This window comes from Chelonia mydas, chromosome 2, assembly GCF_015237465.2.
Source record: "Chelonia mydas isolate rCheMyd1 chromosome 2, rCheMyd1.pri.v2, whole genome shotgun sequence".
NCBI lineage: Eukaryota > Metazoa > Chordata > Testudines > Cheloniidae > Chelonia > Chelonia mydas.
In genome coordinates this window covers 250,804,018-250,871,302 of record NC_057850.1, presented here as the reverse complement: position 1 = coordinate 250,871,302, position 67,285 = coordinate 250,804,018, and the positions used below count along the sequence as shown (strand labels likewise).

General features: G+C 48.1%; 1 protein-coding gene and 2 long non-coding RNA genes across 3 annotated transcripts; 2 read left to right on the top strand and 1 right to left on the bottom strand.

Moving 5' to 3' along the window:
- The first annotated feature begins 6,384 nt into the window (after positions 1-6,384).
- On the top strand, positions 6,385-8,277 carry LOC122464786. Its single transcript, XR_006289150.1, has 2 exons — positions 6,385-7,577; positions 7,928-8,277. It is a non-coding gene; the product is annotated as an uncharacterized LOC122464786 (long non-coding RNA).
- Positions 8,278-21,217: 12,940 nt separating this feature from the next.
- LOC119565432 lies at positions 21,218-33,559 on the top strand. The gene is made up of 2 exons (XR_005224114.2): positions 21,218-21,433; positions 30,523-33,559. It is a non-coding gene; the product is annotated as an uncharacterized LOC119565432 (long non-coding RNA).
- GARS1 (glycyl-tRNA synthetase 1) lies at positions 25,202-60,342 on the bottom strand. The gene is made up of 17 exons (XM_037891179.2): positions 60,192-60,342; positions 56,047-56,148; positions 51,701-51,803; positions 49,564-49,705; positions 48,249-48,337; positions 46,630-46,706; positions 44,865-45,010; positions 43,844-43,993; positions 42,059-42,221; positions 39,949-40,113; positions 36,994-37,101; positions 35,886-36,031; positions 32,910-32,995; positions 30,583-30,692; positions 29,408-29,501; positions 27,933-28,123; positions 25,202-25,513 (listed from the first exon to the last, which is right to left on the bottom strand). The coding sequence occupies exons 1-17, from the start codon at positions 60,249-60,251 to the stop codon at positions 25,373-25,375; spliced, it is 2,073 nt and encodes a 690-aa protein (XP_037747107.1). The 5' UTR covers positions 60,252-60,342; the 3' UTR covers positions 25,202-25,372.
- Between the last annotated feature and the right edge of the window lie 6,943 nt (positions 60,343-67,285).

Here is a 67,285-nt window from a genome sequence, read left to right as displayed (position 1 = left end):
CCGGGTTCCATACACAGCAAAGGACTTCCTGTTTGTCTCCAAATTAGCAATCTGTCCACCGGGATCGCTTGTGTTCCCACTGTGACACTTCCTAGATCCCGTGTGCCCTGTCGAACGGCACGGGCTGTGACCCAGCAATGCAGGGAGGGAAAAGGACCAGAACATGGAGGAAGTGAGGAGCTCTGGGGAACATCATCTCCAGCGCTTCCAGATTAAATGCAATCACCCTAGATGAGACATTCCCTCAGGCACCACAATGTCCTCTCTGTTTGTGACCTCGAGGGTGCCAGCATCAGGAATAAAACTGAAAAAGACGAGAGGTCCACGGGAAGGAAACTGGTTATGAAATGCTGGGAGAGACGCTGGGAGATAAACTGTCCATCGTGTGAAAGAGCAGATGGCACCAGATGGAAAGCTTTGGAACATCTGTTTATAAATAGCAATTCTTCGTGCCACTTGTCTGTGTTTCCTTTCCTTTTCCAGGAAGGGGGCTTGGATTTATACGGAAACAAGATCTTGGGCCCAAGTCTCCTCTCACACTGGTGTAGAGCAGAAGTCTCCCTACCAAACTCAATGTACCTACCTACAGCTACAAATGACAAGAGACTCGGGCCCTCTGTTTCTTACCAGTGCACCTGAACCCTTCTGCTTAGCCCTTTGTTAATCGTGGTGTGGTTCTGCCAGAGCAAATGATGCCACCAAGATAAGCACGTACCAGCAGCAGGGACCTACTTGGAAGGGAGCAGATCAGTTGTTATCCATGAACGAAGAGGGGAGAGTTCGGCAGTCAGTGCTAGCACTGGCTGACAACTGTCGATCAGTGGTTTTTCCACTGACAATGTAGCTCGGCTGACAGTTTTTGATCTTCCATCAGGACAATCCCAACCTCGTATTTCATTTTGGGGCAGGTCGCTGTTGTTAATCTATGTTTGCCTGAGCTGCCACAATGTCTCATTAGTGCTTCATGCCCCCATTCTCCTCTAGGGGGTTAAGCTCCATGGCTGGACAATATTTCCCACGATGCACTGCGGTCTCCCTTTTGGTTGGCCTAAACGTGGTGTGTCATGTGATCATCCTCCTGCCACCCCGTTCAGTAACCTATTCACTGGACCACACGTCTTTCCCATGCGGACGCTCTGGCCTGGCATTGAGAGATGGGTGTAGGTATTAAGCATGTGAACTTCTGTGCTCTTATCCAATGCAAACTGAACGTCCTCTCCCTATGACCTTCATCCACCAGCAGCCTCTGGATCTGGACCGGACTGGGTGGTCAGTCAAGGAGCCGGATTTCCCCTCCATCTCCTAAAGAGGAATCTTTGTCATTGGGAACAAATGATTATGCTCCTGTGTTATTTAATCAAGTCAAAATTCATAGGCAGCATTGGCAGGAAAGATAAAAATTTTCCGGACAGCTTAGTCCTCGTCTTAGCCATATGGTTACAGTTATGTAAAGACTTTTTCTTCATACATGGCCTTTCATAAGCAATGAACCATCATAGGTCCAATGAAGTAGCTCATCAGCGTCTCTTGATTACAGGGGATCAGTACAATTAATCTGGAGGCATTAGGGACCGGAGAGGTTTTGCCCTGCAAATATATGTGTTATTTCATATCTAATTTCCCAGGGCGGCCAGAAGATTGAATGATGTTATTTTTTGCAGATGGTTACAGATTTTGAAAGTCACTGTTAGTTCCTGCTTAGAGGAAGGTGCATCTAAAAGAGGGGAAACAAAATTTTTGCTAACCTCTCCGTTTAATTAAACATGAAATTGAGAACTTATTACAGGAACAGAGGAAAAAGTGATAGGGCCAGCTCTGACCTCCACTGAAGTCAGTGGAAGGACTCTCGTGGACTTCAGTGGGCACCACGTCAAGCCCATGCAGCTCTTTCCAGCTGTAGATCTCCAAGCGCCTTACAATGGTGTCATTACTCCCATTCGACAGATGAGGAAACAGACAGAGGGATGAAGTGAATCGACCATGATAAGACCAGGACTAGAAGCCAGGCTGCCTGACTCCCAGTTCAATGGCTATGGTATTGGACTGTGTGTGACAAAGTGGGGGTTTTCCCTTGTTATGTTGTATGTGAGCCTTACTGTTTTGCATGAATACTGTGTGTGCCTCAGTTTCCCTGTGTATTGCACCAGTGCCTAAGTGGTGGGAATAAGGTTGTGTGGCTTTGCTGAGACCCTCGGGGGCAGGTGAGGAGGCTCCAGCTGCCTGCACATAATAGATGGCCGATGCCCTTTGTAACCAGAGAACCGGGGCGGGGGGGGGGGATTGCGAACAGGTGACACTTTGCCCAGGAGATGAGATAAAGACCGAAGGAGAGGCAATGGGCTTGTCGCAGGTCGGGTTGTGGGAAGCTGAGCTGTCTCCTTTTTGGGAGTAAGAGGGGGGAGTCCAGGGCGTCTGGCCCTGGGTGCCCCCAAAATGGACTTTGCTGGAAGTCACCAATTTCTGCCCTAACAAGACGTGTTCTACACTGTGTTCCTCTCAACTAATAAACCCTCCTGTTTTACGACGCTGGCTGAGAGTCACAGCTGACTGCGGAATTGGGGTGCAGGGCCCTCTGGCTTCCCCGGGGTCCCGTCCAGGTGGACCTGCCAAGGGGCAGTGTACTGTGTGAACAGAGATGCTGAATGCTCTGAGGTCAGACCAGGAAGGCCATAGCCAAGTAGGCTTTTTTCCCTGGACAGCGTGCCCTGAGGGGAGTCACGCCACCCCAGAGTCCTGGCTGGCTTCATACGAGCAGTTCCAGAGCATCGGACCTGTGACTCCGTCACAACTGGTGGCAGTGTTGGGATCAACTGCACCCCGTGGACGGAGCATCCTGCAGTAAGTGACGGGGGAGCAGCAAAACGAAGGGGGACTAGTGAGAGACAGGCATGCTGAAGGCTCAGAGAGGTGCAGTTCCAGGAGGTGGAGCGGCGGAGCCTATGGCTTAACCCCCAAGAGAGCTTATGGGCCCAGAGAAGGACTGTCACACTGAACGGACAGTGGGGAGCTGACAGAGTAGAGGCCTGTGAGTCCATGACCACTTGGGAACAGCGTGGAGATGGCCTTTAACCATCTCCTTAAGAAGGACACTGTAGAGCTGTGCAGAGAGAGAGGGTGCACATTGGAAAGTTCACCAAGGCACAGCTAATTGCTCAGTTGGAAGAGGTTGATCACTCTAAGGAACCCGGTTGCTGACCCAACTGTCTGCAAGAAACCCTGCAGCCACGCAGCCCCAGGGCCTGCACTGGTTCCTGACCCAGCTGGGGCCACAAGAGAGCCTGGGAGCAGCCAGGCATCCCCGAGACCCGCGTCACCGACCAGCAGAGGGTCTCCACCGGGTTCCCGGTTGGTCGATCTGAGACGGATGGAATTGGAGCGGAGATTGAAGGTGTCAGTCAGAGGACCGTGAGAGACAGGAAAGGCATAAAGCAGAACAGCAGGAGAGACAGTGGCAGCATGGCGGAGCTGAGAGGCGGAGGAACCCGTCCAGGGAGGGTGCGGATGGACCCAGGGGTGCCAGGTCCACAGGGAACCTCGACACTAAGTTGCTGCCCCAGGTTAAGGAGCGAGGAGATACTGACGCCTGTCTCGTGGCCTTTGGGACGGCTGGCAATTGGAACCAGACTGACCCTGCAGAAGGCTCCAGTGGCTAGCCCCCTTCCTGGGTCCCAAGGCCATTGAGCTGTTTAGCCAGATGGGCGGGGGGGGGCGACTGGCTCCCACTCCGGCCCCAGCATATATGTCTGCTTGGGCTCTCCTGGGCTCAGGCCCCTCGGACCCCCAGTGGGAGTGGAAGGTGGTGGTCAATGGGGAGACATTCCTGGGACAGAGAGAACTGTTGGCAGGCCCCAGGCGGTGCAGCCTGACCAGATGCTGAGGGGCTGTGTGACGTGGGTGAAGGTCCCAGGGATGAAGCCCTTCGCCCTGCCTATGGCTAGGGTTGCCGACCTTCTACTCCCACAAAACCGAACATCCTTGCCCTGCCCCACCCCTTCCCCGAGGTCCTGCCCCCCCGCTCACACCATCCCCCCTCCCCTGTCGCTCGCTCTCCTGACCCTCACTCACTCATTTTCACCAGGCTGGCTCAGGGGGCTGGGGCCAGGGATGACGGGTTTGGGGTGCAGGAAGGGGCTCTGGGCTTGGGGGTGGAGCCGAGGGGTTCAGAGCATGGGAGGGGGGGATTCGGGCTGGGGCAGGGCGTTGGGGCATGGGAGGGGGGATGGGCTCTGGGCTGGGAGTGCAGGTTCCGGGGTGGGGCCAGAAATGAGTGGTTCAGGGTGTGGGAGGGGTCTCTGGGCTGGGGCAAGGGGCTAGGAGGCAGGGCAGGGGGTGAGAGCTCTGGCTGGGGGGGTACGGTCGCTGGTGTGGGGCCAGGGATGAGGGATTTGGGGCGCAGGAGGAGGCTCCGGGCTGGAGTTAATGGGTTCAGATTGCGGGCGGGGGCTCCAGGCTGGGGCAGAGGGGTGGGGGTGGGGTGGGGTGAGGGCTCCAGCGGGGGGTGCAGACTCTGGGGTGGGGCTGGGGATGAGGAGTTTGGGGTGTAGGAGGGTGCTCCGGCCTGGGACCGAGGGGGTTGGAGGGTGGGAGAGGGATCAGGGCTGGGGCAGGGGGTTGGGGTGCAGGATGGGGGCCGGGGGGGCAGACTTCCGGTGGCGCTTACCTCAAGCAGCTCCCAGAAACAGCAGCAGGGGTGGATTTAGAGTTAGTGGGGCCCTGTGCACAACTTCATTTTTGGGGGGCCCCCCTCTCAGGACCCAGCCAAGAAAAAGAACACTCTCTCTGATCTCCTCCCCTCCCCCCGCACCCTTTTTTCATTCTTTTTTTCCTTCAGCCTCCTCCTGTATTATAAGTAATGGGAAGTAAATGAAAATAAAGTGAGGTACCTTGATTGGGGCAGGGGGTTGGGGTGCGGGGGGGGTGCAGGGGGCAGGTTCTGGGAGGAAGTTTGGTGCTGGGTGTGGACTCTGGGCTAGGGTCGGGGTTGGGGTGCAGGGGGGATGCGGGGAGCAAGCTCTGGGAGGATGTTTGGGTGCAGGGTGCAGGCTCTGTGCTGGGGCATGGGGTTGGGGTGTGGGAGGGGGTAGGGGGGTGGCACTTACCTTGGGTGGCGTGGCTCCCAAAGCGACCGGCACACACACACCCCTCCAGCAGCAGCTCCTAGGTGTGGGGGGGCAAGGGGTCTCCGCACGCCGCTGCCCCCAGGTGCCACCCCCGCAGCTCCCATTGGCCACAGTTCCCGGCCAATGGGAGCTGCAGAGTCAGCGCTCGGGGCGGAGGCAGCTCGCAGAGACACACACCCCCTGAGGGGTCGCAGGGACATGCCGGCCACTTCCGGTAGTGAAGTGGCATGGAAGGAGGGAGGCAGAGTGGGCAGGGAGTCACCTTAGCCCTGCTGCTGGCACGTCTCTGCGCGCCCCTTGGGGGAAGGGAGGCAGCGGGTCTCCGTGTGCTGCCTGGGGTGGGGGCAGCGTGCAGAGCCACATCCCCTCCCCACTACTAAGGGCGCACAGAGACGTGCCAGCAGCTGGCCGCATCCGGGAGCAGCGTGGGGCCACTGGCCACGGCATGCTGGCAGCCTGCCTGAGCCCTGCTGCGCGGCCGGCCAGGACTCAGGGGCAGGTTGTCCTGCATTTTGGGGGCCCCCCTGTTGTTGGGGGCCCTGTGCCACTGCACAGTTGGTTTCATGGTAAATCCGCTCCTGAGCAGCAGCATGTCCCCCCTCCAGCTCCTACACGGAGGCACGGCCAGGCGGCTCTGTGTGCTGCCCTGTCCACAGGTACCTCCCCCCGCAGCTCCCATTGGCCACCCTCTTTTTGCCTGAAATCGGTATCCAGCACAGTGGGAGGACAGAGTGTCCCCCGCTCCCAGGTAACATGGGATGGAAGGGGATGGGGAGAATGTGCGGCCCCGGGCTGGGGGCAGGGAGGAGTCACGTGTCCCCCCTTTTAGCTGATGCCCCCCTTTTGTGTCCCTCCCACGAGTCACCCACGGGCAGGGCGTGAAAAATCCACACACCCGAGCGACAGTTAAACCAACCTCACCCCCGGTGCAGACAGCACTAGGTCGATGGGAGAATTCTCGGGCAGGCAAATTAACTCGGGGAGCGATCGGGGAACCCTTCCTGCCAGCGTAGGTCGCATCTTCACTGACGCGCGGCAGCATTTTAAGTTGTAGACCCGCCCTTACGTTGCTGCCACCCCCACGATAGCAGTTGAAAGTTGGTTTATAGGGGCTTAGCTGGGGTGGGTAAAGCTGCACATTGGGTGCTGGGCAGGGGCTCCAGAACAGTGGGGGCCGGCAGGCCACGGCCCCATCACTTTTAAAAGAACCAGGGCGGGGCAAGGAGTGGTGTGAGGGCGGGGGCTCGGGCCGGGGAAGGGGAAGCGCGAGGGCCTGGGGAGAAAGTCAATTAAGTCGGCGTAGCGGGGCAGTTACATCAGCGGGAGTGACATTTTAGTGTAGACACTTCCATAGTGAGGTCAACGTATCTGCCTTGCATCCACCTAACTCTGTGGTGTAGACCCGGCCTCAGGCTCACGGGGCTCGGGCTCCAAAACTGCAGTGTGAACGCTGAGGCTCGGGCTGGAGCCTGGACTCTGATACCCCGCAAGGAGGGAAGGTCCCGGAGCGCGAACATCTACCCTGCAATTTTATAGCCCCACAGCTGAGTCAAATGACCTGGGCCAGTTGCGGTCTTTTACTGCAGTGCAGACATACCCTTAGGCAAATCCGGCCCTTATTTAGGTGCCCAACGGGGAGCTGAGCTCTTCTGAAAACTCAGCCTCCCTGGTGGGAGTTGGACACTCGCAAATCTGGTCTGGAATCAGAAAGCCTAGTCTAGCAGCCCTAGACAGCCTCTTTTTCAGGACGCGGGTACAGACTAACAGCCCAGCTCGTTTAGGAGTCCCTCTCTAGCAGTGGTCAATGCCGGATGCTTCAGGAGAAACTACACACTCCCCAGAGGCACACTTAGCTTTCCCAGGCTGGCCCATGGCTGCAGCTCTGAGATCATTGTACAATCACAATCCTTTTGAGTCAGGTGATTGATTATGGCTCCTAAACCTCCCTACACGTACTGAAAAATGGGGATTACATCCAATTGCAGATAACTCACTCCCTTAGAGCCAGAGGCCAGGGGGATAAGCACGGCCTAGATAGCTAGTTAGAAAGCCGGTACTGGGTTTCCCAGCTGACATGATTTCCCTTTTCCTAGCTTTAGCCAGATTAAAAAGGAGCGAATGAACAATATTTCCCCATGCACTCGAAGGGGAGATAGCAGCAGATTAAAGCAGACAACAGCGCGTTACATGATCAGCTGGGACATGAACATGGAAAGGAGTGTGGCAGAAGGATGAATTAGAAGCATGTTCTGTAGCCCTTGCCTGCAGATATTTAAGCATTGTTATCTCCTTTGAAAGGTGAATTGCAGGTCACAGCAAAGCTACGAGTCCAAAGGGATTAAGCCAAATTTCCAAAGTACATCTGTCCGGTTTACCCCAGTTCTTAACGATCCCTTGTGCAGCACCACCTGTTTCCGCAGGAAAACGAACCCTTGCACTACACAGACCAGGTCACGGGTTTGCTAAATTCTTTCCCTTCATTCGGGTACTCGCCGAAGGTCGGGGGCATTTTACACCTTCCTGCCATGTTCATTTCACAAGGCCCGTCCTGATCCTGCACCTGCTGAAACCATCACAAACACTCCCGTTGATTTCCATAGCAGATGGTTTGGACCGTTAGCACACAACACGTGGGGCCAGGTCTAGCAAGGTAATGGACACTTCCCGGGAGGCACAGAACACCCTCAGTTCCCACTTAAGTCAATGGGAGTGGAGGGAGGGAGCTCAGCTCAGGGCAGGATCCGGCCTTTTAAGAAAAAAATCCACATTGGTACCTTTTTTCTTGCTCTCTCTGTCCTCACTGCTAGATGTTGCCTGTCACCTACTGTGGTGATGGATCTGAGCTCCATGGGGCCCATGTTCCACTGCTCGGGGAGGGATCCCATTCGAGACACAGATCGCGCTGATTCCAGACACAGGGCTTGTGTTCAGCCGCCGACAGGCGGAGGGCTGGAGCCAGTTCTCAGTGGAGCCTTTCCACTGACACCATGGAGTTATTCCAGATTGACACCAGCACCACGAAGAGCAGAATCAGCCCTGGCGTGTTTCGCCGTCAGCCCCGCGCACTGTCAACCTCGTTCTTCCCCCAGTGCTCAACGAGAGGCTCGGCTGGTGTTGAAACTTTATTAATTAAAGAAGCCCCATACTAAAAACCCAACTGCCTGCTTGTGACTCAGATCTGTCTCTGTGCTATCAGGGAATCCCCTGGGCTGGGCTCCACGGTGGGGGGATGGAGGGAGGGGAAACAACCCTCAGATCGGACATCTCAGTGGTTTTACATCACACCCAGGAACCTGACTCTTTAGAAATGATAATATACTTAACATTTCTACCGCAAGCCCTGTGTACTTGTTGGAGACAAGTTGGCAGTCAGGCCTAGTGGTCAGAGCCAGCATAAGGAGCCGGGGTGAGGCATAGAAGCAGGAATCTGGAAAAAAAGGCAGGAGGGCAGAAACCAGGACCCAACCAGGACTCAGGAGTCAGACAAGAAGACAGGGTCCAATGTGGCTGCTAACCAGGGAATTCACCAGGTTTCTCAGATAACTTCCTGTGCTTCCTTCTGGCTTAAATAGTGAGTCTGAGCCAATTGGGAGCTTTGTGGGGAGATGCCTATGGTGAGCTAGGGTGTGCCAGCCCCCCACTCCTTGCTGGTACTAGCACACTGCTGGCTGAAGCCTGCCTGCAGGCCTGGGTTCAAGCCCCCTGCTCCCTCACACTACTCCATGGAAGCTGAACCAGATTCCTGTGTTAAGGGCCCTCAATTTGAGACTGCTCTGGAAATGCTACAGCAGCTTAGTTGAAAGTTATTCATGAATTAAATGCTATTCAGAACACTGCTGATCTTGAACTAATGGGTAGGGGGTGCTAGGAGCAGGGAGCCAGCCGCATAGTGAAAAGAAAGGGATTTAAAATGATGATTTATTTATCAAAGGATTTCTATCCTCCAATAATGACAGGTTTCAGAGTAGCAGCCGTGTTAGTCTGTATCCGCAAAAAGAACAGGAGGACTTGTGGCACCTTAGAGACTAACGAATGTATTTGAGCGTAAGCTTTCCTGAGCTAAACCTCCAATAATGCAACCTCAGCAGGGCTTGCTAATTTCTTATTCACAGCGCCCTCTTGTGGTGAGATGGCGAAGCACAGTGTAAACGCCCCCTAGTTCAAAATTAAAGGCTTGGGGCCAGATTAATTGGTACCATATGGCTGCTTTGGGCTTCTCCAGTGACTCAAAACAGCTGTGAATCCGGCTCAAAGCTAGCAGTTTAAGCCTGGATCCTGGCTGCTTTGCATTCCTAGAACTGCACAAAGCAGCTGGAGCATTCTAATGAAGTCAGACTAAATACACCTCTTAGGTCATGATCCAGCTTTTTTTCTTTAACTCTCTTAATAAATAGTTAAGGCCCTGACTTTGTGTGAGTCGCTTTGATTTTACAGGCATAGATGTAAATCAAGGGAAGAATATGCATGATTAGCTACTTTTCTCTTAATGTGTCTAAAATAATGAAGTCTACAGAGACGATCATTCTTCATTGCAGAGATTCTTAAGGTACTGGGATGTCTTGCAGGACACAGGGAGGGACTATGCAACCTTTACGTTTGCACAGAGCAGCTATTCCCTTATCTTCAATACTGTACATTCCAGCCTATTGCCCTGCAGCAGTCTAGCATCTCATCTCTGGCAATAATGTTGCTTAGCTATCCCAAGTGTCAGTAATGCTCTGGACAGGGATAGCTTTGCTAGGGTCCCACGCAACTAGCACACTTGTGTAGCTGAATCCAGTTTTTTGAAGCAACACCCGATAAACCAATTCAAATGTAACCCTTATTTAGAGCCCATGTCACTTGCCCTTTCAAACTAATTTGGAGAAGTTGAGAAACAAACGGCAGCCTAATTAGTTCTGCAGGCATGGATTCCCATTGGTGGCTCCAAATTTGTAGTGATGTTTACCTCCAAGGAATTTGTAATGACATGTTTACTTGCTGTATATTATTCCACCACTAGATATCACTGTATAACGTATAGCATTGCAGACTGTATGGTTGCTGGCAAACAAGAAAAACCAAGCTGGAACTTGAGCTGTGTGGAAAGATGTTTGTGTCGGTCTATATAGTTGTAGCTGTTTTCTATGAGAAATCCTTCTTGTGTAAGAAAGACTGTGGCTCCCTTCATCATGCTGGTATTATGGACTATGGGTTAAAATTTGGATATTAGGGTGACCAGACAGCAAGTGTGAAAAATCTGGACAGGGAGTGGGGGGGTAATAGGAGCCTATATAAGAAAAAGACCCAAAAATTGGGACTGTCCCTATAAAATCAGGACATCTGGTCACCCTATTGGACATTGACTTAACTGGGAGCAGGATTTGACCCACAGTATCCCTATGTCTGGAGAATCTAATTAGTTCTGGACATGCATTTTCTTACCTGCACCTCTTCAGAATAAAGGATGCATGAGATACACCAGCTCTAACCAGGACTACCAGCAGTGTCTTGGACACCACCACTCACTCCGGTGTTGTGCGGCTCTTTCTGCACATTTAGAGACAGGACAAAGTGAGTAGAAAAACCAGGCATCCCTGGGCTGGAAGCAAGTAGATGGCGGGGGAAGGGGGCGGAGGACGAAAGAACACAAGAACCTACAAAGTCCTTTTAAATGAAAATAAAACCCACTTGAAAATAAAACCCACTTGAAACTCCTGTTCTTGTAACTGCCAAGCTGTGTTGCATTAGCAAGGCTGTTATTGTTGTTATCGTATTGGAACGAGAGCTGAGAACTGACGGGCTGAGTGGAGATGAGGAGGGAACAATAAGAAACTTTCATTGCAGACTTTTTTTTTTTTTTGGTCAGCCAAGCAGCAGGGATGGAAAGAAGCCGCCTCCTGGTGGAAGCATAAGCATCTGGAGAAGGCAGATGGGTCAAGGGAGGCAGAACTGCACAAAGAGCAGGCACGAAATTCCAAGCTTCTGCCTGCTGCCGGAAAGGAAACATTTGGGGTCAAGAGCTTCCAAAAGTGACTCGTGATTTTGAGTGTCCAACTTGAGGTGCCTGAAAAAAGCCTGGTTTGCAGGGAGCGGGTGCTCAGCACTTTCTAAAACTCAGCTCCCCCCCAAAAAACTGATGCACCCCAAATCACTAGTCCTGTTTGAAAACCCTTGCCCTTTGTTACTCCTTCCCCACTATCAGTGCAGCTTCTACACTGGTCGTACAGCACCTTAGCACTGTGGGGTCCTGGCTCAGGATTGGGGCTGTCGAGCACTCCCACCATATGCATAATAAATAATAATCCTTACAGCCCCAGCACTTGTTCTCCATAGAGCTCAAAGCTATTTGTAAAGGAAAACAAATATCATTATCGCCAGACGGGGAAACCGAGGCACGGAGCGGTGAAATGACTCACCCAAAGTCACACAGCGAATCACCACTATGATTATTTATATTGCAGTAACAGCTAATAGGGCTAGGCACTGTGCAGACAGGTAACACAGACAGTCCCTGCCCTGCAGCTCACAGTCTAGGATCATGACAGGATGTATCAGGTTTATAATCAAACAGGCTTGGAAAGGCCACAGGAAGGATGGGTCTGTTCTTGTGAGTCAGGAATCTCAGAGGTCAAACCAGCCAGAGGATTCATCTGTAGGAGCAAGTTGCCAGTTTAACTATGCCAGGTAGTTATCCAGCCCCCATCAGCCTGAGCACCTCACAGTCCAGGAAGTATTTTCCCTCCCAGCAACCCTGTGCAGGAGGGAAATGCAATTTTCCCCCTTTGATGGGTGAGGAATTGAGGCCCGGCTCCTACTGACTGCAGAAGAAGTTAGGTACCTAAATACCTTTGAGGATCTAGACCAGAGGGACTAAGATAGAGGTCCCCAAATTGTGGGGTGTGCCCCCTAGGGGGTGGGGAGGGAGCACCACCCAGCCCCACTCTGCTCCGAGCCCTACCCCCAGCCACGGCCCCTGACCACAGCTTGGCCATGGTTCCCCACCCAGCCTCAACCCCCTTACCCCTGTTACCCTTTGTCTAGGGGGAGGGCATGGATAGGGGTAAGCGGGCATGACCCTGAAAAGTTTGGGGACCACTGGTCTCAGGGATGTCCTTACCTCTAGTTAGCTGACTTGGGTTAAAAGAGCAGTGAAGACAGAGCAACCTGGCTTTTAAATTGGGTTAACAGCTCCAGTTAAAGCCCATAGGAGAGCCGGGATTTGGGAGGTGATGAGTCATCCCTGAGCTAGGGCCTGATTAAGCCACAAGTGGTGATGAGTCATTCCTGTGCCAGGCTCAGCCAATCCACAGGCTGGAGGCTGGGCTGGTGATGCTCAGGCAGGTATAGAAGCCTTGCAGCAGACCTAGCAACTCACTCTACGTGGTATCATTTCATGGCTTGGAACTGAACCCTGCCTGCTAGTGGTGACAGATGCCACAGGCCTTCGCTTGCTCCAGCCCAGCTCTCAGTCCTGTGCTTGCCTTGTTCTGACCTTGCTCTTCACCCTGGGTCTAGCTCTGTTTCTGACAGGGTTGCTGCTTTTTTTCTCTCTTCTTTTTGGTGAAGACCCACCCTATGGCCCAGATCCTAGGTATTGAGGTGCCAAGCTCCCAATGAATTAGGTGCCTAAATCCTATTGAGGATCTGGGACTAAGTGTTTGCCCAAGGAAGTCTGTGGCCGAGCAGAAAATTTGAACCTAGGTTCACTCCCCCCCACTGGACCATCCTTCTTGCAAGTGCGGTGTGGCATTATTGATACAAACTGTGACCATTTCGATCATTGTCGTGACCAAGGTCCTAGAGCTGCACAAAATTTTGTACAAAGGAGGTCAAGTAAGGTGTCTATGGAAAGGTTGTAATTTGCTGGTTATGATTATGTTGTCTGTATGTGTGTATCACTTTTGTATTTGAAGTTATGAATATTGGCTATGTGCTTGTATCTCAATGTGTTTGATTCTAAGTAGCATCAGTGAAGCATTTGATCAGCTTCTTGAGAAACAACTAGTCTGAGTAAGTGCCCAATCAAGAAACACTTAACTGACAATGGACTTTGGGAGACGCCAATCCACATCTGAGCTTTCCTGGGAACGTTCAAACTAACGTGTAAACAATGGCGTCGGCCTGCAAAAAGCTGAATCATTCATTCATGGACATGTGATTTGCCCAGGTGGCTACAAACTCCATCTTGGTGCTGTGATTTTGCACAGAAGAACAAAGGGGTTTCTGCCCACAAAAGAGAGAATATAAAGGGCCCTGGAAGCCTCTCCATTTTGTCTTCAGCTGGCTCAAGAGATGGCATCTCCACCCCAAAGAAATGCCTGAAAGGAACTGGAACAAAGGACAGTAACTATGAGGGTGTGAGTGATTGCTGGACCCAGGCCATAAACTACAACATTGGTCTGAAAAGGATTGAGCCCAGACTAGGAAGGAGTCCAGTCTGTGAAACAAGCTTGTTGAAACGAGTTTATTGAAATCTCTAAGGGTGAGATTTCATCTGTAATCAGTTCCTTAAATGAATTTGGCTTAGACTTGCGTGTTTTGCTTTATTTTACTTTACTTTATTCTGTCTGTTATTACTTGGAACCACTAAATTCTACTTGTTATACTTAATAAAATCACTTTTGTTTATTAATTAACCAAGAGTAAGTGATTAATATCTGGGGGAGCAAACAGCTGTGCATATCTCTCTATCAGTGTTATAGAGGGCGGACAATTTATGAGTTTACTCTGTATAAGCTTTATGCAGAGTAAAATGGATTTATTCGGGGTTTAGGCTCCCAGAAAGACTGAATACTGGGTGCTGGGAAAGTCCCTGATAACTGAGAGTCCCCTGGGCTAAGTGGATCTTAGTTTCTGTGAACTTCAGGGGGGCATGGCCCAACCTCTTGGTCTGTGCTGGAGCAGACTGGTGTGTCTAGCTCAGCAAGATGGGAGTGGAGGGAAGCCTTTTCTGGTAGGGTTTTTTTTTTCCTCAGTGGTATCCCAGCACATCTACTGATGGTCCTGAGGGAGTTTCTGTGACCCAACCCGTCATGTGTGGTTTCAAGCTGCTTTAGTTAAACCAGTGTAAAAGGGTGTGTGGATGCACTTCTTTGGGTTTAAGCTAAAATATCAGCCCCACTACAGCCTTGTTTTATGTAGATTCTTAGCCAAAGGAACAATTTGGAAGCTTCCAAATTTTGTCCCTTTCACTAAGATAAATGGACATGGGACACTCAGGAGATGCCACCTGCGCTAGCCATTCTCAGAAGGGGTTTAAATGGACAGGGAGGTAGAAGTGGCTTTTGAGAAGGGATTGGGAGGAGGAGAAGGTAGTGGCTGTGTGCATTGATTTGGAGAGGTGGCTCCATGAGCTCGGGGAAGCACAGAAGGTGGTTGAAAGGTTCTTGTGGGGGAAGCAGCTGGAAGCTGAAGACAAACTCAAACTGCAAATGTTTAACAGTGAGGGTCATTAACCATTGGCACAATTTACCAAGGGTTGTGGTGGATTCTCCATTGCTGGCAATTTTTAAATCAAGGCTTGAGGTTTTTCAAACAGGAATGAATTCAGGGCAGGTCTCTGGCCTGTGTCCCTCAGGAAGTCCGACTAGATGATCACAATGATCCCTTCTGGCTGTAGAATCTGTGAATGACTCTATGGAAAAAGCGGAAAGATCAGCTAAAGAGGCTGCCGTCAGTGGCAAAGCAAAGGGAAATGCACAATGTAAGTCTCCACCTATCAAGAGAGACATAGCGTGTTCTTGTTTAGTCCAGTGCAGTCTCTCCTATGGCCTGACCCAAAGCCCATCCCAAAGTTAAAGGAGAAGCTGCCCATTGCCTTCAGTGGATTTTGGCTCAGCCCTTAAATGCCAATTAGTATGTTATAATGGAACTGGTGTGAAGAGCTGGTTGTTTTCACCCGCACAGAGTGGCTAGAGAGGAAAAGATCATTTTGTACATAGGAGCTGCCAGCTCACCACTAAAGGCTTTGGCCAACGCCGACCCAGATGCTCTGAATAAAAGGGCGAGCAGCAGCACGTTGTGTGATGGAGGGCGATTTCCTGCAGTATCCTGGGTAAACCTTATTGAATCAGGTTAACACCTATGGGGTCCATTGTATTCAAAGGCAACTGTGTTCGTGTTATTGGAGCACTGTACAACCCTATGTAACTGGTCTGGGAGACAGACGGACGTAAACCTTGGGGGAACGTTAGGAACTCCGAAGAACTTGGGACGACACGTGCAAAATGGGTTTCCGAGGCAATACTTGGGGGGGGCCTTTTGAAGCTCAGCCCTGGGGAGAAAAACCCATCATCTACCGATCACCTGGTCCTGGGAACTCCAGATCAAAGACCCCTGAACTGTATAATGGAGAGGCTAAAATGTTTTATGCACGTGCTAGTTCTGAGCTGAGGCTGTGATTAACTTGTGGCCATAGAAAAGACCCCTCCCTGGGGTATGAGCAGGCCAGAGCCCCTGTCGGAGTTGGGGTGACCTCTGGTAAGTTATTAGCAGCTTTTGTTACTGTTTTAGTAGGTTTTCTCAGAACAAATGCGCGTGCTTAGAAAGAGCCATGTGGTAGCTTAATTGTGACCAGTTACACGGTTGTTAGGCAGACTGTTTCCTGGGAGTAATGCAGCGAAGGCCGGGAATTGGGTTCATGGTCAGACTGGAGAGAGAGATGTGTCTCCACCCAAGAGAGGTAACAGCCGGCAAGTGGGTGGCCTTTGCTGGAGCCCTGAGGGGAGATACGGGCGCAGTTACCCGGAACTGAGACATGGTGCGTCTCTGCAGGCTCTTCTTGGGCCATCCAGTGACAAAGATAGAGCAGCGTGGCGAAGCTGACTCAGACAGCACAGCCATGACATTCAGCAGCCCGCTAATAACTGAGCAGAAAGGGCTGTTTACCTGCCTTGTTTGGACCAGATACAAGGTGACGTGCAAAAGCAATTGCGATTGTTTTAGGCTAGGAGGGATGCTAGTAAAACTGAGCTAACTGAACCCAGGGCAGCCGCCAGCGACTCTGTCCAAACACAGCTGACTGCATTTTGTCATCACTCACATGGCTTCATGGAAATTATTCCCTGACAACAAAACTAAATGACCAGGGTGGATTATTTGAGTGGCTCCCCGAGGAAAACTTCTACTCGACAACAAGCACACTCTGACTCATGCCGTGCTCACCGAAACCTTTGCCAAGCTGGTGCTTTTCCGCCCTCCCCCACAGCGCCTTCCTCTTTTACTTGTGCACAAATTCATTTAAATGCAACGAAAATTATTCAGAAGCCTTTGTTAGTCATTGTTTAGCTGCCAAACCACAGAACCCAGCCACAGCTATTGCAGGGGAGCTAGCTTCTGGTCTCGCATCAAAACAGCATTTCCAGGCACCCTCCTTTGCACTTCTCTTAAAAGCATTCCTCGCCGAGCAGTGGTGCCTATTCAGGTGAGGGACTAGGCTCTGTCATGCTGCTCAGAGCAAGCGTACCCAACATGCTGATCAAAACAGCAGTGGCTGCAGGAGTCTTGGCTACACTAGGGCCTAGGCTACACAGGGGATTAGTTCCAATTTCGGCCAGCAGAGGCTAGTTGGATAAATTGCATTCTGTGCCTAGGCAGCTTAGTGTCAAGCAGGGGAAACTCCTCCCGTGCAAGTAGCAGCTTTGCCTCTTTACGCTGGCAGGTTGTGCTGGTGCAGCTCTATCAGTAGCTGCTAACCAGTGGCTGTAATTCAGACAGATCCCCAGTAAGAGGTAAGACATAGGGCTCCCACCCTGGCTAGCACCGACAGGATTGGCTCTCCAACAGCCCACGTGGCGCTGTCAGATTTCTCTGCTTTCCTCCAGGGTGAAAATTTAGGAGGATGCAGCCATGGCAAAGGAGATTGTATCCAGTGGAACAGCTCAGCATCTATCCGTCCATCCAGCGAGGGATCCGTGCCAGATTTTAATGCCTCCCAGGTTTAATTGGAGTTTCAGCAATGCAGAAAGTGGCCCAGAGCCATGGAAAAGAGGAGAAGGAGCAAGGACTGCCGTGTTGTAGTCTGTGATCCCTAAGGATTTTCCTGGATCCTACATCAGGAAAAGCAAGCAGGGCAGGAAAGCCCGGGGGGACACCCATGCTTAGTAATGTTGGGCCAAATTGATCCTGGGCATAACTCCATTAAGCAGACTGTTGCTCTTTGGGGCAGGGACTGCATTTCACCAGGAATCCATACAGCACCTAGCACAATGGGGCCCTGATCTTGATTGGGGCCCCAGCCATCTGAAAACCAAGAGCCAAGTCCCCTCAGAATCATGAGACTGACTTAAAAATCATGAGATATAAAGTTATAATCATGTTGGGTTCTTTTTATTTACCTATGGGTTTTTGAGCAGTTGCTGTTCATGTTTTCAAGCTTTTCTCTAAATGAATGAGGGCTAGAAACTTATTTTTTAATTTAATTGAACACTGAGAGGTAATTGAATCACCTGACTCCAGGAGCTGGGGCTTTTTTTTTAAAAGCACCAAATATTGCAAGATTTAGCAGGACTTCACAATCTCTATTACTCGGGGACAAGATACTTAGCCGCTCAGTGCTGACTGTATTCCCAAATGTCCTAGGGCATTTTCAGGGTGAGTTATAGAGCAACAGCTTCATCAGGTGGTGAGAACAAGCCATGGACCCTGTGTAGCCAATCAGCCGCACAGGTTCTGAATGATACGATTTAAAAAAACAAAGCAACCCTGTTTTCAATGATCACCAAAGACCTGCAAAAAGGGATGCCTAGAAGGCATGATCCTTAGGGCATACTGTAGAACAGTACCTCCAGGCTAGGACTGGCCTAGCACAGGCTTTTGTAATGCATTTCATTGTATTTGATTGTTCACCCTCAACTGGAAAGCCACTGAACAATGTATTCCACAGCCTAATTGTATGCTGCACTGTAGCTGGCTAAAAACATCAGGGTGGTTGATATATATTACAGTACAGCTGTACTGAATTCAGTCAGTAAGACGTGGTATACTAATTTCAAAGCATTTCATGTGAACATACACCTTGCCCCCTGGTTTGAATGCATGGGGAGAAGATCCTTGCACAGCTCCCTCCGTTGGCTCAACTGACTGCGGTATCCCCCAAAGCACCCTTCTGCTAGGAATCCCATTGACTTCAATAGAAGCGGCTCTGATTCACATCAGCTGGCCACAATTTGCCACCTGAAATGCCAACAGGATTTTATGTTTCTTATAAAGCCACTCCAGTACTATCAAGATAATTAACTGCTGTCAGATACACTCACTTGAGCATCAGAAGCAGCATTTGATGGGGGCAGGGAAGGGGGGGGGGGTAAATCAGCTGTGCTTTTTTGGGGTGGTTGGAGTGTTTTTGCAGTTCACAGCTTCATTCTAGCTCTGCTACCCTCTGTCTCACTCCAAATCTGTCTCACCTCCTAATGGGGGGAGGGGAAACCCCAGTGAATTCATGTTATGTATTTCACTAAAGATCCTGAGCAATTTTGCCTGCATATTCTATGACTGCAGGTGTTGGTGGGAATGGGGCCGGAGTATTTCTCCTGAGTCAATAGGAAGTTGCTCTCCCTGCTGTGGTTCACTGAACAGCATAATGAAAACCCAACAATACAGCAGTTGGAATAAAGAGCAGTAATACCAGGTGTCATAAATATAAACGGAAGGGTAACAACCCTTATGTATGCAGTAACATAAAATCCCTCCTGGCCAGAGGTACAGACTCCCCTTACCTGTAAGGGATTAATCAGTTCAATTAACCTAGTTGGCACCTGACCAGAAGGACCAATGGGAAAAGAAGATACTTTCAAATCTAGGGGGAGCTTTTGTTTGTGCTCTCTTTGTTTTGTTCCCTCTCAGGACAAAGAGCGAAACCAAGCAGGTAAACCAGCTCCTACAAAGATCCCGAAATGATACATCTAAAATTACAGAAATTGTAAGTAATAGCAAGGAAATGCATTAGATTATCTTTTGTTTTAGCTTGTGAATTTTCCCTATGCTAAGAGGTAATTTTATTCCTGTGGTGTAAGTAGGAAGCAGAGTCAGAGGGGACTAAATCTTTTACTTACCCTGTAAAGTTACCTTCCATCCTGATTTTGCAGGTGTGATTCTTTTACTTTTTTAAAAAAATAAGTCTTCTTTTAAGAACCTGATTGATTTTCAGTGTCCTAAATCCAGGGATTTGGTCTGTGCCCGCTTTGTTAACCTATTGGTTGGTATATTATTCTCAAGCTTCCCCAGGAAAGGGGGTGAAGGGGCTTGGGGTGATATTTTTGGGGAGATAGGGCTCCAAGTGGCCCCTTCCTGAATGTTTGTTTAAATCACTTGGTGGTGGCAACAATACTGTCCAAGGACGAGGAAAGGAATTTGTGCCTTGGGGAAGTTTTTAACCTAAACTGGTGAAATATAATCTTAGGGGGTCTTTCATGCGGGTCTCCAGATCTGTACCCCAGAGTTCAGAGTGGGGAGGGAACCCTGACATGCCAGGTTTCTTTGCTTTTTGCATTTGGCCCCATACCCAGTCTCACAACTCTGCTGTTGGCTGTAGGTTTAAGTATAGCACTGCGACTGCTGCCCTACAAAGCAGGAGGTGAGTGTTTCAGTAGATGGTGCTCTTCTTTCACCATCAGCAGTAAACTGAGGCCCTGGCATGGTGTTCAATGGGCCTTGAGGCTGCTGGCCAAAATCTTCCAAAGTGACTTGTGACATTGGGTGCCCGATTTGAGACGTTTTTAAGGGGTCTGATTCTCAGAAAGTGCTGAGCACTTGTGCTGCAGAAATCAGGCTCCTTTTAGGTGCATCAAGCTGGGCACCCAAAACAAGAAGCCATCCAGAATTGCCAGTCACTTTGGAAAATGTTGGCCTAATCCATTAAAGTCATGAAATAATCCAGACTTTGGAGACTTGTCCTAACCTGCTGTGCCTTGTTAAACAGCCTCAGCAATGCACGAATGTCGGGCTGCCCTGCTATCTGTGCTGTTTCCCCATGTCCTCCAAGAATTGCAGCAAAAGCATTTAGACACATGCTCCTGGTGGCTTGTCTCCTTCCCCCACGCTTCATGAAAGGAACATACGGCAGGGAAAACTTAATTCTCAGTGCCCTCAGATGACATGGTAGTCCCTGTATCGTTAATGTTCTGGCATTTCGCTTAGGATCACAAGTCCTATTAAAGTCAGTGGGACTTGTGCTGCTATGTCCTATAGCAGGGGTGGGCAAACTTTTTTGGCCCGAGGGCCACATCTGGGCGGGGAAATTGCTTGCAGGGCCAGGGCAGGGGGTTGGGGTACAGGGGCGGAGAATGGGGTGTGGGAGGGGGTGTGGTGTGCAGGAAGGGGCTCAGGGCAAGGAGTTGGGGCAGAGGAGGGGTGCGGGGTGTATGAGGGGGCTCACAGAAGAGGGTTAGGGTGCAGGAGGGGTGTGGAGAGCGGGAGGGGGCTCAGGTCAGGGGGCTGAGGTGCAGGAGGGGTGTGGGGTGCAGGAAGGGGCTCAGGGCAGGGAGCTGCGGTGCAGAAGGGGTGTGGGATGCAGCAGGGGGCTCAGGGCAGGGAGTTGGGGTGTGGGATGCAGGAGGGGTTCAGGCTCCAACCTGGCACCACTTACCTAGAGCGGCTCTGGGGTGGCAGCGGCATGCACCAGGGCCAGGGCAGGATCCCTGCACGCTTGCTCTAGCCCCGCGCTGCACCACGCCACTCCACTCCGGGAAGCAGCCGGCACCACGTCCCTGCACTGCCCCTGGAGGAGGGAGGAGCACAGGGCTCCGTGTGTTTCCCGCCCCTGTGGGTACCTCCCCCAAAGCTCCCATTGGCTGCAGTAACCCGTTCCTGGCCAATGGGAGCTTTGGGGGAGGTACCCACAGGCAAGAGCAGCGTGTGGAGCTCTCTGCGGCCCCACCCCAACCCAGGGGCTGCAGGGACGTGGTGTGGCCGCTTCCCGGAGTGGTGCGGAGTCCGCAGTGGTGGCAATCCTGTGGGCCGGATCCAAAGCCCTGAGGGGCTGGATCTGGCCCGCGGGCCGTAGTTTGCCCACCCCTGTCCTATAGGCTTTTTCCCCTAAATCCCACCCTGTGATAAATGAAGGGTGAGGGGGGAGCTCCCTTTTAGGGACACCCAGCCAGCCAGTTAGCTATAAAATCCCTCTTAGTGGCTGTTCTCTACTTGCTTTACCTGTAAAGGGTTAAAAAAGTCCCCAGGTAAAAGGAAGTGAGTGAGCACCTGACCAAAAGAGCCAATGGGAGGCCTAGAACTTTTTAAACTTGGGAAAACCTTCCCTTTGTCTGTTGTTGTTCTCCGGAGAGAGGGGACAGAGCAGAGTCAGGGATGGGACTATGCTGTAAAACGCTTTTTGTCAGGTATGGAAATCATCCGCTCATACCTAAAACCTCCGCACAAATCAGAAAATGTCTAGGAAGACGTGATTAGGTTTGTTTGTTTATTTTTTATTGGCTCGTGGACTCCTCTGTGCTAACCCCAGATGCTTCTGTTTTCCTTGTAACCTTTAAGCTGGACCTCAAGAAGGTTGTTATTGATGTTGAAATTTTGTAAGTGGTTTTTTTTTATAAATCTAGCAAAAGCCTAATTTCCAGATGTACAGTGGACCCTCACTAGAACGCGCGTCTATATAGCGCGAATTCGCATATAACGCTGTCGTGGCCATGGATCCCACATGTAATTACTTTAATTGTAATTCATTTTAACACGGTCCCCAAGTTAACGCAGTACCGTGCATGGATCCCAAATCCCGTGTTCTAGCGAGGGTCCGGTTTTTAACAAAATTTACCTTTTTTAACATGATTGGATTTTTGGTGTCCTAAGAGGTTTGTGCACATGTTATTTAATTAGCTGGGGGCAATGGCTGATTTCCTTTGTTTTCTTTCTCCGCTCTTTCCCGGAGTGGGGGTGAAAGGGCTTGAGGGTACCCCACAGGAAGGAATTCCCAAGTTCACCTTCCTGGGTTCCTAAAAGGGGTTTTTTTGCACTTCGGTGGCGGCAGCATCTACCAATCCGAGGTTAGAGAAAAGCTGTAACCTTGGGAGTTTAATACAAGCCTGGAGTGGCCAGTATTAATTTTTAAAATCCTTGTGGGCCCCCACCTTCTGCACTTGAAGTGCCACAGTGGGGAATCAGCCTTGACACACCCTATTGGTTTTTATACTATAATCAACTCCCTGCTATAGGGGCACCTTAGGAAATTTAACTCAGCTGCATGAGAGGTCTGCTTCTGAGAACTGATGCTTTCATCATGTTGACAAGCCCAGCTTTGGCTGCTCCTATTCTATGTTCAATAAAGTTCTCTTCTACTCCGGGTTTTACATGTGGTCAAGTGAGCAATGTCTTGCTTAAAGCTGAGCTGTTTGTGAGAGGTGGGAAGTCAGGCCAAAAGAAGAAGATAAATATTTATCTTGATGTGAAAATTCTTCCAGGGCGTAGTGGGGTTTTGGTTTTGTTAGCTCAAATGTGGTTTTTCCTAGAAAGTTCAAATGAGATTTTGTTTAAAAGCTCTGGTGCCCAGGAGCAGCTCTGAGATGTGGGAGCAGAGTTAGACAGCTGGGAAGCTATCTGATGGGGAATCTGGAATTGCAGGATGGGTGTCAGGTCTCAGCAGACTTTTAAGGTGTAACAGCAAAAGCCTGAAGGTTATCGATTAGCCTGTTTACCACAGCTCAGAATTCCTGGCACTAACAGCCCCTATAATCTGCCCAAGTTGTCTCCTCCCCAGCTACCATGGCTGGATGAGTGCTTCTTGCAGACTATTTCTGAAGTCCATACAAAATCCACATCAGGAACCATGGTTCCTATAGATATACAGAGACCAGTAAACAGTCCACAGGTGGGAGGAGTCAAGGTATGGAGCTCGGAGGACCAAGCTTGGAAAACAGCCAGGGAGGCTGTGGAGGTCTTAGGCTCTGCAGAATTCAGATGCCCTCATATGGAAACACTGTTTTGTTCACCCAAACATCCTTAACTCTGCTCCCTGTGGGATGCCCACCTCCCATCTTTTGTAAGATGTGTTTGTTTCAGATCAAAGACTTTCTTTGGGCTTAAAAAAAATGCCACCCTCCCGCTGGAGACAACTTGGATTTGGAAAGTCAGTGTACTGGTAAAGTAACTTCCTGTCTCACACACCATAATTTGCAAAAAGAAAAGGAGTACTTGTGGCACCTTAGAGACTAACCAATTTATTTGAGCATAAGCTTTCGTGAGTGAGCTGTAGCTCACGAAAGCTTATGCTCAAATAAATTGGTTAGTCTCTAAGGTGCCACAAGTACTCCTTTTCTTTTTGCGAATACAGACTAACACGGCTGTTACTCTGAAACACCATAGTTTGTCACTGCTGTAACCTTTGCTCTTTCCAGCATCGTGGCTCATTGTCACAGTCTCAGTACATAATACTAGCTGCATCTTATGCTATTTTTGCAGTCAATGGCACACAATTGTTGTGAATGGCCTTCAATATGCTGCATCTAATTAGAAATTGGTGAAGTGCATCTTTGCTCTGTATATTGCTGTAAATAAGGGAAGTCTCTGCTCAGCCAATACCGTTAGTAGAATTCCACCCTTCTGTCAGTCTCTGCTGAAGTGAACCTGTGGTAGATGGATAATGGGTGATTTAGAGCTGTGGGTCTCTGCCTTTTCCATACTAAGGCCTCTCATGTTTAGCAGTATGAGAAGGGCAGGGTAGTTGCAACCATCTGAAACCTGTTTGTGACCCACAGGCTGAGCAACTGTAGCTTGAAGTGCCGACTTGTCTCAGGGTGTTGGTATTAGAGAAGAGTTAAAGGTTATCTGGGTAACCTCAGAGCCGTTTTCAGAGCAGAGCTGGCATTGTGCGGTTCTATGCTCACTGCCCTGTCATGTGTGCGTGCTTTACAGAGCTGTTCGGGAACTTTTCCCACAAATCATTTGTCAGATACTGATTAGTCAAACCTGAGACTGTTCAGGAACAGGGTCCATTTTGATAAATTTCCAAAACAAAAAATGTTGAAAAATGTCAGTTGTCAAAGTGTGTGTGTTGACATTTTTTTACATGAAAACTTCTGGTGTAATGACTTCTTGTTTCAAAATGAAAGCTAACTAGACTGAAAATACCAATGGAAGAAAAAAGGGTGAAATCAAAGTGATGTTTTGATTGACCCGAAACAACAAATTCCATTTCAGTTCGCGAATATTTTTTTAGATTCATTTTTTGGCCCTTCTTAAGAGGGGACAAAATTTCACTCTCCCAAAAGTATTTGAGGGATGGGAAAAGCCTCTGGCCTGGCTCAGTTTACACGTGAAAAGATGTTTACTAACTGCCAGGGCTGCACTCTGCTTGTTCTCCAGCAGCCAAGCGGATTTATTTCCCCTTGGTGCGTCGTCCGCACGGGTAATGGTTCTGCAGGCTAAAGCAGGGTCTCTTTGACATCTGTGCAGCCTTATTACCGTCAATGGCGCCGGACCGGTGTAACTGACACGCTTAGTAAACCATGCTGTGAGCACCCAACCCTGTGGCGCTGACGTCAGCGGGAGTATTACCATGCACATCAATTGGGGCAAATCAAGCCCTCTGTTGTACGAGAAACAATCCAACTCTCTTGCTTAGCAGTGTTGGCTGTGCAAGGCTAGCGGGAGTAATGACACTTAACCTGAGACACGAAGCTTGTTAAGCTCTCCAGCAGGCGCATGCAAAGCACTGCTATTAAAGGTTAGGCTTCGTGGCTTGAGGCTACGCGGTATTCCATGGAGTCTCAGAAATAACCATGCCTGTCACCAACCCAATAGATTGTTGTATTTCTCTCTCCAGAAAGGGTGAAGGAGTTCCTTCTGGACAAGGCCAAATTCAGCCCACACCTGTCTATCTGAGGTACTTATATCCCCCGAAATAGCTGAGCGCCTCGTACTTTAATGTATTTATCCCCACACCCCCATTTTACAGAGAGGGAAGTGAGGTATACAGTAACTTGTCCAAAATCACACTGGAATCTATGGTAGAGCAGGGGCTTGAACTCATGTCTAACAACTGGACCAGCCTTCCTTTGTGCACCCACAATTTCCATTTGGGCCCCCAAGAACCAACACACACAGTGGCTGATAAAGTCAAAGGGCTGGAAGATGGAAAAGCAAGCAAAGGCAATGGGCGGTTTTATTCATAACACCTTTAATTGCCATTATTTCAGTTTAAAGTTAAAATCAGGCAGCAACTGAGGAAAAAACATAGTCCCTGGGTGCACAAACAATGCAGCTTTGAATAATACACATGATAGTTTATTTCATATTAACATGAACAGTAAAAAGTGGACATCATATGGGGCTTATTTCAGGTAATTGTCTTCCTCTATTATCTCCTTTTTGCCAGTCTCTTGTCCCTCAAAGAGTGGATACTTTGCCTCCACGGCAGCCCAAGTTAGGCAACCATTTGCCAGGTCCCGGATTATGGTAGGAAGTTCAGAGACCTAGGAGGAGAGTGCACAGAAAGAGGCAAGACATGAGGCCACACAACCACTAAGTTGACTTCTTTCATCCTACGGGTACACTGATAATGTTTAACACTATGTTACAAATACTGCCACACCATCAACTGTCTCAGTCTGGTGAGAGCAGATCTGCCCAACATTTTCATGTAATATTTTTACAGCCATAAATTCTTCATCACCCACTAGGACATCAAGTCATCGGGTCTCCAAGCAACAGGGCATTTTGATTCTAGATCACTTTTCACCGTAGCGACTATTGGTCAACTACTCATAGCGTGGGGATTCACTAGTGAAATGCAGCCATCACTTGGGCGGAGCACAGGGGCACCTGGCAATGTCACACAGCACAGGCAGAGAAGAATGTACTGGTCCAAATGAACCTGCAAGCAGGGGATTTTGACAGGCTCTGGGGCACTGTAACATGAGCACAAACAGTGGCTGCCTCAGGATCTGCTGAGTTTTCTCTCCGCTATTGTGAGTGTGTGATCATGGGGCAGAGTTTAAGAGCCACAGAGACCATGTGTGAATTGACTGAAGGTTCAATGGGAAAAAAATCAGACCTACTAGTCACACTGGGGCCAGCACTCATTGAAATCAATGGGAGTCATTCCAGCATCTTCGATGGACTTTGGACCAGGCCCAGGACAGCTACTGTGATGCTTGTATGAGGGGCCCAGCAAGATATTGCTCTTCACAATGCATGCAGGGCCGTCTCCTTTTGGCGTACGCCCAACAGGAGACTCCTCCACTGCAGGAGCACGAGTGTCCCCACATCATCTGTGGCCACCATTTTGGCTCCCTTCCTTCTGGAGAATCCCAAGGATGTCACAGTGACCATCACCTGGGTGCTCTTGAATGATTAGCAGTATTGACTGCAGCTGTGTCAGGTGTGTCTGTGCCATAGCAGGGCTGGCTATTTCATCACAGGAGCGGTCTGGGGAGCTGAGCCTACCCACCTAGGGAAAGGGGGAGGAGAACCTTTCTAACAGCCACTTAACAGCTTGCACTAAGGGCGATTAAGAGCAAATCGCTATAATGGCTCTAGCCCACTCTCCCGGGCAGCATCCAAACTAGTTTGATGAGACCCCCCAGGCCTGGTCTACATCTAAACCCTAGATCGACCCAGAGAGATGTAGTTAAGCCAAGCTAAGCCCCAGTATAGACAAGGTTACGTCGACAGAAGAATTCTTCTGGCAGCCTAGCTACCGCCTCTCAAGGGGCTGGAATCACTACAGTGACAGAAAACCCCCTTCTGTCGTCATAGCAAGCGTTTACACCATGGCCCTACAGTGGCACAGCCGCACCGCTGTAGCATCTGCAGCGTAGACCGACCCCGACAGACTCCCACGCAGAGAGGGGAAAATCTGGGCTTGCTGGGAGAATGTACATTGGTTCTGTTCTGCGCCTACACTTCGAGGAGTCATCCAATGTAATCAAGGGCTTGTCTACGCAGGGAAATTTACCAGCAGACCTATACTGGCATAGTTTCACTGCTATAGTTATACTGGTAACTACTGCACCAGCATCGGTCTGCTGGTAAGTCTCCCCACGTAGACAAACCCTTAGCTTGTGACTAGCTACGTGCGTCGACTGTCTGAACATCTCTTTTCTCTAATATTTTGTTCCAAATGCTGAATAAAAATCCTGCATTTCAAAAATGCTGTTGGTCAGTATCACTAACTGAAAGCCAGTCGGACCTGCAGGGCGGTAAGCGGCTGATGCACCCAGGTCGGCGTATCCAGCTCCTGGGCTGAGTGCAAGGACTGTGAGATTCCTCCCCGAGCGAAGTAAGGGCAAGAAACCCGCGGGGTCAGAGGTACAGCTAGCCCAGTCCCCCTGGCAGTCAGACCAGCTGTCACTTGAAAAAGTCTGTCTGAGCAAGTGAAAACTGGGCTTTTAAAGCACCTCAAGAGGCCGCAGGGGTTAGTTCACCAGAAGGAGAGGGTCCAAGGTGGTCACTTGTATGTCACAGCTCACTGAAGAGCCCACAGAACAGCCTATGGAGACACCATGCTGAGGCCCCAAGGAGGCCTACTTCCCCCCAACAACAGTGACAGGTCACCACAGGATTGTCTGGGGGACAGCTTAGTGCTACATACACAAGTCAGCAACTACTCCCACAATGGCACACACTCACAGCGAGCGGGTTGGCCTTCTAGCAGATGCCTAAATGGCTCAAGGCTCCTTTAGGGGTAACCTTTCCCTCTGGCTGTTGAAAGTAACTCCTCAGTTCATTTCACTGGCAGGCTGGTGAGAATACCCCTCACCTTCAGAACACATGGATTGTACATGGCTCAACCAAGGCCAGTATGCCCACAGGTTCAGAGGCAACAGGCCCAGCCCCTGTGCTAGTTACAAACATTTAACTCCTTCCCTAACACACGTGCAGGCATTTTACCTCGGCTCGTATCTGACGCATGGAGTCACGGTCCCTTAGAGTGGCTGTGTGAGGCACCTTGTTCACCGTGTCGAAGTCTATCGTGATGCCGAAAGCCACGCCAATCTCGTCGGTCCTGGCATAGCGCCGGCCAATGGAGCCGGAGGAATCGTCCACTTTGTGGGAGATGCCGTTCCTGGTGAGCGCCTCAGCTGGAAGAAGCAGAGATTCCCAGGATTAGCAACAGCCCAGCTGGGCTGGAGGATCGGAAGGACCCAGACCCACAGGGTGATAAATAGAAAAGGGTGAGGGGAGTACCAATGGACAGGCATTACTGTCCCAGCAAGGCGGACCTACAACCACTCCCCATGCCGGTTATTTGCTGCTCGGCCCAACTCTTAACTGGAAGTTGTTCACACAGGGTCCTGTGTTGCCACCTGGCTGCAGTCAGTCCCTCTGAGGTCAGTGAGTTTGCCCACGAAGCCAGGGTGGGAGATTCTGGCCCTTATGTTTTAAGCTCTTCGGGGTAAGGACTGCTCCTTATTCTATGCCTATAAAGCACCTAGCGCAATTCGGGTACAACATTAGTAATAATTGGGGGGAGGCTGCATGTGTTTGGGGGCTAGAAAGTAACAAGTGACTTTACTGTGACAGAAGGATTCGGGTTCGAGGCCCACACAAGGGTTCAGGCTCATACCCACACCATGCAGACACTACAGTGCAGGGTTAGCACTCTATCGTGCATTGCTAAGTCTTCTGAAAGAGGACACCGAATCAAGGGTCTCTCAAGCCTGACATTAAAGGTCTTGCAGCGAAACACTAACTGAAGAACTGGTTCATCTCGGTGTCTGGGCCCAGACAGGTTATCTCAAAGAGCTGAAAACAAAAGCTCCAAGCAAGCCCTGATTCTAACATTGTCGGACATCACGGCTGTTCCACCGACTTACACAGCGATTGCTACTGTGCTCTCCTGCACTACTTTGCAAAGTGCTTTGACATACCAGAGGGGAAGGGCTACCTTTGAAACTAAAGCCCAGGGCTGGGCACAAGGAGGTCTAGGTTTTATTCAGAGGCTACGTGGCAAGTGAGTGGTTGAGCTGGGAACAGGACGCAGCAGTCTGGGCTCCTGTCCTGCTCTAAGCAACAAACACACTACTCACCACAGCCATTACATGGGCAGGGTGAGTCACATTTTTTGACATGCAGGTAAATAATAGTTTTTTCATTAGGACTCACGGTAAAGAGCAAAGGAGCATATTTTGTGCCTAAGCTGATAAGTTTATATGATAAATTTGCAAGGCTAGTTCATATCAATGCAGAGGTCTCCAATGACAGAAGATGCTGAAAGCTTTGGAGTTCTCCCTACCTCAGGTGCATGCTACTATCTTTGGCATAAACAAGCATCATTAAAAGACCCCCACTCTTGGTTTCCACCCCCCCACCACATCTTTCCAATCCACGGTCGTGTGGGTATCCGCGGCGCTGCATTTACTCACATAGCTCCTTGACGAAAGGCATGAATTCCTGATTCTGGCTCAGAGGAAGGACAGAGCATTTGAAGGGCGCTACAACAGCAGGGAAGCTGAAGAACTACACAAATACAGTCAAAATAAACACGAGTTTAATTATTAAGCAGCTACAATCTGCGCTAGGTTCTTAGCTGGGGTAAGTCAGCACAGCTCCAGGGAAATCAGTAGAGCTAGGCCAATTTCTTCCAGCAGAGGAGCTGGCCCTCTGTACATCATTAAAGCTTCAGAGGTAAAGGCATGTTACACCTGAAAACAAAGGTGTGGGGGGACTAAAATATTTAGTCCCAATGCATCTCCCTGGATGGTGGTGCTTAGGATCTAGCACACCCCCTCTCCAATTCAAACAGAGACTTGATTCAGATAGGGAGTATGGCTGTAAATAGTTCTGAGATTTAGTTCATTATTAACAAAGTTAACAAAAAACATCATTCCAAAGGGAGGGGAATTGGAGTAAGATTCTTTCCCCAGCCTTCATGCTCTCATCTTACCCCATCCCTCCCTTCCTTCCTACTGCACACAGCATAGGTTCCCAAGAATCTGCACAGGTGGATCACATCTTAACAGAGAGACTAGATAACGCCTCCAGCCCCGACTTGTAATCCCATCACAGTAGCAACCTCAGCTGGAAAAGAAATGTAGCGTCTTTAAAAAAAACGTAGCCGTGGGAAACAAGGAAAGGGGGCTGGCCCCAAGTGCTACATTGCTCTCCATGGGCCACCAGTGAGTGCTCCTTGGATTGCAGTTTGGGCATCACGGACACCACCAGTCTGATCTAGAACATGCACTCTTTCCCTCTGACCTCAGTTGCAGGGAGGTCTCAAGCCAGGATCATGAGGATGCCTGCATGGTACTGAGATGGTAAAAGCACAGACAAATCACTTAAAAGGACTTCACTCCCCTTGAGGGAGACCTGCCAAGTTTCAGCCCACAGGGAAAAGAAAGTCCTCCCCTCCAAAGTAGTACAGTGAGTGCAAACCATCCCAGGTAATTGTAAGTGCCTGGGCACAACTCGCACCTGCCGTGGTAGGGAGAGGAACGAGTTGACCTAACAGGGTTTTCCCATATCTGTTTTGTATTTCAAGGTATGGAATCAAATGCTCACAGCTGCTTCTCAACCAACCCAAAGGCGCGTGAAGGCTCACCGTTCGTTGTTCATCTCCCTCCCGGACATGGAATGTGTGTTCAAACACTGTATACATGATCCTTCCAATTCCGAATGAGGGCTCAATCACATTCGGGACTATTTCTTCCACTAGAGCACAAAACACATTGCATTCAGAAAGGCAGTTTACAAAAGCACAGTTACTTGATTGAACCTGCCCTCCTTCACACAGGTCTGGATTTACTGCAGGTGAATGTATAAAGAGATGGGTTTAAATAGCTCTGCTTCCAATGGGAATACTTGGAGATCAAGACTTGGACGACACATACTGATAAGGGTGCTATCATTTTAGTATGAATCTAGTTGTCTGAGCAAAGGAGAGGGGGAGACGGCACAGCATTTTAGAAAAAGCCTTGGCAGACAAATTGAGAAGCTAGAGTTTGTTAGTTTCTAGAACCAGCTTGTATGCTTCTAAGTGACAATGCTAGTTTGTTTATATGCTGAAAAGCCATTTCCGATGTACTAGCCTTGTGTTCCCATCTTCACTGGTTAGAATAATAACTGTTCTGTGAAACAGGCCGGTGCTGCTCTGCCAGCCACTGTGGCACCACACCGTCTCCCACCGGGATTATATTCACAGGACATCTTATGCCATTTTTAATTTGTTTCTAAGAGCTATAGCCCTATGGAACATGGATACAGAACATTAGATTCCTTCACTCTGGCTATGCCTCCCCTTCCAGCCATGGATAAGCTGAACTCTGAGTCTGTACTAATACAAATTAAGTGACCAGCAACCAAAACTCCAGCTGACTGCTCTGAGATAATAAAATGGAGATGGACTACGAGTGTAGTTACTTTCTACCACTGACTGACAGGCACTTAGAGACCTTGCTAATGCCTGCAGATTGCCTAGGTCTCTGAGGCAGAGTAAGAGTTAAGGATGCTCTGCACCTAACAGGAAGTACTCTGAATCTTGGCTCGTAAGTGATTAAAAAAAGCTGAGGAAGGATGATGGTCTAATGGTTAGGATGCCTACCTGGATCTCTGGGTTAGAAAATGGGTTAAATTTCTAACTCGACCACAGACTTCCCATGTGGCCTTAGTCAAGTCACTAACAGAGCTGGCTGGCAAAACAAAGTTCACTTCCACAAAAGTTGTCAAGATTTTGGAAAAACTGGGATGAAGCCAAATCCCCCCAAAATGTTGCAGAACTGAAATCCTGCAATATTTCCTTTCAGACACACGGTATTTCCAAAGTGATATATGTCCCCTGGGATCCCCAGCCACCTGCTTGGCAGCCTGCAGTGAGGGCAGACACCCAGCAAGCTTCTGACTAAAACTGACACAACTGTCAGTGTTCTCTACTGTCCATCACTGAATGGCAGCATGGAAACTGAGTAAACTCATCTTCAGCCTGGTGGGGAGTCAGGAGCCTGGAAGCCCTGGGAGCACAGGCCCTGCCACAGCCCATCTCTTGGTGGGCTGCTAAGGAGTTGGGAGCTGTGACACTCACAGATACACAACTCCTAGAGCAGACTGAGGAGCCAGCTGGCCCAAGAGTTCAGAAGCCCAGGGGTCCCTGACTCTGAGGCCATCCTCATGGCGAGCCATCCTGGAGCTGTGGGCCCTGGAAGCCCAGGTGGGAGAGCTGGCAGGAGACCAAGCCTGGGTTGTCTCGGAAGTCTGTCTAAATTGAACAGTTTTGCGAAACATTTTGATTTTGATGAATCAGCGAACAAAGAAAAAATGTTCGGGGGGAATTTTTCCTACCAGCTCTAGTCACTTAAACTCTCTGGGCCTTAGTCTCCACCTCTAATGGGGAGAATAGCAGTGCCGTACCTCACAGGGATGTTATGAGGCTAAATACATTGAACATTGCAGGTGCCTCACCTATAGCGGTAATGGGGGCCATGTAAGTACCATAGATAGAAGGCAGTCTGCCTACTGATAATTACAGAAAGTGATTCTTTTATAAGATGGAATCCTATAAATAACTGTCTGACCAACTTTGATCCTGTGCTGGAACTTATCCTGAAAGGAAATAATTCATCTGAAAACAGAGGGAACATTTCTTTAAAAAACCATTAGCCCCAAAGCTTGGTACCTAAACTTAGGCACCGTAATAAAAATAACTTGATTTACCAAGGTGCTTCCATTGAAGTCAATGAAAGCAGCAGGTTCTCAGCACCTCTGGGATTGAGCCACTTATTTAGGAACCTATATACTGATTTAGGTTCTTAATTTTAAGCACCTAAGTCTCAACATTTTGGCCACAACTTTCAGATTTGCTTATCTCTCCTGCACTCAAAATGTATTGTGATCAGCTTCCCATCTCTAAGATTTTTAAAAAGTAAATGAAGTTACCATGCAGTGTTTTCTGGAATCTCTTCACACTGACCATGTCCTTTGTTAATTGAAAAGTTTTCCCTTCAGTTTCAACAGTGAATTCCCTGTAAAGAAAATACCAGTGCTTTAGTATTAGTCAACAGAACTAGTTATATCACCTTCCCTTATGTTGTTTTGCTGGTTTTTTTTTTTTACACATAAAAAACCAAACTGGTTTGGGGGCTATTCAGAAAAGTCAGCTCAAACTCCAGAGATCAAAGGAAGAAACAAGTAGCACGTCTCTCTTTTTTTTTTTAAATACTTGAAGTTTTTATCTAGCATTTTTATTATTGTTGTAAAATAAAATTTTTCATAATCATTGGTGAACATAAAAGCAATGTGGTTAATAGCCAGGAGCAAATTCAATTACAATATGGAAGGCTTCCAGGGTGAAATACAGAAAAAGAAAAATTAACCACAGGACAACCAGACATTCATTCATTACAGACTTTTCATGTATTGTAACACACACATACTTTTCATGTCAATTGAGTTCTGATGGAGAGTACCTGACCTCTGCATGGGAATTGGAAAAATCAAAGATATTATTGATCTGTTAAAGCTTCCCAAACAAGTGGATGGGCCAAAATCTATTTTTGACTGATTCCTACAACTTTTGGTGTTGCTCTCTCAAGGCGGACAAAAAAAGTTAACCCACAGCTGCTATAGGGCCGAATCCGTAACAGAGTCAGAGTATAAGGCCAAAAGGGACCACCAGATCAACTGATCCGACCTCCTGTATAGCACAGGCTACCAGCACCACCCAGTACCCACACATTAAACTCAACAACCTAACTTAGGCCAAGTTATTACAGCCCACAGGAGACTAGACATGTGCCACAGGCAGAGAATAGCAGGGACTGAGGTGCGCCAGTGTCTGAGGCCTCCACTATGGCAGGGAAATGAGTGAGATACAGCCAGATAATCCTGGCAAGTGACCTGCACCCACATGCTGCTGAGGAAGGCAAAAAAAAAAAAAAAACAACCCATCAGGTCACTGCCAATCTGACTGGTGAAAATTCCCTCCTGAACCCACATATGGCGATCAGTCAGACTCTTAGCATCTGAGGACCAGCCAGCCAAGCACCCGAGAGAGAGACTGCATGGTGCCACCTCAGAGCCCTGGCCTTCCCCACCCAATGTCCCATCTCCAGCCATGGCCACCCTGATGTTTCAGAAGGAGATTTTAAAAAAAACCACTAACACCCCAAAATACATTGGGGGAAGGGGGAGCAAATCCCTTCCTGGCCCCGCAGCTGTCCTCAGTCAGGCAGAACTCCCACTGATGTCAACCTGGCCCTAAATATCCAGTTCACAAACAGGAAAGATTTTATTAAACTTCCAGCTGGTAAATTGCTGGCTGTAGTACAAACTCTGCCTCATTTTGTATGGCAGCCGCCTACAGAACAGAGTCATCTAAACTTAACCATCCATAAAGCAGGGCTAACCACAGGCACTTCAGCACACAGCTGGCTCCGTGCACCCATGCTGGTGAATCAGTAGTGGTGTCTCAGGTATACTAACCTGATGGCTTCCAGGAGGGTGCGTAACACAGGAATGGGTGCATTTATGAAAGGCTGTGTGCCAAGCTGCCTGCACTGAGACCAATTTTCCAGAGGAGATTACGTTTAGAGAGGCACGTCCTGAATGTGGATGCGTCAGGGAGTTGCGTTTGAACTATTGCCATCCTTTGTGGTAAAAGCTACGTCCACTGAAAGCTGCTATTGCTTTGCTCAATTGGAGGGTTAAGGAATTGCGTTAACTTTCTTCTGGGGGACCAATGCACCCCGTGATAATTTCTCAGTCTTGGAGGTCTGGTTTGGATGAATTACAAGTAGTGTTTTTCCTGAACTTTAGTTACCTTGACACTCCTGAAACACTTAAAAAAAAAACAACACCAAACTGGCTCTACTACTGGGGGAAAAACCCACACAGCGCATCAGTCACTCCACTGGGCTTGTTTTGCACAAGCTATTTCAAACAACATAGGAGCAGCAGCTTGATTTATTTTTTTAAGCTAACCCTGCTCAGAAAGGTAATGATGCTGCTTTTGAAGTCAGGCAGAGACTCCTAACTCACCAACCGGAAAGCACCTACTTAAAAGGGGCTGTGCCCGGCCCCTCCATATTCACCGTTCTCTAGCACCGCAACAACCCGAATGGCACCGGAAGTCAGACTGGCTGCTGCCACCCATGCTACTCCCACCCGTGTTTTACCCAATGATAGCTCGACAAACCCCTGTTTGCCAGATGCTGGGACTGGAGGACAGGGGATGGATCGCTTGATAATGGCCCCGTTCTGTTCTTTCCCTTTGAAGCATCTGGCATTGGCCTCTGCCAGAAATCCTCTGTCAGGATACTGGGCTAGGTGGACCATGGGTCTCACCCAGTCTGGCCAGACTCATGTTTTTATTCTTATGAGCCTGTTGATGAACCAAGACATCCATAATGGGCAGGAATCATTCCCATGTGAACGCATCTTATTTCAAAAGAGACCTGACCGCCTTTGTCAGTGCTGGCCAGCTCGTGAGCCCCAACCCACAGCTGTTGAACAGCTTCCTCTCCCAGTGAAGTCAGTGGGAGCTGAGGGCTCTCACCCCCTCAGAGGTAACATTCAGTACCTTGCAGGACTGGCTCCTACGTGACACACAGGGCAGCTCGCCAGGAGCCAGCAGGCTGCACCTAGTTTGCATGTAAACACACGTACCTTTTAAAACCAAAGCATAAGCGCACATAACCCTAATATTTACATGTATTCTATCCATCAGCAAAGAATTGCCTCTTGGCTGAGCCACCAGCAGTAAAAACTGCAGATGATCCATTTTATCGTGGCCTTCCGTTACTGGCAAGGCTGGTGAAGGATGCACTGAGCTTACTCAAGCAGCTTTTTGGGTATCCCTGGCGTAGGTAATTGCTAAGAAAATCTTATTCAGCCCCACACCCAGGGCCTTCTCACCCTTTGTCATTCAGCAGCTTCTCCATCTCGCTGATGTAACATTCGTCACAGATGGAAAGGTATTCCAGCACCAGCTTCGCATCCTTCTTGTAGGCCTTGCCAACGGCTCCCTTATTTGCCTCAAACTGAACAACACTGGCTGTTTTGTACAGAGCGGTTAAGGAAATAGAGCTCAGAGGACACTCTGACCTGACACTTTCATTAGTTCATACTGGGTAACAAATGTAATTACAGCAGCACCTACAGAATTTGGGTCCATGTTTTGTCATCTTATTCAGTGCTGACACTGGTTTGAGAATTTACCTCTGAGGGACTGTTCATTTCCTGCTCTGTCAGTACTTTAGATCAGCATATATATGCATGAATATGGTCGCTATTAGAGCAAGAATAAGACTTTTACACACTGGGCTGGTTTCTGATCTCAGTTACACCTGAGTAATCTGGAGTGACACCAATTGCTTCAGTGTAGTTACTCCAGATTTACACTGGTGCGCCCAAGAACAGAATCTAATCCAATATCTTCAAGAAAAGGCCCACCAGGCCTTCCCCACTGACCCAGAGCCAGTCGCAGCTCACCACCTCAGTGGAAAAGCGCCGGATAGGTACCAGGGCAATCTGGCAAGCAGTCCCTCCCAACCCCCTGAAGGTGACATAGGGGGGTGCGAAATCAGTGGTCCTGAGCCAGCAGAGAGCCTGGCAGGTTGAATCCTCTGAGCAGACCACACCCGCTTACCTTTTAATGGGTTCACACCCTTCTTTAAACGCTCCAAAGTTCTTTTGCAAATAACTGGTATAACGTTTAAAATGTTCATGAAAATAAACAAATCGAAACCAAGGAGCCAGGAAACAAACTTTGGCCTGTATTTACTTTACACACCCGAGTAAAGTTACTCATCCGCTGAAGTCTTTGCTGGGTCAGCCCCAAAGATATTCATTACACTGCTATGAGCATCGAGTTCTCCTGATTTAACCTAGACACTCACTCAAAGTCTAGGTTAGTCAGTTTCTGAAACTGAAATGTCCTGACCAGGCCTGCACAGGCCTCAGGACATTTCAGTTTCAGATGCTGCCTAGCTTTAGGGAGAACCGTTTTATTCACAAAGGATATGGGTTCTTTCAGAGGCTTCTCAGCTATCAGTGGAACTTTGGTGGCTCTGGCGTGGCAGGAGAGGTCATAGCAGGAGCGATCAGCACAACCAACAATCTCGATCCAACCCTAGAAAAGCAAAAGGGGAAGCTTTTAACAGTCTCTTTTTTTGTTCGCTTAACCATGAAACATGTTTGTATGCCCCTAAGCCCGCCATGCTCCCAGGCCTGGTTTTGCTACCCAATTAGCTCTGTGATGATAAGCAGCATTAGTTCCACCAGCCCCTCCCTAATCTGAACGGCCCTCCCTTTGCTTTGAGAAGTAACCAGTTATGTAATATACAAGGTGCATATACATGCAGGGCCAGGTTCTCTACCGAGGCTTGTGAAACTACACAGACTTACACCAGCAGAGGACCTGGGTAACAACGTACATTTTTTACATTCACGTAAGCGTTCATGAGATGAGCTGAGTAACTGGGTATCACTGGGGCTTTTATCACTTCATGAGCTTGGGGCAGAGTAGCCAACTTGCCTCTTTACAGCTCTCAAAAATGCCATGCTTAAGATCTGCTAAGTAACATATGATTCACAACTCACTGAAGCATTTCCTTGCATACGTTCATGTGTGGAAAGGAAGAGTCTGTGACCAAATTAATTTGCACAAAGCACTGCCAATGAATTCCAAATATTTTAGTAAAACCAATGAGGTGTTTGGTTTACAGCGTGGCCATAAATGAGACAAGGCGCGTTGGTCTTCTCCATACATTCTGGAGTGTGTGCGCGCGCACGTGCACCCACATGTATATGCAGTCAAAACCTCCTTGCATGAAATTCTAATTGGCAACAGAAGCACTCAAAGGGTACGTCTACACTGCAATCAGAGTTGTGAATGCAGCATGTGCAGACATACCCAAGCAGGCTCAGCAGATAGCCCAGATACCACGGCAGCACAGGCTAGCCATTCAAGTACATATCAGGATCCAGGGCAGGCTTGTGCAGCTTCGCTCCTATTGCTATTTGAGGTAGCTAGCTCAAAGCTTGCTTGGGTATGTCTAGATGTGCTGCATGCAGTGTTGTTCCCAGAATATTCGAGACACAAGGTGGGTGAGGGAATACATTTTATTAGACCAACTTCTGTTGGGGAGACAGATGCTTTCGTGCTTTACACAAACCTCTTCTTCAGTGTAGACATACCCGAAGAGGATGTGTGTACAGGAAACATCCCAACACATTCCATGCAGGAAAGTCCTACAGAATTTCACAGGGAGGAAACCAATATGGTATGACAGAAAAACCTATTAGATATAACAGACAAGGATAACCTTTCTATAGAATTTTTAAGCCATCCTGCAGAGTTATAACCCTGCTACAGAATTCTGTAAGTTGGTTTAAACATTCTATAGGAACAGAGAAGGATTTCAGTTCTACAGGATTTTTTCTATGAAGGGATTATATTCAGTTTCAGGCAAGCTCCAGTGATTCTTGATATTAAAAGTTTGGTACAACTTTACACATAGTAACATCATCCATTAGTGGGCTGTGATGACACTACTGATGGCCAACCCCTCAGCTACTTCAATAAGGAGTTGAGATGATTAGTGTTCAGCCAGAACACTTGTATTTTTACTCACACAGAGCCAAACCTGAAGATCCTTACTCATACCTTAAACTAAAGCAAACGCCTAATTAACTGAACCAGCTATCCAAACCTAGAAGAGCAGAAGCCTGGATTCCATGACCAAGGAGGTCCCTTCAGTACTGTGTTCCTAAAGTCCCCATCCTGTAATGGGCTCTGCATGGGCCTTCCCTTGGGCATGCAGAAACAACCCAGTTTGAACCTCTTGACTTCAACAGAGCCTCTTGCAGGGATCTGCCACGAGACGCTCACTGCGATGGTAGGGCCTACATTCGTAGTGGCTGGCAGAATCCCATCGGCCTTCTGACCCTGTCTTGTGATTCAATTCCACGGAGTTCTCGAAGTAGTTTCAGCAGTCTGAGAATTAGTGTACCCCATCCCACTTGAAAAGACTAGTCAGGTGCAAAGAGAGGGCTTTACTCTAATGGGAAAAACTGCTCATTCACCCTACCCAATTCCAGCCAAAAGATTTGATCTGATTCTCTTACACGTGAGGCTTCTTCTCTTTTCAGTCACCATAACTGATCAATAGGAGAGCCCCCTAGAAAGCTTCCGTTCAAAAATATCACTGCTGATTAATATAAAGACCACCATCGAGATTAATAGAAGTAGCAATAAGCTCTCTAAAAGCATGTAATAAGGAGGGTTTAAAAATCTGCTACACCCCTAACAAACCTTCCTGTTCACTTAAAAAAATATATACACACAAGATCTTAAAAGCCCAACAAACAATCATAGGAAAGCACAGTGTACACTAAGTCCCGACATCACAAAATTCTTCCAGCAGCAAAGGGGGAGCAGGAGTGGAGTAGGAACAGAGGTCCTGGGAAAACAGCTCCTGTAGCAGTAGCTTTCCCAGCAGCAGGGAGTCTTTTTTTAGCCCTCATAGTCAAAGAGGGGCTGGGGATGGAGCAGGAAGCAAGCTGCCTTGGGCACACAGCTCCAGCAGTAGAGTCTCCCCCACCACTGATTTTATTGGGGTAACAAGCTGGAAACCATAGGACCCCGATTCTCTTCTCACTTGGGTGCAATTCATCCACATACCACTTATGTCCTCTGACTAGGGTTTACATCACGTGTTCCTTCTGCACGGCGGCGAACGTTCCCCTTGCAGCAGTCGTCCAGCAGGAGTGACTCCACTGCGGTCAATGGAGTTGTGCGAGCATGAAGCTGAGCAGAGAGGAGCCTTAAGCCTACCTGTTGAATTTCTTCACTTTAATAAACAGAGTTGGGAGACCATCTCACTAGCGGCGTGCCAGACTAGGAACATATCAGTGCATGGGGAAAGCGCAACGTGCAACTCAAGACCCTGCTGGTAGGTTTAATCCGGCAACTTACATAGGATGTTTTGGACTCTGCATCCCAGCAGTCACAGGCATAATGAGCCATCTCGTTCTCCATGTGCTGTCGGAAGCGCAGCTTATCCGGGGATACACCAACCTTCGTAAGGTAGAGGTAGATTCTGCCAATGAAGTAACCTAGTACAGAGTTATTGATCACACCCTAGAGAGAGAAAGAAACACACACTTTGTTACTTTCCACAACAACATTTTGTCGCCTCAGAAAGACTGGAGACAGCGGGGGACAGCTTCTTGCTTTCGAGGGACAGCTTCTTGCTGCTGCACGTGGTAAATTGAGATACAATATGTGTCCTGAAACCCACTGCATCATGAGCTCAGTCCAGCAAAATCTCTGTACTGCACAGGAAAATCTCCCAACAGAAGAGCTGCGAGCGCATCATTTGTGACTGAAACTACTGAACTTGCCAGGTAGCAGAATACCGTATCACGGCTTTGCACCATACCCAGAGAAACCAACATTTGACAGTGGGCTCTTCAGTCTAGCAGAGAGAGGTCTAACACGAGCCAACGGCTGGAAGTTGAAACAAGATAGATTCAGACGGGAAACAAGGTGTGAATTTTTAACAATGCGAGTAATTAACCATTGGAACAATTTACCAAGGGTTATGATGGACTCTCCATCATGGGCAATTTTTAAATCAAGAGTGGATGTTTTGCTGAAAGAGGCACTCTCGGAATTTCTTTAGGGAAGTTCTACGGTGTGTGTTACACAGGAGGTCATAACCAGATGATCACAATGATCCTTTCTGGTCTTGGAATCTACGAAAAGGCCACCTTCAAATACTGAAGTTCAGAAGTGTAGCTCTGTAAATTATGGAGGGAAGGTTTAACGATTAAGACAGGGAAACCGGGAGTCAGGACTCCTGGGTTCTGCTCCCAGTACTGCCTTTGCTTTGCTGTGGGACCTTAGGCGAGTCATTCGGCCTCTCTGTGCTTGATTTTCCCCCTCTAAAATGGGGTTTCTACAAATTGACCTCTGGAGGTGTTTTGGAATGTCTGTAAGGCAGTTGGGAACCCATGCCTACCAGGCTCAATGCACGGGCCCCATAATGGGGAGAGTTCAAAGAAAAATGATTAACAGGATTAGAGGGTCTGGAGGAGCTGACTGAGGAGGAAGGGTTCTGGGCCAGATTAAAGAATGGATTGAGTTCAAAGGGTTCAGATCAGGCCCTAAAGAACAAAATATGTAGAGGCTAAGATGAAAAGGAAGGGATAGGGAAAGAGTCTACAAAAGAGTTCTTACTCCCTCCCATCACTTCTGGCCCCACCCCTCCACAGAGAGATCATTTTGGCTGCTGGGAATTTGAGCAGAGTTATTGATGAATCATCTTTAATTATCGTATTGACAGTTTGTGTGAGGTTCTTTTGTTCTTTTTTATTAATTTGCAAGACAAACCCCTCCCCTTGCGCTACCAGTCATCTCATACCATCAATACAACACAGTCACCAACATTCTGTTACAAACATCTAGTATCAACAAGGAATTGCACCAAAAAGTCTCCAACACGTACAGACGTAACAGTATACTTTTATACAACAGTGCATGTTATTTACATTGTGGTAATGCCTATCATCCCTAGTCATGGACCAGGACCCCACTGTGCTAATCCCTGCACAGACAGAACAAAAAGATGGCCTCCAACCTAAAGGATTTTCAATCTAAATGGGTTTCTGTATTATATCAATCAGTGTTTGATTTTAGGTGACCAGTCATGTTCTCTCTTTAACTCACTCGGATGAAGAATCAGGGTTTTGGGGATTCAAACCCAACACACAGCGTATTGGTGCCAGGTGATGCAAAAAGGGGGTCTGGATTCTCAGGCTGCCCACAGCCTTTTAGCAGGTGTTGTACCACTAACATGCTCCCTCTCCCAAAAATTAACCTAGAAGCCTAACCTATGCGACAGTGCTACCTGACTGTGTCCCTTGAGTACTGATGAAGGCCAGATTTTGATCTCACAGGTGCCCATGTGGAGTAACTCCACTGGACTCCATGAAGGTATTCTTGATTTACACGTCTGGAATTAATTTACCCCTGCAAGCATGCTATAGAAATAAGTTGTGAATGGTTGTTCAAGTAACATTACCTGCTCAACAGCATCTCCCAGACGCATCATGTGGGCGGACTGCCCGCTGACCTGGGCTTTGGAGGAGTACAGGAAGATGTGGAGATCTGCCACGCTCTGGAACTTGGGGTGATACTTCTCACTGGGATCCACAAAGTGCTCAATTTCTGCCATGGTGAATTCTCTAAGCAGAATACAGAGCCAGATGCTAGCATTAATGCCTATTCTGCATATAAACCACCACCACACTTCCCACAAAGAACCTTTCCCACCAGCCTTTTCAATGTGCTCTAGCCTGTTAAAAACTCAAATCAGGAGTTTAAACACCAACAAGTGCAGTACCAAGGGAACAGACTGAGATTAGAAAGCACGCCACTTTTCTTCAGATGTTGGAGGTTTCCCCCCCTTTAGCTTCTATTAAAAGGTACCTACAAATTCTCTTGGAAGTCTTTAGACCAGCGGTTCTCAAACTGGGGGTTGTGACCCCTCAGGGGCTCACAGGGTTATTATAGGGCGGGGGGTTGTGAGTGGTCAGCCTCCACCCCAAACCAGCTTCACTCCAGCATTTATAATAGTGTTAAATAAATTAAAAAAAAAAAAAAAAAAAAAAGAGTTTTTAATTCGTAAGGGGGGTCGGCACTCAGGCTTGCTGTGTGAAAGGGGTCACCAATACAAAAGTTTGAGAACGACTGATTTAGACCTTGGTTATCACACCACTGACTCAGAGGGAAGAACACCACCTACTGAAATACTCAAATCCTTTCCTAAATCATCTGTGTCCTCTGGAGGGCTCCCACCCAAGTTACGACCTGACCTCACCCTGATAATGTTGTGAGATCTAGTCAGAAACAAAGAGAACAGGAGGGCTGAAAAAACCTCAATGCCAGTAATGCCACCGCACCCCTGCTAATGCCATAAAATGTCACTATGTTCATCAGTTATCAATTTGACAACATGCACCGTGTGTAACTGCAGAGTAACTCCACTGACATCTATCAGAAGCTAAAGAAGTTTCAATCAGAGATCAGAATCTGGGTCTGCGAACCAGAGCTGCAATGCCAAACATACCAGGAGACAAGATATCTACATAGAAAGACAGTTTCAATACTAAGGCCATCATTAAAAAGTGAAATGGGTCCATTTTTGGTTTCCCTACCAAGCTTTTATGAGCTCTGTCAGGTGGGCAGGTTTTTTTTTCTTTTTTTAAAGAACTAGCCACGCACAAAGTGATCAGCATAAGGGTAAAGTCCTCAAAGCTTTAGCTGCACAATCTCTCACCCACTGATGTCTGTGGAAACTCCATGAACATTTTAGGAGGTACTCTTAGTGCATTCTAGGGCAGGGAAATTGAATATTGTACCCACTTCAGATGCCACCTATTGTAAACAGAAGGCTTTGAAGATCTGAAGGTCTCTTGCTTGACTAATGTTCCGTAGCACCTTATCTAAGAGATAAAGTCCCCGTTTGTTCTTTGTCACATGATCTAAGGTTGAGACAAAAAAAACTACTCCAAGGTCTAACCATGTTTTAATGCCAAGTTTTCATGCCTACTACAAATTCTTATCAATGCTTCTGAAGCAAGAGTCTCATAACCAAGATACTCTTGGCCAGTAAACTCTGATTACTTTTTAAGGCGTTTATTATGCAGCTACTAGTAGCCTTTTACAAGGCACAAGACATTCTCCCAAACAGCAGGGTGGACGGAAAATCAGTGAAAGAGACACTCGGGTCAGAGGGAGCTTTGATTTTCCCAGAGGCAGCTGATCACCTGCCAGATGTTCTGCTGGGGGAGAAGGTTTGCAGTACCTGACTCGGATGAGGCCAGAACGGGGTGAGATCTCGTTTCTGAAGGAATTTCCAATCTGGGCAGCAGCGAAAGGCAGTTTGCCTTGGTTAAATTCCAAAAGGCGTTTGAAGTTGAGGAAAATTCCCTGTGCAGTTTCTGGCCTCAGATAGCTGGAAAAAAAACAAGACATAGGTGGGTGACTGGACGGGGAAGCAAGACAAACTTTGTTTTGATGCAAAAAGGAGGAAGCCTTGTTTTATCTCAGGTCTCTAATTCCAGGCACAAAATTACACACACAGATTAGCCATGGCCTCATCTTTGTCTAAGCTCATTTAAGACTTCCGGTGCTAATGCTCACATAGCCCCCTGGTGAGTGGGTGTTCCATGTCCCGCTCTGTGCCAGTCCACAGAGGATGAGTCTGTTACAGCCTCAGCTAGAGAGCCTGGATCTTTAGCTCAAGTTGTAGCAGCCCATGCTTTTAGCTCTGGAGGTCCCCCGTTCAATCTTTGGTGCATCAACCTAGATGGCGGCCATGGACCACAAATGATAGCTACCTTTGCTACGTACCTAACATTACAACAGACTAGCTTCATGCCCCTTCCTGCTTATTCACAGAGGTCATGGACACCTGTGGAAGCAATAACGTTCTGTTGCATAGGGAACAGGAGTCCAGGCCTTGCACAGGTGGCAGCCCTCCCTGCTGCAATTCACAGGGCCTTGCTGCCCCGTGCCATACAGTTAGGCCTACATCCACCAGCCACTACGGCCTCTCAAGCAGAGCGGGAGTCCAAGAACTGCATGGGCTGCTACAGCCGTGAGGGTCCTCCTCACCTTAAGAGTCTATTTTGCAATAACAGCTCTAAAGCAGCCTGGGGGAAAGACTGGGCAGGAGCGATTTGTGGAGGGAAGGCTGCCTGAGATGAAATGTGGTTTGTTTTCCGTTTCGTATGGACCTCACTTCCAATCCTGGGCAATGGAAAATTACGGTCACTCTTAGCCACATGCCCAAAGAAAATAGGCAGCAGGAGGCTGCTACCTACCCCGGCATGTTTCCTCCAGGCCCAATGGAGGTCTTGAACATCAGATTGAAAGACACAGGCGGGGACAGGTCGTTCCCTGTGACGGGAGACTTCACGTTGTAATTCACAAAGAGATCGGCGAGCTCTTGCTGACTGTAGTTGTCCAACTAGCAACAAAGCACAAGTATGGTTCTTTTAAAATTACAAGGCAAGGTTGAAGCAGTGACAGGTCGCCCCCTTCCCATCTATTATTAAACATGAGGTCAGGGACACCCTGGAAGAGATTGTTTTAGGACTGGAACCCAGTATTTTATTTGGGGTGCGGGCTACGATTTGTAGCAGGGATGGAAGAACAAGTTTTGAAAAACCTATGGGCCCACGTTAACATCAGCTGCAGCCCAGAGCCTTTCAAGGCCTGCACTCTTTTTAGAAGTACAAGCTCTGCAAGGGAGGTTGGGTATGAAGTGGCAGTGGAGTCACAAGGACCTACACAGAACCTCCTTCTGCACAGTTCCAATCAAACCAGCCAGGGCAGGAGGGAGGCAGAAAAAAGGAATTGCTGGGAGGGAAGAAAGTCATCTACAATTTCTGCCACGTTTTGCCTCCTTCCACAACCCTGTAGTTACCTGGTGCACCAGACACAACACATGCCAAGCATCACACCTTGCATTATAGCACTGCAGAGCAGATCTGCAGCAGAGAAGCTGACTGCAGCAGCCAAGAGGTTCCACAAGGGGACTGCCTACTAGCTCTATCAGCTACAGCAGGGGACAGCACAAAGAGACAAATGTAATAGGGTCAAAGTTCAGTGCAGTACTGTGGAAGAGTTATTGACCAGGACGCTATGACTCCAGATATAGTACTGTGTATTGCATCACAGTGTGTGGCTGTGAAAGCAGTTATTCTAAAAGCTATGGGAACGAACGTTAAAAAAAAAAAAAAACAAACTAAATGAAGACAAATCTTTACACACTGCAGCCCAGGAATGTTAGCCTGCAGCACTAACCATTCTAATGGTAAACAAGAGCAACTGCACACTGGGATTCTTAGAGAGAAACAATTCCCAAGTGTTTAGAGACATCACTGCAGGTTTTGATCCACTACAAAAACTATTTAAAAAGCTACCACCAAACCTTACAGATATAATTCTTGTCCCTCGCATCTGGCCCAAATGGCTGAGCCTTGTGTATGAGTGGGGGGCAGGGGGCTCAACGGGGTGCAATCCTCCTCACTAGGCTGGTCACAGAGAATGTTCTCTGTACAGATCTGCAACCATCTGGCTGCAGAAGCATGGATGAGACCAGTCTCTCTCTGAAGAGCAATAGGTGGTGGATCTGCTTAACCAAAAAACCTCCTGTACATAGAGGCACAGTGAGCCCAATGAGGTAACGAGCACGTTGGGTACAGACATCTGAGCAAGGTCCACAAATCCTGCCCTCGGTTACAAAGTGACGCTATAGCGACTTTGGTACAGACAGGGCCCTCTGAGCGGTTTTCCAATAGAACATTTCCTTTCAGGAAAGCAGCACCTTAATATGTATATTTAAGAGACCGATATGCATATAGGGGGATGTGCTTGATTTGGACATTTACGTCTAATGCTACAGCCCTCATGTCTGCTTGAAAAAACGGTGCCCATTGGAAAGTTTACAACAGATGTGGGAAGCGGCATGTGCGTCTTCTCTTAGGGAAATGGGAAAGGATGCCACTCTTGGATGTTTGTACCACACCTCATCTCTGCCACGTCATCTATCAAGTTTTCATCGTCCTCTGTTCAAGCACTGACCTGCGTTAAAACGTTTTCCATTTCAGTCTTTTTCTCAGCTGTACATTTCTTGTCAGACATCAGCTTCTGCAAGTGAGCTATAAGCATTGGAAGTAGGGAATCAGTTCACATTTGAGCAATATCACTGAACTACTCTAACCCTAAAACTAAATGAATCAAGAGGATTATAAAGCATGAGAATGCATGTACATCCTACTGGACAAAACACAATGGGCCAGATTCTCAGCTCATGTGAATCACCGTAGCTCCACTGAAGTCAATGGGTTATTCTGATTTACACCAGCTGAGGATGTGGCCCAGTGTTTCCAATTTGTCATTTCTGACATTCTCTAGTTTTCTGTTGAGAGGGGACAGGATAGGGCATGTTGTGTATATTTAGGAAACAGTTCCTGTGTCACTCTTTCCTCCCCCACCCCTTATTTTAAAGGCGCTCTGGGTAAGGGACGGGAGGCGCGAGAGTGAAATCTGTTCCCATTTCAGAAAGGCTTTTCCTTCTCTCATGTGTTCATGCACATACATACGAATTCACTGCTATTGGCTTGTACAGCCTTTTTTTTTCCTTATTAAGTGTAGCGACCCTCCACAGGGCAAGTTATCAGTGGGGAGCGAACCCAGGACCTCTAGATCCAAAGTATAGATCTCTACCACTTGAGCAAAACGATTTGGTCCACTAGCAGATAGTAACACAGGTGGGTTTCCTCTGTGGATCAGCCAGAGAGGGGACATACATACTCTTGGTTAGCATGTTACATAAAGGCAAAGAAAATATTAAGTTGAATATTCTGAGACCATTTCTTAATGCTAGTATCTATTAGACGCAGAACAATATCACCAGGGGAATGATGGAAGCCCCTTTGGCATGAGCCATTTAAAGCTAGACTGCACCTATCCTTCACTTGACCAGGGGATGGACAAGACGCAGCTCTGTTCCATCTCCAATGTCTAGGATTCCATGGTTTGGGTAATACAAATCAATGTAAAGAATCACACTGATTTTTCAACCTGAGAAAATGCCCAGGGTGCATGTTTAAAACCCGCTACGTAGGCTAGATTCTAAGCATATCAGGCTCAACAGTACCCTTGAAATGCCTCTTCCACGAAACAAATGCAGTCCAGCAGCTTTGTCCTGCAACCATCTCTGTAGTAAATTTAACCTGAGATTCGGTCAAAAAGCAAGTTTCACCCATCACCAGAACAATAAGAAAAATAAGACCAAAGCATGGCCTTTATATGCTTTGTTTAGATTTGTTAGATGGAAGGTCAGGTGTGTCATGCAGGAAGCCAGACTAGATAATCCAACAATCCCTTGTGGCTTAATCTATGAATTATTAGAAAATAAAAATGAGATCTTCGTTGTATGGTATTTCTATTAGGTGAAAGTCATTCCACAGCAGAGGTCCCATGCATCACTTTAGACCTTAAGACAATGTTTAAATGGGGTGGAGGGCTTGCAAGGGTCACCTACACTGGGGTGACTGTCTCCCTTAGTGAACCATAGACATTAATATGCAAGAGACTTACTAGGTCATCTCGTCTATCCTCAATAAGCAGGGCATTCCCCTATGGAGCATAAAGCACTCGCAAGAAATCTCTCAGGCAGTCCTGGCCTCAGAATGTACCTTTTAAAAGATGATCAGCACGAAAACACTCCCCATTTTTCACATCTTTCACCATGAAGTCAGCAAATTTTTCTACATGGCCAGAGGTCCTGGAATGGAAGACACTACTTTAGAAACACATAGTGTCACTTGACAGCACCAGAGTAACACGTGAGCCCACAGTGAAGACTGACATTGAAGAGATCTCCTCTAAACCATGCAACCAAAGTGCAGGCTCATTCTTGCTTCAGTTTATGGATCCATATTTAGTAGTTTCCTCATTTAGAAATTGTCTGTGGCCATAAGGATCCTTGAGAAAGCCTGGATACCCCCTGAATCCATTTTAGGTTAATTCGTTGGGTCAGTAAAATAGCACCACATTCTCTTTCGTTTACTGCATAATTACTGGAGCAAGATAAGGATGCATTTGTAGGGGAACTCGATGGGTCAGGTGTCTGGCAGCGGCATTTGGACACTCACTCTTCCGTCATTGGTTTGAGTGTGACCCAAGCTGTTACCAGGTGAAAGTCTTTACTATCCAGTGCTGATTCAGTGACCCATCTCCATGGTCTCAGCCCAATTCCCAGAAAGCATCCACACCACACCATACAGCCATGAACATACTGAGCATCCTGTCTGGCAGTTTTAGCAGAGGTGCTAGGGACGGGAGAGGTATGGAGACTGAATTACACTCTCACCCTTCGAGGTGTTGCCTCCTGGGCAGGGTTGAGACACACTTCGGGAGCTGTATGAGGCCTATTGCTTTGCTGCTTTCTGTGCTCTACCTGTGCTGTGGATAAACAAAGGACTTCAGTCTCCACGGCTGGTACCATTCACTAGTACTACAGTTGTACCATGAATGGATAGTAGTGCTTTCTGCCATGCTTCCACATGGAGAGGAAGCAATGTCCAGTGGTTAGGGCAGTATTCTAGAATTTGGAAGATCTGAGTTCAAGTCCCTGCCCTGCCAGACTTCCTGTGAGACCCTTAGTCTCTGTTCTTCAGTTCCTCCATCTGTAAAATGTGGATAAGAGCATTACCCTAACTCATAGGAGGGTTATGAGGATAAATCCATTACAGATTGCGGGGCTCTCAGCCATTATGATAATGGGGCCCATATACAAACCTTCGGTAGATATCTACTTGAACAGCAGCTTCCACGAACTACCTAGCTAAGTGCAGCCACCTAGATATTCTGCATTGCTACACGGTAACAGGGTAGCAAACTGGGTGACCTAGTCTCATATTCCTCCGGTTATTTTTACAAGGGCTTGGGAAGAAATCTAGCACTACCAGAAATGAACACACACTGCAAGAGAGAAGGGCCCATATTTACTTCAGAACTGGCTCCGGGGTGAGCATGGTGCAGTCTATCTCTAGAATCTGATCCTCCTGTATAAAGTGTTGCCTCCAAGCTTGGATAATGTTGTTCTTCAAAGCACATCCAACAGGCCCGAAGTCATACAGGCCACTAACACCTACAAGAGAAGTAACATATGGGTCACACAATCTTACACAGCAGTTTGTTTTGAAAATAATAAAAAAACAAACAAACCCCAAAAGCCCACCAACTACAATGTTTCAACTTTTAGGTGTCAGTCTAGGGTTATTTATTGAGCACCCTCTGAGTACGAGCTGCTTCGTACGAACTAGAGTGAAACAGGCTCTGCCTTCGAAAGCTTACAAGGGGAAGGATCGATCCTGCGAAGTACTGGAAGGGCTCAGCACCTACAAGAATTGGGCCCTAGGTGAGAAAGTTAATACAGTCCAGTCTCACAATGCACTGGGTGATCAGCTTGTGGCCAAAACTCAACCAGATTCAGATACATGTTATATAAATAAACAAACCACACTTCCCCCTCCAGTGGATTTTTCCTGGGGAATGTGTGGAAGAAGTGTATTTGAAGGTGGGAGCTGAATACAGAGAGAAGATGGACGCTTGTATACTCTGCGGGGAAGCTGTACTGTAACAGAATGCATCCTTCAGACACCCACCAGCTTATACTTAACGATGAAAGGAGAGTAGCAAATATGTTCCAATGAAAGAAAAGAGCAGAAAGGCCCAGACTGTTGTCCAGTAAACGCCACACTGAAAATTTACTCTGGAATCTGAGGTTACACAGGAAAGACACGCAGCCTGACAGACAGTGCTACTCTAATGCAGTGGCTCTCAACCTTTCCAAACTACTGTACCCCTTTCAGGAGTCTGATTTGTCTTGAGTACCCCAAGTTTCACCACACTTAAAAACCTACTTGCTTACAAAATCAGACATAAAACTACAAAAGTGTCACAGCACACTATCACCAGAAAATTGCTGACTTTCTCATTTTTACCATATTAAAAATAAAATCAATTGGAATATCAATATTGTACTTACATTTCAGTGTATAGTATATAGAGCAGCATAAACAAGTCATTGTCTGTATGAAATTTTAGTTTGTACTGACTTGGCTAGTGCTTTTTATATAGCCTGCTGTAAAACTAGGCAAATATCAAGAGGAGTTGATGTACCCCTTCTGCATACTCTACGCATATTCCTAGTTGAGAACCACTGCTCTAAAGGATACTCACATCTGATTATCTGAAAAGGTTGGACTGCCACATTTAGCCACTTGCTCAGTGCAACTCCTTGACAAGAGTTTCACCGCAGTAACAGGATCGATGGCAGTGGCAGAATCTGGTATTTGAGTGATGTTAACATTAACTTGGCCAGGAAAGTTCAGAGAAAGACGTACGGATATTAGGAAAGAAGGTAATCACTTGGCTTTTAAAAAAATCCCCAGCCACCCTATTTCCATTAGTTCCCTGGACAGCTTATATTCTCTCTGATCTTCCTACTTGCATTCCAAAAGCACAAGATGGAATTCACGCCCACACATACTTGAAAGAAAAAAAGGTGACTTTCAAGAAGTTTCAAGACTGGGTAAAGCCAACTTTCCAAAAACCCACTGATGTTTCATAGTATTATTATTAAGGCTACGATTTAGTCACAGGTATTTTTAGTAAAAGTCACGGACAGGTCACTGGCAATAAACAAAAATTCATGCTGCAGAGGGGGGTGTCAGGAGGCTGCTACTGGGGCCAGTCACAGAATCCAGCTGCCAGGGACCGCCACACCAGTGGCTGCTCTGGCCGCCCAAAGGACCGCTGCTCAGGCTGGCCCTGTGGCCGCTCCAGCAGCGGCCAGCGTGGCTGGCTGCAGAGTCGCTCCAGCAATGGCTGGTGTGGCTGGCCCTGGAGCAGCTGCTTGGGTGGGCCTGGGGTCAGCCACACCAGCCACTGCAGAAGTCACGTAAGCTGCGGAAAGTCAGGGAACCCATGACTTCCGTGACCTCTATGACAGACACGGAGCCCTAATTTATCATCATCAACAATGTAGCATGTCAGGTGAACATGGCACTTCACAATCATGTAGAGAGAGACTCTACTCTACTCTAAAGGGATTAAAATTTAAATTGGTTTAAGCATGTACCTCCATAAATAGCAAAAGCTTGATCATAGAAAAACCTCCGCTTCAGAGTGTCCTCCATTTTAGTTCTGTCCACAATGTCATCCTTGGGCTGCAAAGCCAGCTCCTGTAAAACAGGCAGGGAGAAAATAAATAACGGTTCCAGTTACTGGCAGTAAAATGAATCCTTCCTCAATCACCATTATGGGACAAAATGACCTTTGCTTGAAAGTAGCCTTCACAGGCACCTCCCAGATCGGGATGTTCAAACTGGAAGATATGTGCCTAACTGCTAACGTGAATGCCCAAATGCCAGATTTAGCCACCAAGTTTGAAAAGCGAGGTCTGTGAGCTTAAACATTTGCACAAGTATTGGGAGGTTCTGGATGCTACCAAGATTACGAAGAGCATCCATGTTGTGACATGTTGAGGAGAAAATGTCCTAGCCATCTGTACAGTGGGCAATGACTACCTCTAAAGCACACTTCCTAGACACCTGGGGTTTTGGTATAACATAATATAAGCTGTAGGTATCAGATGTCTAATGGTAGCATTTGACTGAAGATTAGGAATATGTTTTATACCATCCTCTTGTTATCTGAATTCAAATATCAGACAGAGCAAATACAATTGCATGTATTCCATATGATTACTGTAAAACGATGCTGGTAATAAAAACCAACAGTTTAAACTCGGAACATATGCCTTAGATGTCACTTGCCCAATTAAGTTTTAATAACTATCATCAACACACATTATGACAAAAGATATGCAGAGAGGACACCCACTTTTCATTGAACAAGTGTATAGGAATTTCAGTCTTCCCACTTAATACAGATTCTTACACCAAGCCCATTCGCTGTGATATCTGAGCACGCACCCCATTCATTATTAACAATGGATTTTTTCCCCCCCATGAAGACATTTTAGCAACTGAATCTATTCCGACAAATGATTTATGGAATTTTTTGTTTCTAAAACAACTAAATAAAGTGGACAAAAGTACTCCGGCAAGGTTAAACTAAAACCTTTTACTCTGAATGTTCTTTGGCTTAGACCACTAACTTAAAGAGGTATGGCCAACGTTTTCAAACTTGGGTGCTTGCAGTTAGGTACCTAAAGCCACATTTAAGCATATAAACAAAAGAGGCCTGATTTTCAGGAATGCTAAAGCATCTGCAGCTCCTATTAACTTCAAGCCAATAGGGCCCTACCAAATTCACGGCCATGGAAAGTGCATCACGGACCATGACATCTGGTCTTTTGTGCAACTTTACCCTATACTATACAGATTTTACAAAGACCAGCGTTTCTCAAACTGGGGGTCCCGACCCAAAAGGGAGTCACGGGGGAGTTGCAAGGTTATTATAGGGGGTTGTGATATTGCCACCCTTACTTCTGCACTGCCTTCAGAGCTGGGTGGCCAGAGAGTGGTGGCTGCTGGCCGAGGGCCTAACTCTGACGGCAGGAGCACAGAAGTAAGGGTGGCAATACCAGACCGTGCCATCCTTACTTCTGCGCTGCTGCTGGTGGCCCTCAGAACTGGGCTTCTGGTTAGCAACTGCTGCTTTCTGGCCACCCAGTTCCGGAAGGCAGAGCCGCCTCCAGCCACAGAGCAGAAGCGTGGCAATACTGCAATCCCCCTACAATAACCTTGCAACCCACCCCCTTTGGGGCCAGGACCCCTACAGTTACAACACTGTGAAATTTCAGATTTTAATATATGAAATCAAGCAATTTAGGATTTTTAAAATCCTATGACGATGAAATTGCCCAAAATGAACCATAAATTTGGTAGGCCCCTACCAATAAGTAAACTGGATTTACTAAATCTGATAATCTAAGCTGATTAAAAAAACCAAACTGATATCAATTTTAACAAAGAGTTGACAGTGCCAAAACACTAGCTTTAAAGTACACACTGAGGAAGAAGATAACTACACTCTGTAAGGACTACAGACATCTCAAATCTGCCAGGACTTCTCAGCGGGAGGAATGAGTTTCTGACAAAGAGACGGGGGAAGAGGGAAATGATAGAGGCGTGGCCTGACATCGAATGGCAAAAAATGGTCAGTACTTGAGGAGGGACCCAAAACAATAGGAGAATATAGGCAATTCCAGGCCCTACCACCAATACGCATTGGATCACTGTTAGAGATGCAACGCTAAGCTGGCTATATTGCAGTTACTACGAGGAAGGAGTGGAGACTCTAACTATTGGGCTTCACTCTGTTTTTAAGAAGTGGAGAGGGGAGCATGTGATAGCTGCAAGGGGAATGTCTACATCTTTGGGCCCTGCATAAGGGCTCAGTCATCTACTGACTTGAGAAAATGGAAACAGGTTCCAAGGTGGTATCTGAGCCCGGCCTATATCCTCTCAGAGGAGCTCTCGAACACAGAGGTGCCCTACACGATTAAGGGTTTGGAAGCCAACAGTGCCCACTGAGAGTGACACCTCTCTTTTATATGCAGCCAATGTGGAAGTCACAGGGCCAGCATGATATTGTCTAGCTGCTCAAACCAGCAGGCATCCACACTGCTGCGTTCCACTCAAGTTGCAACCGATGAACACACACTGCTGGAACCCTTGCCAAACAGGAATGACAATAATCAACACTTGTGCTGAAGAGGACGCTTGCTGGTGTTGCAAGGTCATTCTGGAACAAATATGAATACAGCCCACACAAACTGTGTAACTGACAAACAGGCCACTGCACCAGATCCTCCTACACATGCCTTTCCCATGGAAAAGGAGTGGCTGAAAGGGGTGCCAAGACTCCCAACCTGACTCACTGCCTCTCTAAATGAAGTTTGCCAGGATTACAAGACATAACCAGAGAACAGATTTAAAAAATTAGTCACTGTAATCGAGACTAGCTATGAGCAAATCGTGCGTTTTAAAGCACGGTTCCACTCTGAAAAGTGACTCAGTCTTACTCAGATTGCCTCCGTGTGCATCTCCAGTCATAGCTGCTGACTTAAGAGACAATAACTTCTAAATAATTTAATTAGTTCTTCAAAGCTGGCCAGAGTGAGATTTGATTCCGGTGCTGTAATTATTAGCTGAGTTCCAAGCACAGGAGCAACCTCCGCTCTCCATTTATGTACACCACCACTGAAGACAATAAGGTTACACATATGTATCTAACAGAATTTCCCCATTTTTTTTTTTTTTTTAATCTGGTAAGATACAAGCCAGAAAGTACCCAGAACCTGCTCTTAGATCTCAAGGTGAGTTTGCAGAGCTGGCTAGGGGTGTGTGGGGAAAATGTATTTTAACTCATATATTGAGCAAATTTGATCTGGAAATCAAGACAATAAACCTGGAACCCCTCAGTGTCATTTTAGAGTCCCTTTTCAGAACAGAACTGTATTTTAAAAACTGACAACTTCAAATTTGGCCTTCAATTTGGGGGAAAAAAAATATGGTCACTGGAAATATTTTTAAAAAAAAATGTTTTAAGCTACAGTGAACAGAATTATTTTTAAACAAAAATCTCCCGCCAGGTTTGTAACTCAAATATTGTGTAAAGAATCTGAAAGTGAAACAGACATAAAGTGACTTTACAGGGGTTTCATTTTCCTAGCTGACAGAAATACAAAAAGTAAACAAAGAAAGAATAGTGACATGCACAGTGGATTTTAAAAATTCTTTCACTTCTGATAATCTAAGCTGTTATCAGCAATGTAGGGAAGCAAGATATTTGTTTATAACATGTGATTTTTAAGTTGACTGCAAGTTATAAAACAACTCTACTGGTTGGGAAGGAGCCATGGGCACAGCAGTGGAAGGCATCCAAACTGACAACGGTGAATGGCTCTTGAATCTCTGTGCCACAAACAGCAAGGAAGAAAAGAGAAAGCGAGGAAGGCCAAGGAAGAACTGTCCAAAGACAGCAACAGAGGATATTAAATGCGCTGGCATCACCTGGAAAGAAGTAGCACAACTAGCCAACGACCATAATCAGTGGAGGAATAATCAGCTGCACAGAAGGAAATAAAGTAAGGAAAGTTATCAAGCGGTCTCAATCACTACCTTTGCCATCTATGCCACTGAACTGACCATTTTATAATTAAAGGTAAGAGATGACATGGTCCCATGCTGATAAAATAACATGAATCCTATGTTAAAAAAGTAGATTGGAACATAGCATCTACTGGTCAAGCCAGTCTAGCATAAACGTAGAGACAAAGTGGGTGAGGGAATACCTTTTATTGACAAACTTCTGTTGGTGAGATAGACAAGCTTTCACCGAGCTCCACCTCCTCTTTTAAATGTATGCATTTAAAAACCACCACCACTTGACTGTAGGAATTCAAGTATGCTCATGCAAAACCCTCTAGATCACAGATCTAATTCTCAGACTCACCTTGGCTTCTAGGATCCTCTTCCGAGCCTTGAGCTCTGCTACAGCTCTGTCAACATCCACCTGGGGAGCCTTCTCTTCTTTCAGCTTTCTTACCAGTTCCCCCTGAGGAAGAACACAAGAGAATCTAAGATGTGAATTCCATTCTGAAAGGCAGGTGTGAGGGACATTCCGCTCGTAAGGCTGCCTGAGAGTTTCTGTAACCACGTGGAAACTGGCCATGGTACTGGAGGTAGGGGAACACTTTGAAACTGGAAAGTGAGCATCAGCCGAGTTTGATAGCAGTAAAGAATCTCAGAACTGTTTCCCACCCACTTGCAATTATTTTTTCATCTCAGTATGTGAATACACCCCCTTAAAAAAAAAAGTCCATTTGAACAGGCACAAGCACTATTATTAGAGTTTCTCTGATGTTCATGGAAAAGAGATCCATGCTTTTTTTCAGAACAGCAGGCTATCAAAGCAGTGTAGGAAATGAACACAACTTTATGAGAGAGCAAAACACAGTAAGGCCTTGGAACCAGACTAATTATCATCATCTTGCAAGAGTTACAGAAGGGTTTCCCTATCCCACATGGTAAGGATTCCCCTCCCCCACGACCCACGAAATGTGACAAGCAAACAATCGTGGAATTATTAACCCCTACATACTCTATAATATGGTTCTATAATACTTTTTTGGACTATGTCAACACTTCAGAGCGTATTTAGCATAGGCCCCTAGTGCAGACGCTGCTGACACCAACAAAAGGGACCACCTCCTCCCTGAACAACATTCGCTATGTTGACAGAAGCACTCTTCTGTTGCCAACAGCTGCATCTACGCAGGGAGTTTTGTTGGCATAGCTACGTCGATCAGGGGTGTGGTTTTTTCACACCCCTGACCAACACAGCTGCATCAATATAAATTGTAAGTAGTGGCTGTAGATAACTTAATTCTGCTTCTTGCCTGCGTTGGCTTTAAGTAAATAAACAGTCTTTCCCTCCGTCCCTCAAAAGGGAATTATCTAGCCAAAAAAAACCTATTTATCTTGAATTACTAAGGGAGAAATGTTGGGAAGCAAGGAACAAGAGAAAAGAGACAGCTACAGATGTGAAGTACATTCAAAAATCAATAACTTCTCTAGTTTAATGCTCCCAGTTTAGCATATTTCCTGTACCTACTCTTCTTTAATTGAAAAAAAATGTGAACCCGATTTTTATTTTTTCCACACTGTCAGCTTTGTTTACAATCTGTTTCTCCTGCATGATGCTCAGCCCTAGTGAAATCACTGCACAGAAGCAATGAGACAGGAAACACAGGCTGCAGCTAGGATTTCATGCTTCAGGTTGGGGAAAGAGGGGGCTGACTTTATAATGGGAGAGAACTGACAGTAAGCGAATTAAATAAAGAGGGAACAAAAAATGTGACAAGCTGGGCTAATAAACTTTACATGTCCGCTACTGTAACACAGTGGATAAAGAAAGTTGGCAACTGCACTTGACTGCTTCCTTCCTGTTAACCAGCGTAATCAAAATGTGAAAATTTCACTCCAGGGCTGCTGGGTTGAACGGCAATTTCAGGCTAACGTGGCAGAGGGAGGGATCTGAATGAGAAAAAAAAAAAGTAGTAAACCAAACCCCGCTTTGTTGAGTTAGGGGGTCTGCAAGGAAAGAAAGTCAAGACAAAGGGTCCAGGGAACTACTTCAGGCTCAGAATAGTTCATCACACTGCTTTGCATTCAGCACCAAAAAAGTGGCATGCAGTGGCTCTTTGTTCCGTATGAAAAGGAAAAAGACTTGGACACACAGGGCAGGAAAAAGATGAAGAAAACAATTATGCTTGCTGACTGGACACAATTTAATTAAAGACATGAGCCCAGCCCAGAGGAGGAGGAGCACACAGCATTATTTGATGTGGCAGATTTTGCTGCAGCTTTGTCCCAAACAACAGTGAAGCAGAGAGGGATCCACCCCTGGATCACAACAGCTTATTGCATCAGGCACTGCTGCAGGAAGAAACACCGGCTTGGTCGCGTGGGGACACTCTCTCTCTAGGTCAAGGCTCCCTCAGGTTTAATTAAATTGCATCTACCCTCCGTTTGGATTGGACAAGAGCATCTATCTTCCTTATTCTATTTCTAGTGCAAAGACACGTTAAACACCCTCCTTTTGTAATTACCATGCATGTCACACCGTGGAAGGCTGCACCTGCATCACTCACCCCCACCCCAAACCTCTCTCTTACACCCCACATTTCTGTCCCAGTCCCAAGAGCATGGGGAAAGGAACATTCATATATCTCTGTTTTAAAGGCAGGTGGCAACTCCCAAATTGCTGGCATGGAAAAAAGTGAGTCAGCTGGGTTTAGCTATTATAATTGTAATTACTCGGAGATTCCCCACCAAGGCACTCAGTTTGCTGTACAATGACTCAAACAAAAACTCACTGAAGTAGTGCTGTAAGTAAAAAAAACAAACCCACAGATCCACTTACATAACGGAAATATGTAAGGGGCAAACATACACATAGATCCAGCAATACACAGGCAGCACACGCACATGTAGAACTAGCTACGCTAAGACGGCATGAAGGGCGACCCATACACATAGAGATCTAGATCTAGCTATGAGAAGGTGTGGAGAAGCCACAAGCCGTAAGAGATATATGCAGAAATAGATAGAGATGAGAAGGGTGCACAGATATAGATCAAGCTGTGTAAGGAGAAGGGGAATACACAGATCCCTCTAGATCACAGAGAAAACACAGACATCAATCAGCTAGAACAGAGATAGAAAGGCACAGTGATATAGTTCCAGCTTTATAACAGGAGATATATGCACCTATATGCCCAGCTATAATACGGAGAAGAAATAGAGCAAGGCATTCTTATTTAAAAGGGAACCATGAAGCCCCACCGTTACATTGGGGACACAAACATATATACAGCAAAGACCCTGTACAGATCTAAATTGGGAGGGGGGAACGCCACAGAGACCCAGCTCAATGGAATGGAAGGGGAGACAACCCATAGAACAGGGGGAAGTGAGCCTGTATAGACCAACTCTATACAGGGAGAGACACCATGCCGCCCTATAGGGGAAAAGACACCATATATATCTAGCTCATATGGACACAGTTCCATAGGGCAGAGAGAACTATAGAGACCAACTCTATAGGGGAGTCACCTCATAGAGACCCAGTTTCATAGGTAAAGGGGAAGCTATAGAGCCCAAGGAGACACCCCCCATAAGGGCCTCATTGCAGAGGGGATGCTTTAGAGCCCAAGGACACACACACCCCACACGGACCCAGTTCTATAGGGCAGGGAAAGCTACAGAGCCCAGCTCTACAGGGGAAGACACCCCCCCTCCCACAGACCCAGTCCCATAGGGGATGCTATAGAGCCCAGCTCCATGGGGGGGACACCCCCCCCCACACGGGCCCAGTCCCATAGGGGATGCTATAGAGCCCAGCTCCGTGGGGGACACCCCCCCACACACGGGCCCAGTCCCATAGGGGATGCTATAGAGCCCAGCTCCGTGGGGGACACCCCCCCACACACGGGCCCAGTCCCATAGGGGATGCTATAGAGCCCAGCTCCGTGGGGGGAATACACCCCCCCACATGGACCGAGTCCCATAGGGGATGCGATAGAGCCCAGCTCCGTGGGGGGAATACACCCCCCCACACGGACCGAGTCCCATAGGGGATGCGATAGAGCCCAGCTCCGTGGGGGACACCCCCCACACACACGGACCCAGTCCCATAGGGGATGTGATAGAGCCCAGCTCCGTGGGGGACACCCCCCCCCCCACGGACCCAGTCCCATAGGGGATGTGATAGAGCCCAGCTCCGTGGGGGACACCCCCCCCACACACGGACCCAGTCCCATAGGGGATGCGATAGAGCCCAGCTCCGCGGGGGACACCCCCCCACACACGGACCCAGTCCCATAGGGGATGCGATAGAGCCCAGCTCCGTGGGGGACACCCCCCCCCACACGGACCCAGTCCCATAGGGGATGCGATAGAGCCCAGCTCCGTGGGGGGGGGGGGGGGCACCCCCCATACGGCCCCGCCGGGAGGGGGAGGGGGAGCGGCCGCCCCGGGGGAGCCCGCAGCCCGACCCCCGGCGGCCCGTCTCGGCGGGCGAGGGCAGCCCGGTACCTGCAGCCGCACCGCCTGGCGGAGCGGGTGGAGCAGCGCCTCGGCGGCGGGTCGGTCCATGCCGGCGCTGGCCGGGCGGGGCGGGGCGCGGGGCGCTGCCGGCGGCCGGGCGGAGCGGAGCGGGGCGGCCGGCGGGCGCAGCAGCGGCAGCAGCGCGGGGAGGAGGCGGCGGCGGCAGAGCGGCAGCAGCAGCGGCGGCAGCAGGGCGCTAAGGGGCGGCATGGAGCGGCGCGCGCCTCGGCCCGCCCCGGCGCATGATGAAATCCCGGCCGCCAGGCGCACGCAGCCCCCGCCGCCGCGCCGCACTTTCCGCACGGCCGCCAGCCCGCCGCGCCGCAGATTCGGCACCGGCCGCCGCCAGGGGCCGCCGCTAGGGGCCGCCGCGGGGCACCCGCCGGCCGGCGTGGGGTGAGCCCCGGAGAGAGACCCGAGCCTGGGGGTGTCGGTGCCCCCCCCGATCCGAGCCTGAGGGCGTCGGTGCCCCCCCCCCCGGATCCGAGCCTGAGGGCGTCGGTGCCCCCCCCCGGCTCCGAGCTTGGGGGTGTCTGTGCCCCCCCCGGATCCGAGCTTGGGGGTGTCTGTGCCCCCCCCGGATCCGAGCCTGGGCGTGTCGGTGCCCCCCCCCCCCGGATCCGAGCCTGGGGTGTCTGTTCCCCCCCGGATCCGAGCTTGGGGGTGTCTGTGCCCCCCCCCCCAGGATCCGAGCCTGGGGTGTCTGTGCCCCCCCCGGGATCCGAGCCTGGGGTGTCTGTTCTGCCTCCTGCGGGATCCGAGCCCGGGGTGTCTGTTCCCCCCCCCCGATCCGAGCTTGGGGGTGTCTGTGCCCCCCCCCCCGGGATCCGAGCCTGGGGTGTCTGTTCTGCCTCCTGCGGGATCCGAGCCTGGGGGTGTCTGTGCCCTCCCCAGGATCTGAGCCTGGGGGTGTCTGTGCCCCTGTGCAAGCCTGGGGGTCTCTGTGCCCTACCCCGAAATCCGAGCCTGCGGGTGTCTGTGCCCCCCAGGATCTGAGCCTTGGGTGTCTGTGCCCCTCTCTGGGGTCCAGCCTTGGCATGTCTGTGCCCCTTTCAGGGGTAAGAGCCTGTGGGTGTCTGTGCTCCCCTCCAGGGTCCAAGCACCCCAGGGGTCCTAGCCCCACAGCCTGAGGGTGCGTGTGCCCCCCCCCCAGGTTTGAGCCCTGAGCTTGGGGTGGCTGTGCCCAGCATACAAGAGTTGTGAGCCCCACATTCGTGGGATGTCTGTCATGGATGCTGGAACTAGGGTTGTCAGGGGTTCTGCCACACCCCCTGGCTTGAAGTGGTTTCCATCATATACAGGATTTACCATTTGGTTCAGTGGCTTTCTGCACCCCCACAATAAAAATTGTTCCAGCACCCCTGATATCTGTGCTCCCCCCAAAACACACACTGCAGGAACACACACACTCCAGGGTCTGATCACCACAGTCTGGGCGTGTCTGTGCCCCTCACATACACAACCAAGGTCTCAGCCACATGACCTCAGGCATGTCTGTCCCTCCCCACAGACACACACTGCAGGGTCTGAGTCCCACATTCTGGGGGTGCCCATGCCAGCCTCACAACACTCACACTGCAGAGCCCTGAGTCCTCTATTCTGGGAGTGTGTGCTCCTCATACACGTTCCCTGAGCCCCATATATGATGCATGTCTGATCCCTTCCTCCCACCCCGCACACACATACACTAAGGGTTGAGCCCCACTTCTGGGGGTTTCTAGCCATCCACATACACCCAAGCAGTGGTGAGCTGGAACTGGTTGTTAAATTTTGAAGCCGGTTTAGAACTGGTTGTTAAAGGGGTGGGCAAACTCCGGCCTGCGGGACCGTCCTGTCCGGCCTGCCTGAGCTCTCGGCTGGAGAGGCTCCCCTGAGAATCCCTTTTTAATTTTTACTCACCTGGCGGCGCTCCGGGTCTTCAGCGGCAGGTCCTTCAGTGCCGCCGAAGACCCGGAGCAAATGAAGGAACGGGTTCTTCAGCTTTTGGTAGCTCATCACTGCACCCAAGGGGGTCTGAGCCCCACATTCTGAAGGCGACTGCACTGCCAAACACACAACGAGACTTCAGTTACTGGATCAAGCTTTTGAGAAAGAAGCATGACTTTGTGAGCAAGGTAGTGGACTGGGATTCAGAAGATGTGTGTTCATTTCCCAGCCCCTTGCTACTTCTGTGACCTTGGGCAAGCTATTTAATCTCTCTAGCCCTGGCAGTTTTAAAGCACTCATCCCTAAATCCATTCCTGTTCAGGACAGCACTTAAGCACGTACTTAAATTTAAGCCCCACATTGATGCCACTATGCCTCAGTTTCCTTATCTGTACAATGGGTGATAATATTTCTTTGTCTTGTCTATTTTGACTGCATGCCCTTTGGGGCAGAAACTCTCTTATTATATGCACATACAATGCTCTGATCTCATTTGGGGCCTCTCGGGGGTACTGTAATAAATTATAATAATAAATCTAAGAACCTGATTTGCAGGTATAGAGCATACATACATGTCTATCTGTCCTCAAGTGTGAGCACAAGAATAGAGGCCTTGGTTGCCTTGCATGTTATAATGATATACCATTAACATTTTACAGAGAAACATTTAAAAGAATTTAAGTGACTGGTCTTAAAATTGAGCATAGAACCAGCCTGCAAGACAGCGCTAGGACCCTGTTGATTCATAATGCCGTTCCTGCCTCTGACATCACCCTTCCCATGCCTGATGGCTATTAGGGAAGATTACAGAAGTGTTAAAGACTACAGGAAACCTGTTATATTTTTCAATCTGCTATAGTATTTGAGCTCAAGTAGCTTTCGTAGCTTTTAGAATGTATGGTGTTTTGCTTTTCATTGATCCCTGGACCTTCCTCTCTTTCAGCCAGCTATTTGACCCCAACATGGATAGCATTCCCATGGGAAATCGCTGCATTACGGCTCTTACAAAATCATCTTTTAGAAAACATCTTAACACCCCATCGTGTATAAATGCATACAAATGGAGGGCCCGATCCTGCAACCCTTGCAAATGTGAATAGCCCTTAATCAAATGAGTAGTCCCCTTGAAGTCAATGGGTCTAGTTGTGTGATTAATGACGACTCGGACTTATAAAGGGGTATGAACAGGACTGAGACCTTAATGCTCAGAGTATTCCAAATGGGACTGGGATGCTCTCTTGCATGCTGCTTTCATAGAATCATAGAATATCAGGGTTGGAAGGGACCCCAGAAGGTCATCTAGTCCAACCCCCATCATCTAGTCCAACCCCCATCATCTAGTCCAACCCCCAACTTTGGGTGATATTAAGCTGTTGCTAGGGTTAAAGAGCATCTGGTTCATTACAAAAAGGGCACTGCACTTTGTGCAGGTGAGAGGGGCTAGGTTAGCAGCCCTAGAAATTTAAGTCCTTTGTTAAGGAAAAAGCCAAGTATCCATTCAAAACAAACAAAAAACCCTGGGGCTGAGGCTGGGCCTGGGACAGAGTTAAGTTAGATTTTAGAATATTCTGTTTGATACGTTACACCTGTCCATTTATTTAAGAGCCAGCATGAACTTTGCTCTGACTCTACTGCAATATTTCTCTGCTTTCTCTGAACTGTTGTATGCAGTGGTGTTGTAGCCGTGTCCGTCCAAGGATATTAGACAAGCTGGGTGAGGGAATATCTTTTACTGGACCAACTTCTGTTTTCTGAGCTTCACAGAGCTCCTCTTCAGGCCTGGGAATGTTACTGAGAGTGTCACAGCTAAATACAAGATCAAACAGATAGCCTATATTCTAAGGGATCATTCCAGGTGAAGTGCCCCATTAACATCCCTGTAGTCATAGGACAAAAATTGTTTAATGTTATTTTTTTTAAACAAATGTTCCTTGGTACGTGTACTTAGAAGCAACCCGTTAACAAACCTTTTGTCTGTTTCCTTATTTGTTTTTATTAAAGAATGGGCTGGTGAAGAGCTTAGTAGCCCCACAGTCCCCATCTATACTTCAACAGGGAACTAAGGAGCTCTACTGGCTCCCCCTCCCTCTACTGCTCTGTAGACCTGTAAGCTTCCAACCTCACCGCAGACTCTACCACCCATGAAGTTCATGCACGCCTCAGCCTCATATCAGCTCTTTCTGGCAACACCAGCACTACCTTCCAGCCCCGCTGGGAGGGATTGCAAGTCTCAAACCCACATCCACAGGCAGTCCTCAAAACTTCAGCTGTTCCCTAGCCCCCTACTGGTACCAGCAGGGAGCATGGTGGCCCTAGCTCACTAGAGGTACTTCCCACAAAGATCCCAATTGAAGTGCATGCATCCGATGAAGTGAGCTGTAGCTCACAAAAGCTTATGCTCAAATAAATTTGTTAGTCTCCAAGGTGCCACAAGTCCTCCTTTTCTTTTTGCCAATTGAAGTAGTCGTGCAGCCTCTCTGATTGGCTCAGACTCGTTATTAAGCCAAGAAGGTAGCACAGGAAGTTGTCTGAGCAGCTGTGTGAGTCCCTACCTGGCTGCTGCACTGGGCCCTGCCTTGTTGCCTGACTCTTGAGTCCTGCCCTCCTGACTTGTTCCCGTTCACTGCTTCTATGCCCTAATCCTTGTTTTGACTCTGGCTCTGATCCCTGGCTCCTGTTCCTGGTTCCCAGCGCCTGCTCTGACCACTAGGTTTAACCACCTACTACATCCCAGTCCATGACACACACTCTCTCTCTGTACAGGTTAGTGATAGGTACACACCAACTCCCCAGTCCTTCCAAGTATCCCTCTAGAGTGCTCAGCCCCTGTTCCACTGAACGCTCACACTGCTCTTAGATCCACTACTCCCAAAGGAATAGTACACCCCAGCTTGTAAGATTCAACTTAAGATCCCCAGGCTACTTAACACACAGCACTTTTACTTTTAGAGAGAGAGAGAGTGAAAACAAGAATAGGTTCATTAGCAAAGAACGGAGATTCCAATGATAGAAAGAATAATGGACATAAATGATTACACGCAAAACAAAACTGTAACTTGCTTTCCAGAGACTAAACTTTCTTAACTAACAAGGCATTCCCCTATCTCCTACAAGTTAGTTTAAACCGAGTCGTTTTCCCAGCATCATCAACCACTTTGGCTGAGATACTCTTCCCACAAGATCAAGCTGCTGGTGGCTTGTCCTCACAGATGGAAGGAACAAGGATGTTCCTCTGAACCACTGAACCACTTCATTAAACCCCCAAAAGCTCAGTGTCCTTACTTGTAAACAGGGCTCTCCCCTGTTGGTTCACGTCTTCCTGTACATTTCCCTTCTTAGAAGATTTCACAAGCCTTTAGCATCCAGCTCAGACTGTAAATCAACGCCCATGGTTACGATGACCAGTGTGACACAGTTTTCATTAGGGACTTAGTGACCCCTTTTGGTGAACTCTGTATCCTATGTACCCAAATGTCCGCTGCCAGTTGACATGCAGAGGTTCTTGGGTCACAACCTTCCTCCTGGAGAAAGCCTTTCCACAATAAGTGATGCTCACATTTTGAACACCCCTTTTATTTTAAAACTCTTTCCAATCCCTCCCCACCAAAAAGCCTACCCCAAGCAGATTTCTGACCCTGCAAAAGGAGAAATGTCTGAGACTCCATGAAGTCAACAAGGTCAGGAATTTCACTATTGCTGCTGATTTAACAAGGAAGGGGCTCAGATATTACAGTGATGGACAGCAGTATAGAACCATCAGATAGACCGATAGATATTTGGGAAAGGGAAATAAAAATGGAGAATGTTGACTGCAAATCTAGATTATAGACAGCCTGGCAGAAGTGAGTCTTTAAGAGGGAATTATAGAGTACCTATCAGGCCCTATGGACTTTATCTAGCCCCTATTGCTAGATCAAGCAATAAGGCCACTTTCTGTAAATAAATCCTTAACAACATTTTAAACTAGCCCTAGATTTTCATGTGATTTAACTGTACGTTGAGTTTGAAGTTTTACAGTTGAGTTGTCTTTAAATAATGAATTCAGAAAAAGCTGGACAATTTTCCTGTGTGAAGTTAAGGTGACTGATTTATAGTGAAATCCTGGCTGTAGCCTCTACTGTGGAATTGCTACTGAGTAGCACTGTAGTTATGGTGAATTTTAATGGTCTCTAACCCTAAAACAGATTGACAAATTGTCTTTAGATTTTACAGGGAAAAAATAAAAGTTGGACACATTCTGTGACAGATCAATTGCCGTAAACAAACCACGCCATTAATAGATAAACCACACGTCTGCAAAGCTGGGATTAGAAATTTGCTCCTTAGTTTCAGATAGGCCAGGCGTCTAATATCTGAGCTAAAGGCAAACCTTTGTGTCAGTACTGAACTGTATAGAAGGACCCTTACTGTTTTCTCTCATCTGAAGCCAGCCATCAGAAGGCAAACTGGTTATAAGGATGAGAAAAGTTCACGGCCACATGTTGTCTGATTCCTCCCACCCTTCCATGTTTCTGGGAGGTGGCTCGACTCGCAAATCAATCTGGATGCAAAAAGCCTAGGCATAGCCGTATTAGTGGCGTTGGCAGGGGCTTCCAATTACTCTGACTCCATGGCTCGTTTCAGCAGGCTAGAATGGCACCATGTGGCAGGAGGATTATTTCGTTTCCGGCAGCTCATGCCGACTTCAAACATAAGGCTGCAACTTCAGGGCGAGGTTCAGGAGGGGAGTGGCATTAAACCGACTTGTAAACTTCATGCACACGTCAGGGGCGCATTCTGCTAGAAGCGTCTTATGATTAAGTTCATCACTCAGCGCAGCCTCAGCTCTCCCTGTCACGCCCAGACCCCATGCAATCTCGCTGTTAATTGCTGCAAATCCTTCCCCTGTGAAGTGGCATACAAAACTGTGGTGGAAGATAAGAACCCAGTGAAGCGAGTTACTGCCATTAGTTCTGTCTGGGGATGTGCACTTTCAGTTTCTTTTACTGCCTGACCTTTGGGTGACTTTCCTGTGTCCCACCTTGTTCCGCATCAGGGCTGGCTCTGCTGCTGTGCCAGGCAGCTGGTCACACTGGCTGTCTGCAGCTGAGCTGGCTTCCCCCACTGAGCTACAGCATCCCAGCCGGGGGCAGGGAGAGGGAGCACTGGGCTCCAGA

Excerpts from the sequence above, each read along its gene's own strand:
- GARS1 (XM_037891179.2), bottom strand. The coding sequence starts at position 60,251 with ATGGACCGACCCGCCGCCGAGGCGCTGCTCCACCCGCTCCGCCAGGCG. Across the intron at positions 48,338-49,563 it reads ACCCCGGAGCCAGTTCTGAA|GACCTCTGGCCATGTAGAAA; the intron begins GTAAATATGGGC and ends CTTCCATTCCAG. Across the intron at positions 29,502-30,582 it reads AGGGAGATGAACAACGAACG|TTCTTCAGCTTCCCTGCTGT; the intron begins GTGAGCCTTCAC and ends GTATTTGTGTAG.